A 51,020-nucleotide genomic window follows, 5' to 3' on the forward strand; every position below is an offset into this window, starting at 1 on the left:
TGTTTTCCCCTCTTCAGTATGGTTCCACGCAGGCATAAGTATTAGCTAGCACCGAGCAGCTTGCAAAATCAGGTCCACAATTTGTGATTCTGGATCCCTTTGGATGAAAAGTGCTCTACATAGTAAGGACCTGATTTCTGGAGGTATTGCGCATCCATAACTCCCATTAAAGTCAAACATTTCTGTGAGTGCTAAGCATGTCTGAAAGTCATGCCATAAATGTATATTATTTTTTGTACAAGGTGTGCTCTGTAATAATAGCCTCAACCTTGATTACCTGAATGTCTAAGATATTTTGATCTAACTTTATGGTTAGCACCATCAATATTCTCCCTTCTGAGTGTCTGTTAGCATGCTCTTGCACCCCCAGCCTTTCCCCTCAGCATTTCTGAAGGTCCTGAGAGCAAGGCTATATAATGAGTGCAGCGCCTGTTATCACCTCAATTCCTTCCACTGCAATGGCAGAGAACAATAAGTGACTAGGACTCTGACAAAGAGGGGAAGGTGGGTGGGAAGTGTGAATATGCAGAGCCGTCTCAAAGAACTCCAGTTACAAGTGAGTAACCTTCATTTCTTCTTTGAATGGCTCTGCATATTCCCACTTATGGGATAGACTGATAAGCAGTGCTGAAAATAACATGGAGCTAGGCACAGAGTTGTAAATGAATAGAGACTGCAGCATCGCTCTAACAAATTCAACGTCTGCATTAGCAGCTAAGTCCAAAGCATAATGCGTAGTGAAAGTTGTGAACAAAACTCCAGGCAGCAGCTCTGCAAATCTCCAGAGCAGAGACTTGTTTAATGCAAACAAAAGTGGTTGCCACAGCTTTTGTCCCAGGTCTAGGAGTATCTACTAATGAATAACATTCAACAATAAATAGCTAATTATAAATAGCTAATGATAGGATGCATCGGATGAAGTGAGCTCTAGCTCATGAAAGTTTATGCTCAAATAAATTTGTTAGTCTCTAAAGTGCCACAAGTCCTCCTTTCCTTTTTGTGGATGCAGACTAACATGGCTGCTACTCTGAAACCTGTCAAGGAAGGACAGTATGTGTCAAAGGAGGATGCACAGTAGATAAGTCCTTCATACACTTCTTAATGGCATTATATACAATGATCTACTATCAAATAAAGTATCTACTATCAAACAAGGGCTCACTTGACAGCCATTTCTGCCTTTAACAATGAATTAACCCTTCATTTTTAAAAACATAAAATATTCTAGTGCACAGTGTATGGATACTGAAGCAGAAGAACCACCCTTTCCAGTCATCCAAGTCACAAATCTGGTCTATTCTGACTTGTAACCATGTCTGGTTGACTGCCTCCTAACATTAAGCAGCACATTGCAAACAGCCAACATGTAACTCACAAGCCAAATGCAGCTACAGACACCTTCATCTTTAACATGGAGGATGGCCTGTGGAGATGACAGTTCCCAGCATATAGTATTCCACCTTGATCCAAGTGGTATCACATGATACGACTCGTTACTACCAAAGGCCACGCTTCATCGGTAAAGAGGAGGGCACCTGCAATCTCCACTTCATTTCATACATTTTGGGTGCTGTTATTCCTGTGCTATTGGCAACTTGCATCTCTCCAGCAGAAGCCAGGCCAAATTTTGACACCCCTGCCTGCCTCATAACTATAGATTATACACACATACATTCTCCTTCCTCCTCACTAGTACACTGATAAAGCAGCTCCTTCAGCGGATCCTTCAGTTTGCAGTGAAGTCTGGACAGTTTTATAAACAGTTTGTAGATATCCTCCTCCTTGTTATAGGAGTTAACTTTCTGACACTTTCCTAGAGGGGGCAGTTTCAGGAACGCTTGCTCCCCAGACATCCTTCTTGAAGAGAGATGGCCCTTTATTTCATGGGCCAAGGTAAGTAAACACTCTTGCAAGACAGGCTGAACTCTCCTCTCTCCTTTATAGACAGGCTGAACAAAGTGCCCAGCTGGTGGGAATCGGGCTCTCACATCTTTGGCCTTGCTGCTTTGGATCACAGAAGTCACAATAGTTCCATGACATCACAAAAAGACAACTGAAGGAGGAGAATGTATGCTCCATCATACTAGATAGTGGGCTCAGGAGCTGAGTGGTTACATTCTTCTGCTCTATTGCTTCATATTCTAAGACTAATACTCCAAGATCTTTTAATTTCCTGTGTTATAAGATGAATAGTTATAGGTAGTAGTAATTTGGATTATTAGTAGGATTTGATTATTAGAAATATAGATAGTTTGGTTTTGTGATGACCGGGAAACCCGCATGCAAGTTAATTGCCTACTGGGCACAAAGGTTGCGGATCTCACAAGACTGCTAGATAAATGTATGTGCATTGCTGGGGAGGAGCCAGTGGTCATGATGCATGTAGGTACCAGTGACATAGGGAAAGGTAGGTGAGAGGCCCTGGAGGCCAAATTTAGGCTGCTTGGTAAGAGATTAAAGTCCAGGATCTCCATGGTAGCATTCTCTGGACTGCTTCCAGTTCCACACACTGGGCCAGAACGACAGGCAAAACTGCAGGGCCTCAATGCATGGATGATACAGTGGTGAAGGGAGGAGGGTTTTATTAAGGTTTATTAAGAACTGAGAAACCTTTTGGGTAACAAGAAGCATATGCAGGAATGATGGGCACCACTTAAATCAAAATGGAACCAGATTGCTGGCATGTAAAATTAAAACGGTCATAGAGGATTTTATAAACTATGGGCTGAGGGTAAGCTGACAAGTGTGCATCAGTACACAATTCAGGTGCAGAAATCCCTTAGCAGATGTGTTGACTTTCTAATGTGCCAGGGGGTGCTCCCTGCTCCCCCACTCCACCCCTTCTCCCAAGGCCCCACCCTGCCCCGCCTCTTCCTGCCCCCGCTCCTCTCCTGTCCTCACCAGCACTTCCTGAATGCCATAGAACAGCTGATTGTAGTGGGTGGGAGGTGCTGGAAGGGAGGGGGAGGCACTGATCAGCGGGCCCGCCAGTGGGCGGGAGGTCCTGGGGGGAGGTGGGGGAGGAGCTGATGAGTATTTAAAAAAAAGGAGTATAGTAGTAGGAATATACCACCTGACCAGGATGGTGATGGTGATTGTGAAATGCTCGGGGGATAAAGGAGGCTACAAAGGCAAAAAATGAAGTAATAATGGGGGATTTTGACATCCTCATATTGTCAGGGGATTTTGACTATCCTTATATAGAGTAGGTATATGTCACCTCAAAAATTTCTGGACAGAAATGAATACCTGTAGGAAGAGCTCATCCTGGAACCCACAATGAGAGAGGCAATTCTTGATTTAGTCCAAAATGAAGCACAGGTTCTGGTCCAAGAGGTGAATATAGCTGTAACAGTAACTATAATGTAATTACATTTAATATTCTTGTAGGGGGAAAAGGCCAAAGGCACCCACCCATAATAGCATTTAACTTCAAAAAGGGAAGCTATGCAAAAATGAGGAAGCTTGTTAAGTGGAAAATTAAAAGGAAAAGTCACAGGGATGAAATGCCTGCACTCTGTATGGAAACTTAAAAAACACCATAATAGAGGCTCAAACTAGACATATTCCCCAAATAAATTTAAAAAAAAAACAGTAAGAGGACCAAAAAAAGTCACCATGGCTAAACAGCAGAGTAAAAGAGGCAATTTGAGGCAAAAAGGCATATTTTAAAAAAATGGAAGTCAAATCCTAATGAAGAAAATAGAAAAAGGTATAAACTCTGGGAAGTCAAGTGTAAAAATAGAAGAAGGTGACCCAAAAAAAGAATCTGAAGAGTAACTCCCTAAAGACACAAAAACTATCAACAAAAAAATTATTTAATTCAGAAGCAGGAAGCTTGCCAAACAGTCATTGGGGCCACTGGATGTCTGAGGAGGTAAGAGAGCACACTAGGAAGGGAAGGCCATTGCAGAGAAGCAAAATGAATTCTTTATAATGGTTTTCACTGCAGAGGATGTGGGGGAGATCTCTATATCTGAGCCATTCTTTTTAGTTGACAAATCTCAGGAACTGTCCCAAACTAAGGTTTCAATAGAGGAGGTTTGGAACAAACTGACACATTAAACAGTAATAAGTCACTGGGATCAGATGGTATTCACCCAAGAATTCGGAAGGAACTCAAATATGAAATTGCAGAACTACTATCTGTGCTATGTAACCTATCACCTAAACCAGCCTCTGTACCAGATGACTGAAGGGTAGCTAATGCAATGCTGATTTTTTTAAAAAGGCTCTAGAGGTGATCCTGGAAATTACAGGCCAGTAAACCTAACTTCAGTACAAAGCCAATTGACTGAAACTATAGTAAAGGACAGAAATATCAGACACAGATAAAACATGATTTGTTGGGGAAGAGCCGACACAGCTTTTGTAAAAGGAAATCAGGCTTCACCAACCTATCAGACTTCTTAAAGGGGGTTAATAAGCATGTGGACAAGGGTGATCCATTCCATATAGTATACTTGGACTTTCAGAAAGCCTTTGACAATGGCTCACCAATGGCTCTTAAGCAAAGTAAGCAGTCATGGGATAAGAGGAAACATCCCCTCATGAATCAGTAACTGCTTAAAAGATCGGAAACAAAGGGTAGGAATAAATGGTCACTTTTCACACTGGGGAAAGGTAAATAGTGGGGTCCCACAACGATCTGTACTGGGACCTGTGCTGTTCAACATCTTCATAAATGATCTGGAAAAGGGGAGTGAACAGTGATGTGGCAAAATCTGAAGATGATACAAAATTACTCAACATAGTTATGTTATTTTATCTCCATGTGGAAAAGCATAAGAGCAACTTAATAGCAGAAACAAATTATTTTTTCATTCTCTTAACTCAGAAATGACTGGCACAATTTTTCCTCAGCTTTTCAGAAGAAACAAAATAATTTTTAAGCAGAGGAGAAACTTGGCAAATTCATCCGCATAGAGAGAAACTGTGGATAGTTAAAAGTACATGAAAACAAGGTTATACTGGAAATATATAACCTTAACATAATTAAGATTATGAAACCTTAATTAGGCTGGTCAATGTTAGTGACTGCTTCAGTAATAACTGGAGGAAAAAATTTGAGCAAACATACAAGGATTTATGCCCAGATCTTCAAAAGTTAATTCCTGGCTATTACAACCTAATAAATCTTGTGAGAAAGAAACTGGGTTTTTTTCCTTGCATATGTTTGGGACCAATTCCACCATGCCAGCTTTTATGACAGCCTCTGGGCAGGTCTACATTTAAAACACTGCAGCGGCACAGCTTCAGTGAAGATGTTGATGGGAGAGCTTCCCCCATTGGCATAATTAATCCACTTCCATGAGAGGTGGTAGCTATGTTGATAGGTGAAGCCCTCCCGCTGACATAGTGCTGTCTACACTGCGGGGGGTTAGGGGGGGTTAGGTCGGTATAACTGTGTCATGCAGGGGTGTGGATTTTTCATACCCCCTGAACAATGTAGTGTTACCAATATAAGTTTGTAGTGTAGGCCTGGCTACTCTGATGTAGTCATTGTCAGTTCTTCCGATTCTGAAAAGCCTGATCAAGTGTGAAACATAAATATTGATTTGTTTTATACTTAGGGTTGTTTAGTTCACAAAGTAACTGTGGGGTGGGGCTAAGAGCTGGGAAAGTTTATTCGTTTAAGGACTAGACATAGGATAATGGAGCCTTTTCATTGAACATTTTGGTTCCATTCACTGACCATAAAAAAAATGTGTTTAGTAAGCATGAGAACATGCCTAGCTCTTTAAAACTCAAAATATGGCTATTACTACCTATGAAAACAACAATTTTCAGATGTGTGCATATTAAACATATAGCCCAGCCAAAATGGCTTGCCCACAATCTAAAAATAATGTAGACCATAATATATTCTTCAGGTGTTCATTTACCTATTTAGTGTAAATTCAGTCTGAACAGTGTGTACTATCAGTCTCATGTAATATTGCTGCAATCCACATATTAAACCCTAAGCTGTAAGTCCTCCTTAAACCTTTTGATTGGGTCATAATGGCTTTGTGATTGATGACAGAGTAAAATTCTGAAGAACAGAGTTCTAATAAACTTGTACTTATAAAAAGTATACAGCAGCACATTGTGAGATTATTCAATTGAAATCATGATTTATGATTTGCTATGATGTCAGGAAACAAATGTTCAGACTCAACTTTTATGTTATCATTCACCAATTTTATTATACTTTCCGGGTCTTAACTTGGTTTATTATTGATACTTTTAGGATGTTAAAGTGGTGTTTTAAGCAAACATTTATTCCCCCCTCACCAACAGATAGCAATAAACTGCTACATATTTTGTTTCTGTGATTTGATGGCAATATTCCATGTAGTTAAACTTAAGATATATCATTAACTTAATTGATCCCACAGCATAGTTCTTGTCAAATTTTCTCTGCCATTCTAGTCAGGCTCCTCTAATCATGCCATTATGGCACATAAAGGCCACTGTTGTATTCTCTCTCAACACTGAATCTTCCATTTATGCTGCTTCTTATTATAAAGCACTTGGGTCTCAGCCACAAAGAGATTCAGCAATGTGCAAATAGAGAAGATGATCTTAAGAATACTTGATGACACTGCTTGGAGGACAATATTTTATTCCAGGACAATAGAGTTGATAGATTTCACTATGAGGAAGAGGATTCTAGACAGTGTTTTAGTGCCAAAGAGCAGTAGTTTCAATTTAACTGAAACTGTGGGCTTTAAAATAAAGCATAAAATATTGACTTAAAAAAAGCAGAGATTGATATTAGTAAGTATCTGAAGGACAGGGAATACATTTACATGGAGTTTAGTATGGATTTTAATAGCATTTCAGATACGACATTAATATGAAAAGTCAAGGAAATTTGTAGGAAGCAACTCTACAGATATAAAACTAGATGATTAGAAGAATGCAGACAAATAATAAATGGAAACAAGTAGACATGGAGAAAGGTAACAAGTATTGTCTGCCAGTACTTGTCGTTGGAACTAATTCTCTTGGAGCAAGAACAAATTGCGTAGTATTGAAATTCACTAAGAGAAGGAACAGTGGACTCAGATGAGAGAAGTACACAACTGCAAGAGGTTCTGAAGATTTAGTTGTGGTGAGGCAATGGATTTATTTTGTGCAGAAACATGTTTAGTCTCAGCTAAGCACACACACACACACACACACTTCATTTATCACTCATCAAAAAAAGGGGGGGGAATTGAGAGTAAGCATGTTGCATCACAAAACAACAAAATTTTTGAAAAGATTATAAAGGAGTAAAAGAACTGGCAGTTAGTAAAAGAGAAATATATTCCCAACCTTCTCAATCATTGTTTCCAGTAATAAATACTATTACAGGATAGGAGAATCCCAATTTCCTTACTATGTAAAAGAATAAGCACAACTGCTACAAATGGTTTAACTTCTTCTGAAATGATTTGTAACTCCAAACACTTGATTTTTTTACAAGTGCCACTCACGCAAATTGTATCCCAAAACACTTTGTGCAGACTGTAGAATACAGTAATAGAATTAAAATAAAAAGTAGCATCTGTGGCAGAGAGAATAGACATAGGCAAAGGAAGAAAATATGTTTGAAATGAAATGTGAAGTTAGATTTGGTGTAAATGCCTAGATAGACCTACGGTTTAGTCAGTGAAGAGAACTGTTACTTACCTTACAGTAACTGTTGTTCTTCTAGATGATTTCTCCATGTGGATCCCATTCTAGGTGCGAATATGCTCCTGGCACCCAAGATTGGATTTTTTTGGCCAGTAGTGTCTGTTGGGGCCATGCATGCACTCTCCTTGCACCCTGCACTCAAGGACAGAAAGGGCACAGCATCCCCAAACACCAATACAAAAGAGAATTCCAAAGCTAAAGGATTTTGCATTACTGTGGAAGAAGGGGCATAAGTATATGTATAAGTAGGGGCATAACGAGCAGATCGAGGGACGTGATCGTTCCCCTCTATTCGACATTGGTGAGGCCTCATCTGGAGTACTGTGTCCAGTTTTGGGCCCCACACTTCAAGAAGGATGTGGATAAATTGGAGAGAGTCCAGCGAAGGGCAACAAAAATGATTAGGGGACTGGAACACATGAGTTATGAGGAGAGGCTGAGGGAGCTGGGATTGTTTAGCCTGCAGAAGAGAAGAATGAGGGGGGATTTGATAGCTGCTTTCAACTACCTGAAAGGGGGTTCCAAAGAGGATGGCTCTAGACTGTTCTCAATGGTAGCAGATGACAGAACGAGGAGTAATGGTCTAAAGTTGCAGTGGGGGAGGTTTAGATTGGATATTAGGAAAAACTTTTTCACTAAGAGGGTGGTGAAACACTGGAATGCGTTACCTAGGGAGGTGGTAGAATCTCCTTCCTTAGAGGTTTTTAAGGTCAGGCTTGACAAAGCCCTGGCTGGGATGATTTAACTGGGAATTGGTCCTGCTTTGAGCAGGGGGTTGGACTAGATGACCTTCTGGGGTCCCTTCCAACCCTGATATTCTATGATTCTATGATTCTAAGGATGGCTCATGGGATCTGTGTGGACAAAATATCTTGAAGAACCACTGTTACTTACATTACAGTAACTGTTCTTTCTTTGAGTATTTGTTCATATGGAGCCAACTCTAGGTGATTGTCTAGCAGTTGTCTCCCTAACGAGGTGAATACCAGGAGTCCTATTTAAATAAGGACTGTAAGACTACCCTGCCAAATTGAGTGTCAAGTGTAGAGTCTACCACTAGAGAATAATGATTGGTAAAGGCATGCATCAAGCTCCAAATAGCTGCCCTATAGATTTCAGATCTAGAGATGCTCCTCAAACAAGCTAAGGAGGCTGCCTGAGCTCTAGGACTGTGCTTTGATCTGAGAAGGAGAAGCTAATTTATTCATTTCATATGAGATCCTGATAAAGTCTGACAGTCACTTTGAGAGTACGGTATGCCTACACTACCCGCCAGATCAGTGGGTAGTGATCGATCTATCAGGGATCAATTTATCACGTCTAGTGTAGGCGCGATAAATCGAACCCCGATCGCTCTGCCGTTGACTCCTGTACTCCGCCATGGGACGGGGGAGGGATAGCTCAGTGGTTTGAGCATTGGCCTGCTAACCCCAGAGTTGTGAGTTCAATCCTTGAGGGGGCCATTTAGGGATCTGTGGCAAAAATTGGGGATTGGTCCTGCTTTGAGCAGGGGGTTGGACTAGATGACCTCCTGAGGTCCCTTCCAACCCTGATATTCTATGAGAGGCAGAAGCGGAGTTGATGGGAGAGCGGTGGCAGTCGACCCTGGACCGTGAGGACACGAGGTAAGTCAACCTAAGATACGTCGACTTCAGCTACGCTATTCTCGTAGCTGAAGTTGTGCATCTTAGGTCAACCCCACCCCCACCCCAGTGTAGACCAGAGGCAAAATAGCTTGCCCACTAGACAGATCTCCAAAAGTTGCAGACTGTGTGAGCTAATAGGAAAGGGCTCTCAATGTACCTTGTATGGAGTTTTGCTTCTGCAGGAGATGAGTGAGGACCTAGGTAAAAATACTGGTAAGTGTATGTATGTACCAGTTCAAGTGAAAGTCTGAAACTACTTTGAGTAAAAGTTTTTGGTGAGGTCAAAGAGTAGCTCTGTCTTGTGAAAAGAAGTCCTGCCATTAATGCCTGAATCTTGTTCACCCACCAAGCAGATGTAAAAGCCACCAAGAATGCCATTTTAATAGAAAAGGTGGTATAAAATACATGATGACAAGCTCAAATAGGTGTTCCATCAAAGGTAGAATACTACATTTAAGTTCAGGGAGGGAGAATTTCCTTAACTGGTGGAAAAACATGAACCAGCTCCTTCAGAAATTTAGTCCCAGTCAGGTGTGAAAATACTGTTAGACCTGAATGGGAGGGTGACATTGCTGCAAAATGAACCTTAATGGAGCTGACTGAAAGGCCTGAGAGTTTCTGGGATAATAAATGATCCACAGTGATAGGAGTGGAAGTCTCCAAGGGTTGAAGATGATGTTAAACAGCCCATAATGAAAAATGTTTCCTGTTGGCTTTATATGTAAAACTCAACAAAACTTTCCTGCTATAAATTGGAATGTCCTGCATTGTAGCAGAACAACATATGTCTACCAAACTTAGCCAACTATCTCATACTAGCAGATGTAGAAATGATGTAGATGGGTCCAGATGTAGAATAGGCTCTGCAAAATGTTTTCTGGAAGAACTGGGAGTATGAAGATGGACAAACTTCTAGATGCATTGGCTCCAAGTACCAAAACTGGTACACCCATGATTGTGCTGTCAGAATTAATTTGGCATTGCTCTGGCTTATTTTATGAGGACTCTGGGAACGAATGGAATCAGAGGGAAAATTTATCTTAGATTTGTGTTCCACCAAATGGGAGCATCCAAAGGGAGCCTGGGCGCATTCCTCCTTGGGAGCAAAATAATGTAACATTTCTTGTTTGAGTTGGCTGCAAAAAAGTCTGTGGTGGAAACGTCCCATAAATTTTTCATAACTGTGGGGACTGAACCTTTCAGGGTTCATTTGCAAATGGGAAAGCACTTCTGGCTGAGTTGGCCTGCTAAACTGTTCTGAACCTCAGTCAAGTGCAGGGCTATCAAACTGACAATGTTGAACTCCCCACACCCATCGATGAATAATCTCCTGACACAGAGGGGATGATCTTCTTCCTCCTTGTCTGTTTACATAGTGCATCACTGCAATATTGTTTATCAGAATTTGGATGGTGGTGATGAGAAGTCCTTGATGAGAAGTAAAAATGCTTTGCGAGCCAAATTAATGACCCTGAGTTCTAGCACATTTATATGTAGCTGAGATTATGTTGGGAACCACCATCCCTGTGTCTGTCTGAAGAGGTTTCAGGTGTGCTCCCCAGTCTTGTCTAGAGGCATCTGTTACAGGAGTCTTTATAGGGGATGGTGATGTGAACATCACACCTTGGCAGACATTTTGCAGATCCTTCCACCACAGCAGAAATGATAGAACCCCAGGGGGAAGGACTTGTACATGCATTGTGTGTCTGCTTAGCTGATGGATCCATTTTAACTATCCCTGAAGAGGCCAAAGATGAAGTCTGGCATGTGGCATTGCATAAATGCAAAAGAATATATGACCCAATAAACTGAGACTGATGGGTTTTTTGAGTGTGAAGAGCTATTATGAGACGCCCTGTGATGCAAAATCTGTTGTGAGGGAGGTAAGCTTGCTGATATTGAGTTGAGAAGTGCTCCTATGAACTCTATTGATAGACTAGGAGTGAGACCAGACTTGACTAATCCAGAGACCTACCAAGGAGAACAGATGGAGAACCACCTACACAGTCTTGGTGACCTGCTGTGACCATTTCCCCTGAATCAATAAGTCACTGACATAAGGATAGATGTCTTCACAGATGCACTACTACCACCAGTAGTTGATGAACATCCTTCATGCCACAGAAAAACCAAATGGTAGCACTCGAAACTGGTAATGAATGTCCTTCACCATTACATGTACTTCCTGTGGAGTGGACAGGAGATTGGGAAGTATGCATCCTGCAAGTTGAGAGTCGTGAACCAATCCAGTAGATCTAGGGAGGAGACTGTAGAGGCTAGATTGACCATCCTGACCTGAAGACTATGGATGAACTTTTTGACTCACCTGAGGTCCAGTATGGGATGCTACTCTCCTTTCTTCTTCAGAATAAGGAAGTAATGGGAATAAAATCCTCTGCCCTAAAACTCAGTTGTTCTCCTTTGTATGAGTAAAAAAATCCTCTACCCCAACACCCTCTCTATTGCACTCAGATGTAGAGGAGAGTCTTGCTCTTGTAGCACTACTAGTAGAGCCAACTTGTCAATCAGCTGATCTAAGGACCTGGAATTTAGCTCTATCGTTGAGTCCTCTAAAAGTTTTTCCATAAACTGGGAGATCTTGTCTCATTGGAGGTAGTCATATTTGGCTAGCAAAGCATGGCAACTGGCAATCTGAAAGCTAGCAGAAGAATTAGACCTTCTCCTGAGTAGGTCTATTTTTTTTCAAATATTTACCCTTGGTGTTGACTTTGGCTAATTGTGTTGCTTAGTTTTCTCATGAACAGCAGCTACTGTTAAAGAACTGGAACACGAGGAGTATAACAATACTCAAAACCTTTTGGAAGGACTCAGTATTGATGCTCTTTTTGTTTGGGAGATAGCTAAGAGGAGGCTGGGTCTGTCATTGATCCCTGACTGGTTCAAGGATACCTCTGTGTATGGGCATTGCCAATTGACCTTGAATTGTATGGTGTAATGCATCAAACTAGTTATGTTACTATTCTTGTACAACTTCCAAAGGATTTCTAAGGTGACAGCATCCTCTTTAGGAGATCTTGAAAAGCCTTAAAATGGTACATTATAGATAGATTGACCACTTCATCCAGCAAAGATGAAGAAATTGTCAAAGGAATAGAAGGATACATACGATCATCATCCTCACTTTGGATTTCCTCTCCCAAATCACGAGGGTCACTCTGCCAAGATGGTTGCACTAATCTTGAAGGCTTCACAGTAGGACATGACCTATTCCTAGACAAAGGGACTCTCAAAGAATATGCAGCAGATTAATCAAGTTGAGGGTTCCAGTAAGGCCAGGACTGGTTACCATAAGGATAGGCCATATGAAGCTAAAGTGGAACTTGTAATCTGCCAGAACAGCGTCTCCTGCAATGAGAGGAAGAATGCCCTGACATCCCTTTCGCTGGTTCTTCCTCATGAACTGACCCAAGAAAAGAGGAGGCAATCCTTGGAGAAGGACTTCTGCTATAGCTAAAGAGGAAGACTCAGAATAACAGAACATAATACATCTTCTCTGTAGGATGTAATGATCTCCGCAGAATCTGAGGAAGTTGAAGAGAGCGGTTGAGAGTGATCTTCTGTGCCGAAGATGATGAGTGTAGAGAAATCTTCAGGGAGGCTATTAAGTCCCCAGATGTAGTAAAGGTAGCTGGACAGAAGCTAACTGCACCACACTGGCATTACTGATGGAAGGAGTACCAACTAAGTTGGTACTGGAGTGGGATGCAATGGAGAAATAAGTGAAGAACAGAGATATACCAAAAGGCTGTTCCAGCTGGTCAAAGCAGTAGAGATGACTCTCCATCTGGAAGAGGTGAGATTCTGTGAAGAAATGGACTGGAGAGCTTGGTGCTTAATGAGCAGGACAGGGAACAGAAGAAAACCTAGAGCAAGTTCTGGGAGGGCATATACGAACTGGATCCTAAACAAATAAGGACCCAATTGAGTTATCTGAGAAGGAGTTGTTGTGTAGTTGCTCTCTTTTGTATGAGTAAAAAAAATCAGGCTTTGCATTCTATATATGCTGCAGTAAGGAGAACTGGAATGTGGAGAGGCCACAGACAAGGGAAATGCAATATCTAAGGGGAGAGGAGATGAAGGCCTAGACTGAGGATTTCATCACAGGTGGTGGAACTGAGGTAGTGTTGTAGAGGTGGGGCCAAGCAAACATGCAGATGTGAGACAAGGCACACTGAGAATGAAGATGATGTGAGAGTGGAGAGTGAAGAAGGGAAATCCAGGTGGGCAGGAGACACGAAAGGAGATAGTAAGAGAAGGCAGGAGTGGAGGCGAAAAAGAGTGAGATTGAAGAGGATTTGACTGAGTGAAAACAGAGGAGGAAGAGAAGGAAGCAGACAGGAGAAAAACTGCTGCTCTCTTGCCCCCGGTTCCTAAGATTTCAAATTTAGTTGTTCAAGAAAACAGTTGTCCCCATATTTGGGCTTGGTGGCCTGGGCATGTTTGGCAGCCCTCAACACAAGCAGGCTCCAGCTTGCTGGGGGTCCACACACCCTGCCCTGACCGTAAATCTACAAAACGAAGTAAGTGGCACAGCTTGGGCCTGAACTGCTCTAAAACCTCCCCAAAGGGGGGGGGGGGGAGAATTGCAGCAGGGGGTCAGAGCAGCGGGGGCGCCAGACTTCCCCCCCCCCCAACGTGGGCCTGAGTGCGGGACGGGGGGTGCAGGGAGCTGGGGGTAGAGACGCTCAGGGGCCGGAGGGAGAGGCTCGAGGCGGTGGCTCTCCGCCCCCCCCCCCCGCTGGGTGACAGGCCTCCGTGGGGCCGGGGCAGCGGCTGGGCCCCGGGCCGGTTCCCATAGCGATTCCTTGTGACGCGGGGCGGGGCCGGGGACGCCGCAGCGCGGGGCCGGCCGAAGCGGAGGCGGCGGTGGCGGCAGGAGGGTCCGATGGACCGGCTCGCCAGCGGGGCCGGAGTCGCTGCGACACAGTCACCCGGGAGCTTCCGAGGGTAGGTGGGGGGGGGGGCGGCCCGGTCACCCCAGGCCCGGCCCGTGGCCTGCCCCTCACGCCCCTGCGCTTCTCTTCCCCCCCCCCCCCAGCAGGTTTGGCAGGAGGAGCTGGCGCTGCAGCGCTGTGGACGCGGGAGACTTCACAGGCGGCATCTATGGCACCAGCCTCTCCTCCGACTCCCGCCAGGTACGGGCTCCCCGCCCCCTCGCTGCTCTGCAGGAGCAGAGCGGAGCCAGCGCCCCCGGGTGGGCTTGGCCTGGCCGCGTCCGGCGGGGTTTCTTTGTGAATACACCTTAAACCGCTGCCCTCGGGGGCACCAGACACGGGTCACGGGCGCAGGGACGTCGCCACCTGCCGTAGCGCTGGGAGTCCGGGGCTGTGGTGCCGGTTTCCGACTTGCACGCTCCCTTTCAGTGGTCGGTAGTTCCTGGCCGTGACCCCCTTCTTCACCTCGCAGCCTTGCTGCTTCTGCTCGGGCTCCCGAGTCTGCAAGCGGGACACAGCCACCAGCTTTGACCCCCCTCCCAGTCAAGGTGAAAACAGGCCCCTACTAACCGGAAAGCAGGAGTGGCTACAGGTTGTCACAACGAGACTCTGCCGCTGGGGTTGTAACACACTCAGCACGTCTGTGGATCAGGTGCGGAGGAGGTCAGGTACATTACCAAACAGTGGACTCCACAAACACAAGGACATCACTTCATGCACACAACTAGTGTTACTGAAAAAGCCAGTGGTAATTCTCATGCAGGCAGTTACTGATGCACAACCCTAAAGCCCCAATCTCGTAGTGAACCCTATACAGACAGACCCAGCTTTCCGTCTGGAGCACCAGTCAAATTCATAGGACTTTGCAAAGGAAAAAAGGTCTGCCCACATGAAGCCCCCTGCAGGATCAGGACCGTGATCGGTAAATTTCTTTGAGATACTTTGAGATTAAAGGCACTATACCAGGGGTGGCGAACCTGCGGCCCCGGCGCCACATGCGGCTCTTCAGAAGTTAATATGCGGCTCCTTGTATAGGCACCGACTCTGGGGCTGGAGCTACAGGCGCCAACTTTCCAATGTGCTGGGGGTGCTCACTGCTCAACCCCAGGCTCTGCCACGGGCCCTGCCCCCACTCCACCCCTTCCCACCCCCTCCCCTGAGCCTGCTGCATGCCACAAAACAGCTGATCAGGGAGGGAGGGGGAGGGGCTGATCGGTCTGCTGGTGGGTGGGAGGCGCTGGGAGCAGGGTGGGAGCTGATGGGGGGCTGCTGACATATTACTATGGCTCTTTGGCAATATACATTGGTAAATTCTGTCTCCTTCTCAGGCTGAGGTTGGCCACCCCTGCACTATATGAATGCACAATATTATCTTTTCAATGTATTTCTTAGTCTAGTACAAGTAATAATAATACCTAGCTCTTATATATTGCTTTTCATCAGTAGATCTCACAACACTTTATTACAGAGGTCAATATTATCCCATTTTATAGATGGGAAAACTGAGGCCTGGATAGGGGAAGTGACTTGCCCAAGGTCACCCAGCAGGCCAAGTGGAAGTATTTACTTCATATCATTTCTCTGTCCCACAGCTATTCCTGTTAACAGCTCTCTCCATTCTCCACTTCCTCGGTCTGGCTCATAAAGTTATTAAACCTACATTGTCATAGTTACCATATATCTTTAGTTTCTCTGTTTTTGCACTTACTGAAACTCAAATACTGTTATAGAATATACATACCAGTGATTTGGAACATGATGTCCACCTTCCTGAAAATAAATACTATCTGTCGGGAGACAAGACTGGAACAGGTGGTAAGGAATCCCTGTTATTCAAAATTCTGTATGGAGAAAATTTTTCTAGAGGACTTCTGTAAGCATAAACCAACTGTTGGTCTTTTACAGGTGTTCTTTCAAGCAAGTTGCACAAGGTAAGAGCAGAATAAATATCAGTCTTTTGATAGTAATTGAAGTCAAACCTATCTGGAATTAACTTCATAGGTTTCAGACCTAAATGTTGGTTTTGAAAATCTATCAAACAAATTAGACACTTAAGTTGAAAAGGACTAAACCACTACTGTACCTCTTAAAAAGCCATAAATGAAATTATCAGAGGGGTAGCCGTGTTAGTCTGTATCCACAAAAAGTGAGGAAACAGATTGGGAAGTGAGGAAACAGTTTGACAGAGTGAGACAGATACCCAGAAGTCACCTACTACAGGACAGGCCTAACAAGGAAAATAACAGAACTCCACTGGCCATCATGTACAGCCCCCAGCTAAAACCTCTCCAGCCCATCAACAACGATCTGTAACCTATACTGGAAAACGATCCCTCATTCTCACTGACCTCGGGAGGCAGGCCAGACCTCGCTTACAGACAGCCCCCCAACCTGAAGCAAATACCAACAACTACACACCACACCACAGAAACACTAACCCAGGTAACAAACCCCATTGCCTACTCTGTCCCCATATCTACTCTAGCAACACCATCAGAGGACCCAACCAGATGAGCCACACCATCAGAGACTCATTCATCTGCACATCTACTAACATGATATATGCCATCATGTGCCAGCAATGCCCCTCTGCCATGTACACTGGCCAAACTGGACAGTCTCTATGTAAAAGAATAAATGGACACAAATCAGACATCAGGAATGGTACCATAGAAAAGCCAGTAGGAGAACACTTCTGTCTCCCTGGACATTCAATAAAAGATTTAAAAGTAGCCATTCTTCAACAAAAAAAATTCAAAAACAGACTTCAAAGAGAAACTGCAGAGCTACAATTCATTTGCAAATATAACAATAAATATAACATTAATTTGGGCTTGAATAGGGACGGCGTGGCTGGCTCACTACAAAAGCAATTTTCCCTTTCTTGGTATTGACACCTCCTCATCAATTGTTGGGAGTGGACTACATCCACCCTGATTGAATTGGCCTTGTCAGCACTGGTTCTCCACTTGTAAAGTAACTCCCTTCTCTTCATGTGTCAGTATATTTATGCCTGCATCTGTAATTTTCACTCCATGCATCTGAAGAAGTAGGGTTATAAATGAAATTATGGCTCCACTAGGAAAAAAAATGTTTCTTTTTTAAAATTTTTCAAATAAAGATAGGCAACTGCATTTTTGAACAGCGTTCTCATTGTAATTGGCCAATCACTTATTCATATTCCAAGTTTTCTTTAAAAGTTATAGTTGCCCTCTTTGATTTGCATGAGGTCAAACTGTAAGATGTACTTAGTTTTAAAAAGTGAAAACTCATTTCAGTGCACTTTACACCTCACCAATAGGAAGACCGTTTTGATTGCAGAATCTAAACCTTCAAAATATAGATTTTTTGAGCAAATATAGCAATCTTCTATTCCTTTCCAGGGGAGTTACATGTATGCATGTGAGAATAGACCCTTCATATTGTTGAACATGATTTTCCTTTCCCTTAGATAGAATGATGAAATATCCATTTGGTGGCTGCTCAGCAGCCTATGTGAAATTAATTTGGCAAGTTCCCATGTCGTGTGCATGCTCTCAATTAAACACACATGCACACAGACGCACACAAAAGCACAAAAAAACTCATTACATAATTAGCAACTATAATGGCAGCAAGATAGTTGAAGCAAACCTGGAAGGCCCTGCGAAGCATTCCAGTTGTGTCCCTTAATAGAGCAAAAGCTATTGTCACATTCTGTTACTTTGTTCTGAATTAGAGCAATAAGTCAGTATTCACCTCAGAGTTCTGTAGAATTCATCAGTAAGGCCTCAGGGAGTGAATTCTTCAGTCTGAATAAGGGCTTCCCTATCTTCTTCTCTGTCCCAGTCTGACAAAGCAACAGGAACCACTCTTGGGGCCAGGTTCACAGGTGATGGGACACTGGGTTAGGACATCATCTCTGTACCGTCAGACCAACCTGGTAGCAGAATGAGGTTCTCAATAGAAAGTTGACTAACTCATTCATTCACATGGATTGAATTCAGTAGCGCTGCTGATTTATTGCCTGAGGCGGGTAGCCTGACGCATCTAAAACAGGCTTGAGGAGTTAAAGCTCAGTGGGCCATGTTTACCACAGCAGGAATCTTTCCACTGCTCCAGGTGCACATGTTGCTGCTCTCCATGTGCTCTAACAGTACATTACAATAAGAATTGAGCATCTGTGACAAATCAGTTTAGCCTGAGGAAAGAGCCAATCCATGGCTTTCTCTGTCTGCAGATTTCACAACTTGTCTAACTGGCAGTCTCAACAGAGAGGTCAAAAACTGAATGAGTGTGGGTCAAAAACTACTATGGAGTAATATTAGCCCTGCCACCTATAGAAAAGTGATTTCTCTTGGACAACGTTGCTGTATAAAGAAGCCCTGCCCATGTGCTGTACTTTTTCTGTGTGATTCCAGGCCTCTCAAGCCATCACTGTTCATGAGCACTAAATTCACACAGCAATTTAAATGTTTTATTGAAAGCTAAATTCAGCCCTCAGTTACACACTTGGAACCTCACTGAAGCGAATGGGGTTGCATGGTTTTAACTGAGGATAATTTTTGGACCAAAAGATCCAAGATAAATAAATGATCATGCCTGAAAAGTGTCTTCACACCTACGAAATATTGTAGTTGCTCTTCTGTTTTACAGGATGCTTACAAGACAGCAGTGGAACAACTGGCAGATCTTAGTTTGTCAAAAAATACGACTAGAAGAACACAGGTGGGATTTGTTTGTCAAATAACTTTAATTATGCCATTTATTTCATTTTGCATTCTTGGTGCTTATTCTAAAATATATCAATAGTATTTTTATAGATATTCTTTCTGCTTATTGCAGCTCAGTCAAAATAATAGCAAGGAAGGGATGTTTCATTCCTGGAGATATGCACATGATCAAAGCAATACTACTGTGAACAGGTAAAAAAAAAAGTTTTATTCTTAACACCTAAATCCAGTTAAACTGAACAGTTTTGTTAAAAGGTGTCAAATCATTGTGAACAAGCAAGAGAATTGCATCTAAAACATGCATTTAACACTCTGTGAAGTTATATACTTATGGTTTATTGTCAGCTTATACATTTTCTAACAGAGTAGAGTTCAAAGGAGTTTTATGAATTTATGCATTGGTATTTTAATTAAAAGTGAGATAACAGAGTTATGAATTCTGATGTTCTGGTAAATGCCTTTAATCTCTTCTGGACCACAACTATTTTGTACTATGGTTAAACCTAAAGGATATTGGCTTGCCATCTTGGTATGCAATTCATTAACTCTTTTTTCCAATAAATCCTTCATATACTCTGTCAAGTCTTCAGTTTTCACTGTTAATGAAATAGCACCAAACATATATATAGCAGTATTTTATCCTTTTTCACACTGGAACCCTCCCCGCCCCAGCTGTGGCACCCTCATTCTCCTCTTTTAGCAATCCGGGAAGAGCAGGGTGTTTGTGGCACCTTGAAGGGGTTTGTGACTCTAAGCCTTGAAAACCTTCCAGAAAGGTAAGCAGCAGGATACGGACCCTGGACTTCAGGAAAGCAGACTTCGACTCCCTCAGGGAACGGATGGGTAGGATCCCCTGGGGGACTAACATGAAAGGGAAAGGAGTCCAGGAGAGCTGGCTGTATTTCAAGGAATCCCTGTTGAGGTTACAGGGACAAACCATCCCGATGTGTCGAAAGAATAGTAAATATGGCAGGCGACCAGCTTGGCTTAACGGTGAAATCCTAGCGGATCTTAAGCATAAAAAAGAAGCTTACAAGAAGTGGAAGGTTGGACATATGACCAGGGAAGAGTATAAAAATATTGCTCGGGCATGTAGGAATGAAATTAGGAGGGCCAAATCGCACCTGGAGCTGCAGCTAGCGAGAGATGTTAAGAGTAACAAGAAGGGTTTCTTCAGGTATGTTGGCAACAAGAAGAAAGCCAAGGAAAGTGTGGGCCCCTTAATGAATGAGGGAGGCAACCTAGTGACGGAGGATGTGGAAAAAGCTAATGTACTCAATGATTTTTTTGCCTCTGTCTTCACGAACAAGGTCAGCTCCCAGACTGCTGTGCTGGGCATCACAACATGGGGAATAGATGGCCAGCCCTCTGTGGAGAAAGAGGTGGTTAGGGACTATTTAGAAAAACTGGACGTGCACAAGTCCATGGGGCCGGATGAGTTGCATCCGAGAGTGCTAAAGGAACTGGCGGCTGTGATTGCAGAGCCATTGGCCATTATCTTTGAAAACTTGTGGCGAACGGGGGAAGTCCCGGATGACTGGAAAAAGGCTAATGTAGTGCCAATCTTTAAAAAAGGGAAGAAGGAGGATCCTGGGAACTACAGGCCAGTCAGCCTCACTTCAGTCCCTGGAAAAATCATGGAGCAGGTCCTCAAAGAATCAATCCTGAAGCACTTATATGAGAGGAAAGTGATCAGGAACAGTCAGCATGGATTCACCAAGGGCAAGTCATGCCTGACTAATCTAATCGCCTTCTATGATGAGATTACTGGTTCTGTGGATGAAGGAAAAACAGTGGATGTATTGTATCTTGACTTTAGCAAAGCTTTTGACACGGTCTCCCACAGTATTCTTGTCAGCAAGTTAAGGAAGTATGGGCTGGATGAATGCACCATAAGGTGGGTAGAAAGTTGGCTAGATTGTCGGGCTCAACGGGTAGTGATCAATGGCTCCATGTCTAGTTGGCAGCCGGTGTCAAGTGGAGTGCCCCAGGGGTCGGTCCTGGGGCCGGTTTTGTTCAATATCTTCATAAATGATCTGGAGGATGGTGTGGATTGCACTCTCAGCAAATTTGCGGATGATACTAAACTGGGAGGAGTGGTAGATACACTGGAGGGCAGGGATAGGATACAGAAGGACCTAGACAAATTGGAGGATTGGGCCAAAAGAAATCTGATGAGGTTCAATAAGGATAAGTGCAGGGTCCTGCACTTAGGACGGAAGAACCCAATGCACAGCTACAGACTAGGGACCGAATGGCTAGGCAGCAGTTCTGCGGAAAAGGACCTAGGGGTGACAGTGGACGAGAAGCTGGATATGAGCCAGCAGTGTGCCCTTGTTGCCAAGAAGGCCAATGGCATTTTGGGATGTATAAGTAGGGGCATAGCGAGCAGATCGAGGGACGTGATCGTCCCCCTCTATTCGACATTGGTGAGGCCTCATCTGGAGTACTGTGTCCAGTTTTGGGCCCCACACTACAAGAAGGATGTGGATAAATTGGAGAGAGTCCAGCGAAGGGCAACAAAAATGATTAGGGGTCTGGAACACATGAGTTATGAGGAGAGGCTGAGGGAACTGGGATTGTTTAGTCTGCAGAAGAGAAGAATGAGGGGGGATTTGGTAGCTGCTTTCAACTACCTGAGAGGTAGTTCCAGAGAGGATGGTTCTAGACTATTCTCAGTGGTGGAAGAGGACAGGACAAGGAGTAATGGTCTCAAGTTGCAGTGGGGGAGGTTCAGGTTGGATATTAGGAAAAACTTTTTCACTAGGAGGGTGGTGAAACACTGGAATGCGTTGCCTAGGGAGGTGGTGGAATCTCCTTCCTTAGACATTTTTAAGGTCAGGCTTGACAAAGCCCTGGCTGGGATGATTTAATTGGGTATGGGTCCTGCTTTTGAGCAGGGGGTTGGACTAGATGACCTCCTGAGGTCCCTTCCAACCCTGATATTCTATGATTCTATGATTCTATGACCTTACATGTGGTACACAAATGTTCTAAGGAATGGGAGGGCTCAGGAAGTTATGCTTTTTGAAAACTTCCATTTGAGCATTGAGTGGTTCAAGTATGATGTTCAAAAATTTAGTCTTTGATGTTATTCCTAGAGATACCATTAATAAATTGATGGTGCTCAGAAGTTCAGTTACAGATTGCAATGCATCCACAGGATTACAAACACTGTTCTGAACTCACTCTATACCAACCATGTTTAATCCATTACTGCATATAAGATCTAATAATTTTTTTCATCCATTAGATTTTTGTTCAAATGCCTTTATCTAAAATATTAGATATAAAACTAATGTAATCAATAATTCAGATATTATGAAATACAGGGAGTCCTCGGACTTATGACACAATTCGTTCCTCAGAATTGCGTTGCAAGTCGAAACCGCTTTTCCCATAGGACTCAATGGTATGAAGGGGGCATTGGTTCCTGAACCAAGGCTTGATACACTATTTTCACCACAATAACCCAGATTTTTGTACTAAATGAATTATAGATGACTCATGTTGCAACATCAATGTGTTTACTGTACACTGTATTTTGTAAACAGCAGTCAAATAAACATATAAACTCACATATGCTGCTCAGAAAGCCAGGGAGAATGGCACACATGCTGAGCCTCAGCCAATCACTGTTCAAGCTTTCTGATTGGCTGAGCCCAGGGCCGGGAGCCAATCAAAAACAAGCAGCAACCCTACTTGGCAACAAGCTACCCTGCTGCCTTGAAGCCAATCAGAAGTGACTCCTTCCAGCTCCATACCGGTATAAAGCAACCAGGAAGCGATTTCAAGCGAACTTTTTGCAAATTGAGCGTCATAAGTGCGAAACAGGCAGTCAGTTGAAAAGCGTTGTAAGTGGCATCCGACGTAAGTTGGGCGTCGTAAGTCCGAGGACTCCCTATATATTTACCTGTATGTGTGGGGTTCCACTGAACTTTTAATTGTTAAACCATGCAAACTCTTGTGGCCTTTTTAATTAATTATAAAAAGTAAGTTAGTTCTGCAACACTCAATAAACCAGACACCGTAACACCAATAAAACAGACAGCTCTTCTTCAAGTAGTGTCCCTATGGGTGCTCCACTTCAGGTGCGCATGCGCCCCACGCATCTTTGATCAGAGATTTTAGGGAGCAGTGCCAGTTCGGCCCATGCATGCTCTCTATTCTGCCTTGTGCTTTGCGCTGTGGCTATATAGAGCTGTGCTGGCGAACCATCCTCAGTTCCTTCTCAAGCACCTTGGCCTGAGATGGAGTCCAAGTTGAGCTTAGTTCAATTGCAGTTTTTCTCATAGTTTTACTTATCTAAGTTATTGTTACTATTTGTTAAAACAATGGTTGTAAGGACCATTGTACTTTCAATTTTTCCCTGAGGGGAACTTTAGATTGCTGGGTGGATATGCCTGGCTCTCGAACTTTTAAACATTGTCTTCTCTGCCAGGAGGCTATCCTAGTGAGCAACAGGCAGTCCTGGTATGGTCCGTTACACTTTGGGGGGGTGGGGGATAGCAGCGTGCATGTGATTCCCCAAGGAAATTTTTGCCTGGTCTTAAAATCGAGACCCAGAAAGAACCAGGAAATTAAAATGTGTTTCCTTATAATGGAGAGCTCCCTCCATCCAGCTTCTCACTCAGGCCAGGGACTGCCTTCTCTCTCCATACATCGGTCTCCTGAGTAAGTTGACTGCCTCTATCACTTCAGTGCAATACTCCCCTAGAGCTTCTAAGTGGAAGATTCAAGAATCCTCTCAATAGGACTCTAGGAAAGGGAGCTTGAGTTTTTTCACCTACATCATGTGGACCCCCTTCATTGGCCATACTAGGATCTATGGGCAGCATACCGCCAACAATTCTCTAGGGCCCTTAGCATCACTAGTTGCCATGATAAGGGTAGACAGTCCCTCTCCTCCTCTCTCTCCAAAAGGTCTGATCCAGAAGAGGATATCTTTGAGAAATAGGAGATGAGAATCATCCTGCCAACCAACCTCTCTTCTTCATCCCCAATGAAGCAGTTATGCCTGCCTCACCATCCCAGGCTGACGACTTCAAACAGTTCCAGGAATTCACTGAAAGGACAGCGAACTCCTTACAAAATTCCACTTGAGGAGACTAAGGAGTCACAACATAAACTGCTTGATATATTGCACGCAGCGTCATCTGCCTGACTTGCATAACCTATTAATGAGGCTCTTCTGTATCCTGCAAAAGTAATCTGGCATACCCTAGCAACAATATTGCCCACCTGTAAATGGGCTGATAGGAAATATTATGTTTCATCTAAAGATTCAGAGGTTCTGTTTTCTCATCCATCTCCCAACTCCCTAGTTGTCAAGGCTGTACATGAATGTGTAAGGCAGCACCATGGTAAATCAATACCACATGACAAAATTCAGAAGTATCTCAAATTTATTTGGTTGCAAATCATATTTGTTTACATCTCTGCAGTTTAGAATTGCTAACTATCAGTTGTGGATGGTGAAATATAATCACACCAGCTACTCAAAGTTCACTTCGTTTATTGAGCATCTACCACCACAGCAGAGGGACTAGTTCCAGGCAATCATTACAGAGGATCAGCTTCTTGCCAGACCATCTGTGCAGGCCTCTCTGGATGCCGCTGACGCAGCTACTCGCTCTGTTTCTATGGTAGTGGTCATCAGAAGGGCCTTCTGGCTTCAGCTCTTAGGATTTCTGAGGAAGGTCCAGAATACAGTTGAAGACCTTCCCTTCAATTGCTTAAAATTGTTTGTGGAGAATACAGACAAGTCTCTGCATACATTAAAAGATTCCCGGGCCACTTTATGGTCTCTGGGAATTTACACAGCTGAGCATAAATTTAATAAGTCCCAGACAGCACAGAGATCTCGTCCTGCTCAATTCCCTAGCTCCCAGAGATCTTATGAATCCATACAAAAGATGCAGAGGTTCCAGAAAAAGAGACTGTGTGCTACACGAGCATTGACCTCACGAGCCTCATCTTCAAAACGCCAGTTTTGGTGGGTGGTCTAGGTTCTGAGTTGCCTTCCCCCTTCTTCTTACCATCTGCAACTGTTCGCATGCCTTCCTCCCTTTCTCACTTCTGACAAGCTTGGGAGCATATCACTACAGACAAGTGATTTGTGGAGATCATATGAGCAGGATGTTTCATCCACTTTACTTCCCTCGCTCCCTCCCACCCCTTTTCCCTATCCTTCTTCATGGACCCATCTCATAAGTACCTTCTAAAGCAGGAAATAGACTCCCGCCTGAACTTAGGTGCTACAGAAGCAGTTACTGTAAAACACAGAGAAAAGGGGTTTTACTCCAGGTACTTCCTGGTTCTGAAAAAGAACAGCAGGTGGGGACCCACTCTAAGTCAGGTTTGTGAAGATACAGAAGTTCATATTTGTAACACTTGCAGCAATACCACCATCATTGGCTTTAAAGGACTGGTTTTTGGCCCTCAGCCTACAAGATGCATATTTCCATATAGTGATTCGCCCTTCCCACAGAAGTTTCTGATGTTGCACTCGAGGCGAAAACCACTTTCAATACAGAGTGCTTCCATTTGGTCTCTCTCTTCTGCTCCCAGAGTGTTTTTGAAGGTTCTGTCAGTGGTAGTGGCTTACCTTCACAGAGAAGGAATCCTAATATTCTGATAGCTTGACGATTGGCTGCAAAGGGACGCTCCTACAGCGAGACCTCGGTCTCCACTCAGATGACCATAGATCTATTTCTCAGGCCACTACCACTTTTGTTGGCAAAATTTACGTCGCTCAGCGGTGTGAAAAAACCACCCCCCATAGTGATATAAATTATATCACTGGCATAAGTGGTAGTGTACACAGCACTATATTGGCGGGAGAGCTTCTCCCACCAACATAGCTAGCACGGCTCATTGGGGTTGGTTTAATTATGCTGACAGGAGAGCTCTCTCCTGTCAGCATAAAGCAGCTACATGGGCGATCTTACAATGACACAGCTGCATCGGTACAGCTGTGCCACTGTAACTCTCTAGTGAAGACACAGCTTCAGTCTGGGGCTGCAATTAAAAATTCAGACGTCCACATTGGCCTCAATGCAATGATGGAAGTTCATAGGAACTTGCTTCGATGCAATAGTTGCCAAACGTAACTCCCAATGCACAGGTTTGCAACCCTATCAAATTTAGTCACTACTGTTCAAATCAGCCCCCAGACATAAGTCAAAAACTGTCTCCAGTTGTTGGGGCATTTGGCAGCTGGGACTTTGTGGTAAACCAGGTCAGGTTGCTCGTGCGCTGCCTCCACAGGTGGCTCAGAAATGGTTATTTGCCAAGCAAACACAGCTTGAACAAACTACTCTGGGTGCCTACTGTTGTGAAGAAGTCCCTCAACTCAGAGGCAACGCATGTGGTGGGGCACGTGGGGTCACACCCTCCCCAGATTTCTGCGAGTGCTGAACTGCCCTTGCAGGGCTTGCTCTGGTTTGCCTGTTGGGGAGACGGCGGGACTCAGTTTTTCTCATGCTGCACCTCCTGCACAGCACGTTTCTGGCTTACTTGGCCCCTCTCCACAGCAGCTGAGCCTGGACAGGGAGCGGAGGGGGCAGGATGGAGCCGCTTCTCCTTCTGGGTGAGGGTAATAGCTCTGAATCAATGCCCCTGTGCAGCGTGGTGACTGCCTATGAGAGCCCAGCTGGGGAAGTGGCAGAGGCCTGCCCTCTCTGCTCCCTGCCAGGCTGCCTGGTAAAAGGGGGGCTCTGGCTGTGCCCCCACCCCTGCCCCGGCACGTTTCTGGCTCACTCAGTCCCATTCTCCAGCTGCCAGGCCTGGGCAGGGAGCAGAGGAGGCAGGCCACCACCACTTCCTCAGGCCGGCTCTCACAGGCAGCCGCAGGAGCTGATGAGATTGGCTGCCCTGGACCGGAAGGTTCCTCCCAGAGGCGACATGTCAGGGCAGTCACATGACCCGCCCCCAACCTTTAAATTGTGCCCCCCCAGCATCATCAGGTACAGATAGTCTCTGCCTCAACTGGTGGAAAGAACATTTGCACAGGAGTCCTCTTCACTCAACCATATCTAAAAACAGTTACCTCCCTGTTGGGATGAGGAGCACATCTTAACACTCATGTAGCTTAAGGCAGGTGATTGTCTCACAAGAGCACTCTACACATGAACTTGCTGGAACTCATGGTGGTCAGGAATGCACATCTCCATTTTATGCCATTGATTGGGGCAAAGATCATGACAGATGATAGTCATGAATGTTTTATATCAATTGTCAAGGGGGAGTGAGATCACCCTCCCTCTGCACCAAAGCAATGAAACTCTGGAGTTGGTGATACGAAATCATATCAGCATGTCAGCAAGCTTATCTTCTGGGCATTCAGAACATCATCGCAGATACCCTCAACAGATGTTTCTCTGAGGATCACAAGTGGGACATAGATTCCATTATATTCCACTGCATATTTCAGTGTTGGGGAGTCCTGCAGGTAGACCTCTGTCACGGCCAGATACAAGAGTGCCTCCAGTTCTTCTCGAGATGCGGAGTGGGCGACCACTCCTTGGGAAATGCCTTTCTCCTTCATTGGATGTCAGGTCTGTTATATGCGTTTCCTCCAACTCTTCTGGTATCCAAGGTGCTGATCAAGAGAAGGAAAGACAAGGCCAGGGTTATTCTGGTTGTTCTGATGTGCCAAGAAAGATGTGGTTTCCTTACCTCATCCAGTTGGTGCTTCTTTTGTAAACCCCACCTGAATTAGGCGGATGTGGTATTACATACACTTGATATTAGAATGGCATTAACCTTTACTTGGACAGGAATAAACCATTTAGAAAATCTCCCAGATAGTTTGTCTCTATTGTGGACAGCTCTAATGGATCTCCAGTTCCCACGCAAAGACTTTCTCCATGAATATCTAGCTGTATTACCCTTTTTTATCAATCTCAATCTCCAACATTCTTCTGTACTAGTCCATTCAGCAAGAGTTCTTTCTACTTTAGTGGCCTTTCTAAAGAATGTTCCCATTGCTGAAATATGTAGAGCCATACACACCTTTTCTGAATATCATGACACAGCTTCTGGTGCTGTGTCTGGCAGTACTGTACCGTCTTCAGTTTTGGACTAGATTCCGAAAGTCCCTCCCCTTCCTGAGAGGATACTGTTCAGTACTCACCTTAAGTGGAGCACCACTAGGGACACTACTTGAAGAAGAAGGCGAGGTTACTCACCTGTGCAGTAATTGTAATTCTTTGCATTGTGTTCCCCTATGGGTGCTCCATTACACACCCTGCTTCCCCTCTTCTTCAGAGTTCTCTGCTACAGAGCTTTGCCATAGAGAAGGAACTGAGGGTGGTTTGCCTGCACAGCTCTATGTAGCCACAGTGCACAGCATGAGGTGGAGTAGAGCACTTGCACAGGCTGAACAGGTACTGCTACCTAAAATATCCGATTGCAGGCAAACGTGCACCTGAGGTGGAGCATTGATAGGGTGACCCATCTCAAAGAACTACAGTTACTGCACAGGGTGAATAACCTCTCTTTATACCTTTTAATTTACTTGGGCCAAATTCAGCAATGCCTTAAATTTGTACAACTTGCATTGACTTCAAAGGTAATCTTGGCTTCTTACACCCAGAATTAATATGGCTCATTTTCCTTTTGGCCTTTAAGAACTCTGCTTTCCTATTTTCCCTGTTTCTTAGCATAGGTTTGTTGTGGTTCTCCTGAGACCTCTTCCACCTTGTTCCCCAAGAACTCAGTCTCTAGTCTTGTTATTCAGGTTCCTTTATCTTGCATACAGCAAAACTACGCTGAGTTGATCAGACTCAGGACAGGGGGCAGGTATAGGGTGTACCACACATCCAAAGTTACACAGAAAAATGTTACCTTATATGCATTTTTACTAACACTGATAACACATGAATTCTTAACTATACATTGCATCATACACTTCATGATTGGCTTGGTTACTTTTCAGGAACCAATCCCTATCCAGCATGCTCTGTACTTGTGCTGGTCATATATAACCTGATCTTTACATTCCAAGTTTTACATCTTTACATCTTGTCTGTTGTCCCTAGTACCAGGGTGTTCCTGCTTGTGTTAGCTAGCACAGATATCCTGACTCCAGTATACTGCTTGCTCAGCCCCTATTTATGGTTTAACCTTCCATTCACCTGCCCACTAAGAACATAAGAATGACCATACTGGGTCAGACCAATGGTCCATCTAGCCCAGTATCCTGTCTTCTGACAGTGGCCAATGCCAGGTGCTTCAGAGGGAATGAACAGAACAAGCAATCATTGAGTGAGCCGTCTCCTGTTGTCGACTCTCAGCTTCTGGCAGTCAGAGGCTATGGACATCCAGAGCATGGAGTTGCATCCCTGACCATATTTACTAATAGCCATTGATGGACCTATCCTCCATGAATTTATCTAATTATTTTTTGAACCCCATTATAGTTTTGACCTTCACAAAGTCCCCTAACAACAAGTTCTACAGATTGACCGTATTGTGTGAAGTACTTTCTTACGTTTGTTTTAAACCTGCTGCCTACTAATTTCATTGGGTGATCCTGGGTTATTGTATTATGTGAAGGGGTCAATAATACTTCCTTATTCACTTTCTCCACACCATTCATGATTTTATAGACCTCTATCATATCCCCTATTAGTCATCTGTTTTCCAAGCTGAAACCTCCCACTCTCTCCGAATATGGAAGCTGTTCCATACCCTTAATCATTTTTGTTGCCCTTCTCTGTATCTTTTCCAATCCTAATTTTTTTTTTTGAGGTGGGGTGACCAGATCTGCACACAATATTCAACCTGTATACCGTGGATTTATATATTGGCATTATGATCTTTAGTTTTTATTATCTCTTTCTTCATGATTCCCACCATTCTGTTAGCTTTTTTGACTGCTGCTGCACATTGAGCGGATGTTTTCAGAGAACTATCAACAATGACTTCAAGATCTCTTTCTTGAACAGCAACAGCTAATTTAGATCCCATCATTATGAAATGACGTCTGTCTTATGTCAAATAACTTATGCCCAGATAGGCCTACAAAATCAAGTTTGAGTGACATTGATTTTTTTTGTTTGTATTTAATATTTGAGCACCAAAAGGAAACACACTATTTAAACTGTTCATACTGTATGATAGGCTGTGATCCTCCAAGACTTAAGCATATGTGTAATCTTACTCTCTGAGACTACTCAGGTAAATAAAAGTGACACATTCTTAAGTCTTTGCAGGATCAGGGCCTAATATTGTTCAAGGAAAAGCAGCAGAAGCAATTGTGCTACGGCACCAAGTGACTCAGAGAAAACAGTTTCTTATAGAATCTTCTTACATTAAAATATGTCTAAAATTATATTAAAATACTAGAAATAACTAAGATCCTATCCACAGTATGGTCCAAACCATGGCAGTAATAACCAGAGGTGGGATTTTTTTGGTAACATAGGTTCAGTAATAGTGAGACAGGACATAACATCTCTGAATCCACCTTTTTCAGAAGGATTTTTTCCCCCTGGTGCACAGTTGACCAGATGTATTCTGGAACTTTCCCTCCCTCCCCCTTCTTCTGAAGTATCGATGATTGCCACATCTGGAGCCACAACAGTGGACAGGGTGGACAAGTGCTCTAAAGTGGTACAGATAATCCTCTCTCAGATGCTTTGCTGATGTGTCTAGCTCAGATGCACAGGATCAAACAGATCACTAGATCAGAGGTCAAGAAGAAATTTTCCTTAAGGCCTCATTAGCAAGGTCCTTGGGGGGTTTTCACCTTCCTCTGCAGAATGAGGCATGGTTCACCTGCTGGGGTCATCTGGGCATCTCATATAATCAATACTCTGCCATTGCAGGAGCATTGAGCATCGGTGGCACCTCGGTTCCGCCTGGACTCTGCCTATGTAACACACTGTTTAGTCTCAAGGATTGAAATGTTTTAGTCTAACAAATTACTGGGACCAATATATGGGTATCTGGGTGAAATTTAAAGGTCTGATCTAATGGTCCCTTCTTATCCTAAGCTCATGGTAAATTCCTAATAGAGTATATGGTGAAAGCTTATCAGCTCTTCTCAGTGTACTGTTATTCGTCTAATCTATTCCCTAATTTCTGGGGCAGGGAATGAGGCTGCAGTAATCTAACATTGTGAACAGCTGGAATAGTAAAGAGAATAAGGCAAAGCTCCTGATATGTTTCTCAGTAGGTTCAATAATTAACCAGCATTGCTCTGTCATCACAGTCTAGTGTGTAGCAAATAAACTGTCTGCTGAATTACTGGCAGATCTTTATTCTCCTCTTCTGCAGTACTAATGAGGGCTAAAAGAATATTTTCTTTTAATTATTTTCCAGTAATGCTTTTGCTGAACTCATGTCCCCCAACAAGTACTGTAATTGCTATTAAAATATTTGCTGTATTTGCACAATTACCTAGAAAATATTTTAATAATTATTATCTTCATTTGGTAAAACCTAATAGAGCATGCATGGCCTTTAGCAAGTTAATGTGAAATTTAATTCACACTAATACACTCACAAGCAGGAAAGAAGGAATGCTGCTGTGTATAGGAAGAACCTGAAAGCTCTGTTGCTACTGTATGTGCCTTCTCACTTTTTCATTTGCATCTTTTAGCTGCAGAAAGTGCCTTTGCCACTTATTTCCCTCTCCTTGTTCCTCCACTTCGTTCCCATTTAATAAATCCTGAGAATCCCTCCCCACTTCTGGGCTCCATGGATAGCATTAGATCAAGAACACTGAGAGATGTTGTCCCCTAGGCAGTGCTGCTCTGTACTCTGCCAACGAATAGATGGTACCTAGTAATGAGTATTGTCAAGTCTTCTCAAAGATCACATCTTAATAGAGAGAGAATTTCACTAACACTTCTCTTCCCTTTGCAGAACATTCCAGGAACAGCCTCTGCAATTGCTTCCATAAAAAGTAATATGAGGGAGGTATTTAATTTGAATGTAACTGTCTAATGAAATGTAGTAGCTGCAAACAAGGAGAGTCATCACCAGCTGCTTCACAGACAAACTGCAGTTCACAGAACACTGGCTTACACAGTGCATTTCAAAAAGGAAGTCATATTCTATTTCCATTGCAGCTAGTGAGCCAAATTCTGAGACAACTTACACTCTTGTCCAACTCCCTTGAATTGCATTAGGTGTAAGTCAGTTTAAAATTTGCCTTAAAATCTCTTGCTGCTTTTAGAATTCTTTCCAATTGAATACCAGTATATTTACCCTAGTTGGTAATGTACCTTCATTCTTAACTTGCCAAGCTTTCCTCATAGGTATTTTATAGCTCCTCTCCAAATATATAGGCTCTTCCTGAGCATTTGAATTAAGAAGCTTGCGGCTAAAACTAGTCATGAATCCTGTCCAGACTTCTATTTCCTTCGTGCCTGAGACACCTTGTACAGTAAATTGCTCACTGTTACTGACTTTTCAAGTGTCTCAAGCTTCTTTTCTTGGAACACTTTGTTTTGAGGAGTTTGTGTTTCTAATAAGGATAAACTTATTTTTCATATTTTCCCCGATTCACTTATAGCTCTGCTGTGCAGCAGATTCAATTTCTCAGGCATAGTTCCTACTCATTCATCTGAGTTTGCAAGATGCATAGTAATTATGTACCAAAGTGTTTCTTCCAGAATATATATTAGCTGTTTTGGGCAAAAGACTTCAATACACCCTTTAATACTCCCAAGAATTATGGTCTGCACTGTTAACTTTTAGTCTTTTTACCTCCGAGTTAGTCAGGGTGATGGGTCCTATACAATGGTAGTACAGTCTAGATATACATTATTTTGCCTTGTTTGTCATCTTCTCCTTTATACTTCCCCCCTCCCACTGCAGTGGGACTAGAGAAATCTGAGTGGCTTTCCATGCTAGTATCAAACTATGTGCCCCTTCCACTTAAAGTGACATTGTACTTTTCCCTGTACATTTCAATGAAAACTGAGCAGTTTTAATGCTCAGATAATCCTTCTGTCTATAAACAGGGTCCTCTGATTCAGCCTACTCTTAACAACTTTATTGTGAGTCTTACACTCACGTGACTGCATGTGATATAATTAGACAGGCTTCTGACTTGTGAGATGTGGAAATAGGGACTGTGTAACACTTTGAAAACAGTGACAGATAATTTCTCTCTCATGAGTTCTCCGCTGAGTCTTGGCTGATCCAATTAACAAAACATAACACATTGCTTCCAGTTCTTTGCATTATAAAGCACTTAAATATCTCACCCTTCAGAATATTGAAATATCATTTGCTAAACATATAAAAAATTGGATTACCGTCTAGCAGTGATATGCTAGAAAAGACTTGTAGAAACCCTTCTTTAAATTTTGTTGCAAAATTATGAGGAAGATTAGGGATGGTTTCTGTGCTAGTGTTGGCTTCCATTCCCTCTTTGAATAATGGTAAACATTTCTCTCCCAGAGAAGACTTGGGTTGAAACTCAGAAACATTTGTTTGCCTTTAGAATAGACCTGACTTGCACTAGGTCTCATGTACTTAAATTTTTTAAAAAAAAGATCTAGGAGAGGAGACACCAGTTGCTACAAAGTCACTCACACCATTGCAATTTACACAAGTGGAAGACTGTGCTGTATTATCAGTGTAGTCAGTGTGTATATATACAAACATTTAGAACCAGTGCACTTAATTGACATTTGATTTGTTCAGTGGTAGTGCCTTTCTCCTTGCTTATAGTTACAAGATCACATTTTTGTTTAAATGAGAAAACATCCGCATCTGAATCTGAACTTGCCAGAATGTTAGAACATTCCCAAAGGGATTCAGTTGCATTAGCGATACGTCTAAGCTGCAGATCAGCATCATGTTTTTTCTAAAGTTTCATATGAAGGTGTTTCAGGTCAGGTTCACGTTTAGGTACCTTGTGTTCAAAACTTGGAATTTTTCACAGCTCAAAAGAGCACTGTTTAATTTTTGAGATACCCTTAAGAAAGCTGTGTTAAGTATATATTCTGTTATCTTGCAATAACCACACAACAAATGTTGCAGTTAAACTAATGTAGAAAAAAATGTGCCACCTCAAGGCAAGGGATAGATGAGTGTTTTACACTATTATATGTCTATTCTATTTTCCTACATAGTTATTACACTATAATTTTCACTCCCTAGTTATAATCTAAATATCTTAGATCATATTTAACTCATTACCTTGTAAACTGTTTTGAGTTAGATACATTAAATAAAAAAAGGTGCTCTATGACATTAGATTTTCTGTATAGCGGTGACGGGGCAAGGCCAGATGGCTATAGGAAAGTAGTGGGAGACAGATATATTAGCTGCAGGCTAAACAAATCCCTGTTACCAGGGTAAGCAAATGGCAGTTGCTCCAGGTCAATTAAGACACCTGGGGCCAATTAAGATCCTTCCAGAAAGCAGGGAAGACAGCTAGGTTGATTGGAACACCTGAAACCAATCAAGGGCTGGCTGAAACTAGTTAAAAACCTCCCAGTCAGTCAGGTGGGGGCACGTGTGGCAGGAGCTGTAGGAGGAAGCCACGCTACTGGAGAAATAGAGCAGTACAAACCCTATCAGGCACAAGGAAGGAGGCCCTGAGGTAAGGGTGACGTAGATATTGAGGAAGTGGGGGGCTGCTGTGGGGAGGTGGCCCAGGGAATCATACTCGTCCTGTTTCCAAAAAGTCAGCTACCAAGAGCTGCTATTATCAGGGTCCCCGGACTGGAGCCCGGAGTAGAAGGCAGGCCCGGGGTCCCCCCTCCCCTCTCTAACTAATCACTGAGCCTGGGAGACAACAGAGACTGTGCGAGGGAAGAAAGCTTCTCCTCACCTCCCTTGCTGGTTTTTGATGAAAATGACTCAGTAGGCTGTGACCCTTGCCTCTAGAGAGAGAAGGGCTACATGGAGGGTCACAGGGAGCCTCTGAGGCTAGCATAATCTGCTAGGAAGCGTGGGACCCACTGAGACAAGGTTGGAGCTTTGTCACAACCTGACATTTGTTGAAACAGAACTAAAGACCACTAATGGTGGCTGATAAACATAATTTGTTGCATGTGTTCTGATGAGAACCTTACTGTATTTTTGTTAGCGTATAGTTTTTTCAGTCTTACAGCTGATCTGAAAAACAACCTCTACACTAAATTGTAATTCTACACTAACAATAGTAGTGCAAAGTTTCTCCCCCCTCACAATCCGAGGAACGCAAGCTGGTAATCCTTCCCTTTTATGTATGTTTGCTTGGGTCCTGAAAAATTTAGAAGAGAGCTGTTCTTCTGAGGTCAGTTTCAATATTTGGATCTGAATGTATGATGTCTGTAGGGCTTTTGGGTCAAACATTCCCCTTAGAGGTACACACTAAAGAAACCAAAGTAAGAGTCTTGTAAAATTAATATTAAATTTCCATAACAATACAGCAGAGCGACAGGTGACTGGTTGAATATTTGGCCTTAAAGTCCATCTGGAAGAAGAAAAGTAGAAGGGCTGCAACTCAGGCAGGGAGAACATCATGGAGATGCACTTTTGATATTTTAATGAATGGAGAACAGTTTTATGCCAAGAACAGTAGGACTGTTTACATAAGCAAGGCAAGTAGGAGTTGGCCCTTGGTATGCAGAAGCATTAAGTCGTATCTGAATGAGTATTTCCCTAAAAAGTGGTTGCTGTATGATTGAGCCAAAGCTATAATTTACCTTTTCAATACAAATTGAACAGAGTCATTATTCTCCTTGTAATATGCAACATTAACAGCTAGCCCCCTTAAAAGATAGGGTAAATCCTGGCTCCATTGCAGTCAGTCAGTATGCCCATTGACTTCAGTAGGGTCAGAAGGGCTCGCATAAATGCATTTTATCCTACCAATTCCCTGAGTAAAACTACACTATACTTTCTTTTTTTTTTCCCCTCCAGAGTCTTCAATAAGCCTCTAGTGGAAACTCTTTCCAGCTCACATGGTAATTCTTTAAACTTCTTTACTGTTAATCCCACATTGGTGGGGGCCCATATGAACAGCTGTCACACAGTGTCTTACCGGGGACCTCAGCAGATGCCATTAGGAATCTACTGGACAAATGGAGATGGGGATTTTTTCAAGGTCAAAAATGAAACCACAGCTGACTCCTATCCTGCTACAGAAAGTAGTAGTGATGACGCTCTCTCTGTGTCCAAATGGAATTTGAAGTTGCAAAACAGTAGTGTTGAGAACAGTCTTTTAACAGAGGAAGGTGATGTATCTGAGAGTGAAAAAGTGAATGATGTTTTGCTTAGTTATTTCAAATATATGGATCTGAACTTAAGACCAGAAACCATAGAAAACATTGAAAAAGCTTCCTCTAAGCACCAAAATGAAGTGTTTCCATACCCTGATTTTCTCCCACCACCTTTCAATAACCTGGACTTACAAAAGTTGGCCTTATCAAAATGGGATGACTGGAAGGTAGTCTTTAATCCACCACCAGAAAGCTCTGTTGTGAAATTAATATCTCGTCTGTTGGAAATTGAAAGGATGCAGCACTTGACTATATTAAAAGAGAAGACAAGAGACCTGACAGTATCTTCCAGTATGATGCTTGGCAATCGACCCAGTTCCACAAAATCCATGCATCAGTTGAAGCAGTCAAGACTGTCTGATCCTCTATGTTTTCAGACACCTTTTAATCGAGACTATCAAGAGAAAAATAAATCCAACCATTCTGGCTGCTGCATGCATGACTGGAACAGCTCAAAATGCACTTGGGAGTACTGTCATAATTGCAAATGGAGTGCTGGAACATCCTCTGTTAGAAGTTCATCCACAAAGCAGCTTAGAGCATCTTGTGATGCCTTTAAAAGCTCTAAAATCCCCATCATTTTAAACTCTAACATGCTCTTGCGGAGGTCTTCCTCATGCTGTGTGGCGGCACCAAGAACTCAATCAACTGTAAAATTGACTTCCCCAAAGCTACTGCCATCAAGTACAGCTCTAACCAGTCCTTTCCCTGATAAGGACAGTTTAAAATATAAACAGCCAAGGACCAAAAAGAAACTCTATAGAAAAAATGTAGTAACGAGTAAGACTTCTCATTGCCAGAAGTTAAAATCTGTATCTGCAATGCCAAAGCAGAAGTACACACACACTGACAAACAGTAATTTCTTGAATTCATACTTCTCATTATGAGTGAATCCTGCTCAGCAATCTTATTTTAGGTTGATTGTTGTCAAGTTAAAGTATTTTTAATGGTATGAGACCGAAGTGATATGAAATAGCACTTGTGACAATTGAATCCACTTGTATTGTAGAAAAATCAAGTTTTATCCCTCTGCCTGCTGACATCTTTTAGACCATTTGTGTAACTTTTAAAAGAATTGGAGCAATATAAGCATACCAGCAGATCATCCCGTTCCAGAGTGCAACTATTTTTTTAAATGTTTATAAAAGTAATATCTATAAAGTATAGTTATATTATACTAGCACCCAGAAAATCCCACTCAGCATCAGTGCTCCCCTATGCGCTACGTGCTGTACTAATACATGGGAAGATAACGGTGTCAGCCACAGAGAATTCACAATTTAAGTGCAATATGAAGGGTGGGAGGAGAGAGAGAAAAATACAATTTCTATATATTTGTCATTTTTTTTCCTGATACATAGATTAAGGACCAATGGTCTGATTATACACATGGGAAAATACTAAAGCAAACTGAATGTAGTACATTTCTATCACTTTTTTCCTCAAACAAGAAAATTAAATAGAACAGCTAAATTGATGAAGTTTTCTGTACATGCCTAGAAATCAAGAAAATCAGATTTATGATTCCTATTGCAACCATAGTTGTCCTTGTGTATGAGACCCTCCCGTCCCCCACAAAACCTATGTTATCTGATACTCTGGTGGAATAGACTAGAAATTCTGTAGCAGTTCCATTTAAAATTCTATTTTAATTGAAGTCCATACACTATTCCCAATGTTACTTATTCAAATATTAAATTTGATTTTATACTACCCTTACATGTTCAGTATGTGTCACAGATTTTGGTATGGACAAGTAATTGAACTATAAAAGTTGTCAGAGGGGTAAACTGGAGGTTTTTGGCACATGAAAAGGTGGAGGGTTGTTACCATATTAGCTAAATATTTTTGCTAAAATGATCAGCAGTGAAATGGTTATCATTGTTGACATTTCAAATACCTTCAGGTTTCAGGGTTACCAGTCCTCAGCACCTCTCAGCATTAACTGAGGAAGATGGCAGGACATCAGTTTACAGTCTTCTTCACATATTCAAGAATAATTTTCTTGATGCAAGCCAGAAACAATTGTTTTAAAACCCTGAAATTTTAGCTACTGGAGCTCATTTGTACAAGGGCTGGATATTATATTCATAGAATACAGTGTAACATGGCCCGTAATGCAATACGTTCCTATAAGTGCTTCTCGTCAGAGCAACTTACACACAATTACATCTCAACATCCTGGAGTTTAAGGTAAACAGTAGTACAGGAGGGGAAGGAAGGCAATGGTTGCCATTTGAACACCCTGATTTTAGCTGCTTATCACTTTTCAACTCTTTCATCTTTGGGGCTGAAAGAGGCAGGGACATAGTACTGAGTTGGAGTCATGTATCAGCAGTCTCTGCGGGCAGGGCTCTTGTGGAACCCTGGGGAGAAACTAAAGCTTCTCCCCACCCTGTAGAAATATGAAGGGAGTGCATTGTCAAGGGAGAATAGCTTGAGTGAATCTGGCTTATGATCTAACCAATTCTTATTCTGATGAGAGTTCTTGGGAGCAATTGGCTGTTCCCCCTCCCCCGACACACACCGATTGCTAGATCTTATGGTTGTGAGAGGGCCTGTGTAAATCACCCACTCTCACTGGTGGGTTGGATAGGATAATTAAGACCCCTGTATTCAAGAACTTGAGGACTTTTCAGTCACCAACAACTTTAACATTCATTCTTGCACCACAAACTGATTGAGACCTACTCAGCCAGGCCTGTGCAGAAGACCATTTTGAAGTGATTAGCATTCACTGAAGTTACAATTATACACTTTAATGAGAAGATTTTTCTCAAACTTCACCATGGAATCAAATGGGTCTGTTCTCTAGGACCTACAGAGTATTCGTTTTTCATACTAGATACACAATTAAAAATCCCAAGTACAGATGAATCCAGTTGTAAGAACACTCTCTGCATGTTCTCCTGGCTCATTGCCGTACAACTTGTCCCAAAACAGATTTCTTGTTTAATGCACACTTTAAATAGGAAGTTTTCTAAAAGTATTTAGGGGCCTGATCTTGACAACTACCGAGCACCTGTAACTCCCAGTGACTGCACTTGCAAAAAATAGGATGCATAATATGCCAGCAGTGCAGCTCCACCAGTGGAAACTATATTGTAGAGAGGGCTTTCAGATCTCTATCACCATGCTACTTAACTAACCCACTGGTGAGCTTTGAAGTTCAAAAACAGGACCAATGATCGATAGAGAGCCAGAGTAGTGACCAGAGCGCTGTGCTTGTCAGCTCAGCTGCTTTCTGTATCACTTGGAGTTTCCTTAGGTCCCAATTCAAGGAAACATCCTTAGTAAAGGACACCATTTAAGGTGTGTTTAAGATGCAATGAAGACACTATGTGCTTAAATGTTATCCTGAACAACAGTGGTAATAATCACATGCTTAAGAGCGCCAATGAATTGGGATCCTAGAATCTAGACCCTCCAAATGGTCCTAAACCTTCTTTTCCATACTTTCCACGCTGGATTTCTCAAAGCAGCTCTGGACCTACACAAATGACTAATCATATTCTGAATCAGAGTTTTGGATTGCATGGGGATAAAGGGAACACAAAACACCTCCTGAAGTCAAAACGGACACCAGAACCCTTCCACTCTCTAAAGAAGAAATTGCACTTAGAGTGCTCATGGTGAGCAGCTCACTGCTGCTGGAACTGGTGTATTATTACCGCTGGAGAAAATATAGCTCATATTTAGGCACAACCTGCATTTGTTAGATTTTAAAAATGTATTAGTTCAGCTCTTGTAAGCAAGTGATAAGTAACGTATCTTACTGATCAATGCAAACTGAGAGGCAGAACTCATTTACATTTTCTCCTGCTAAATCGAACAATTTTGTAACAAAGATTTATCCCAGAGGGTTTCAAATTAAATCTATTTAACAATTTTTCAGGATAAATGTTTTGCGAGTTGAAGTATCTGCATAATTGCATTTTATTTATAAGCTCTCTGAAAATGCAGCCATAAATTTTAAATAAACTTGACATGTTTCTCTGAACAAATGCTGCCAGCTGTGACAGCTGGCTGGTGGTGAATAACAGTCATCTCAGAACTCACTTAACCATTGTACCATGATTGGGTTATCAGTGACTAAGACGGAGTGATTAGAATCAGCATCTTTGAAAGGTGAGAAGCTACCAACCAGCACACCACTCTACACAGTTACATTTAATATAAAAATATTTCGATTCAGGTCGGCTGATATTCATCCTATGCACTGAGTCAGCACAAGATGTACTCATCTGCTTATGGTCCATTTAAAACAATTGGCTAGGGCCAGTCTGGTTTATATTGGTAACATTTTCATTAATACCTGTACTTATATTTGAAATGGCATATCACTCACAACTGCACATCATTTGAAAACATTCCTCATCTAGCAGCTTGCTTTTGAACTAGAATGTCCCATGAAATCTTGATGCTTAGTTTAGTGTAAATCCTCTTCAGATTCACTTCTAACACTGGCAAAATAATTGGTAGCTGGCTGTGGACATGCCTTTATGAGACAACTGTAAATACCACCTTTCCTCCTCCAGAAGTGTGAACAAGATTTACCCTTACTGGGTCATCCCAGCAGTTTAAGAAACTGATTCAGGCTATGCTGCTACATAGAACTGCTTTGGCCATGACCCTGGCTACGTTAATTAGGATCTAGCCATTTGATTTTTGTTTTTTAAACGTAGGAAACAAAGATTGTGTGGTTAAGACTTCCATATTAACTTATTGGAGAGAAAAGCAGGGCAAGGATGGTCAGGTCACAGTATCATAAGGAGAGAAGGAAGTAAGATGTGTATCTTACATTGCCTTCAATATTAATTTGTATGTTGTCTCACTATTAAGGACCTGATCCAGCAAATACACATGCAGCTTTACACACATGTAGTCCCATTGAATTAAAATAGGACAACTTGTGCAAAGTATGTAAGTTTCCAGAACTGGAATCTTATATTGTAAGCTCTTCTGAGCAGAAACTGTGTTTCTGTGTGTGTACACATACTTAAATGCATTTTGGGCACTACTCCTGCAATAGAAATAAGTTCTAGTTCACCCCTACTCCCTAGGAACATCTGAGCTTTCATTAGTGTATCAGTATCCATGTCTAAACTACATGAAACACTCAAGAATTTAGTGGAGAGGAAGATTCTGTACTGTTGTGAGTAGAAACAAGTGACACTGTGTTCATTTTTAGTCATATCTTTGTGTGTGATGTGCAATAGTTTCCATTTAAAGAAAATCCAAGACAATGCTTGAGATAAATGTCAAAGCATGTGTGTTTTGGGTGCAGTATGTTGGACTTCTCAGCCACTTTATTTTTTCTTCCATCTTTTAAAGTTTTTAGTTTAAGACAATGCTGGCTGGTCAATTTCTTATTATTTGGGTGCCCAGAACTACAGAGAAGCAGGAAACCCCAAAATTCTAGGAGGAGCATCTAACATTGCTATGAACCTCACATGGAACATTTTTTATTGAAAAGCTTGTCTGATGGCAGGGAAAGATTGTAGAATTTAGCAGTGGAGAGGGAAAAGTGTACATTTGGGAGTTGAAGAGTTCAGCTAAGAAGCAGATTTGCATGACACAATGGTTGCTAAGTGCCTCTGGGTTTTGACCACCTTTTTTGTTAATTATGTTTTCTGAGGAGAGTGGTCTTAATTCTTGCCTGTGTGATAGGGTCCTAGCAAGTTTTGTTATTTACACATACACATAGTTTTATTTACTTTGTTTCTTCTGTAGTGGTATAGTCTTGTTTTTCCTTTTTGTAATCTGTAAATATTGTTATAAATAAACCCTTTATTCTATTTATAACTACAATGTCTTCATTGCTGCTTTTAGGAAAAGTGGTTACCTGTGGCTGGTAAGATCTGTCTTGCAGGCATGCTAACTCTACATTTAATATAACAAAAGAAAGCTAAATACAAGTGGAAGAGTAGCTTCCAGGGAACAGTTGCTGGTAGCAGTGGGTAGTTCAATATCTATTCTTGTCCCCATCAAACCAGAACTTGCAAATTTTATAAAGTGCCTATTTAGAAAAGCACAAAAATTGCCGGAAGTATCACTCTGCTAAAATTTCAAAACATCTAATGTTCCGCAGAATGCATCTAAAAATCTCAGATAATTACTCTTTAAAGGGGAATGGGCCCATTGGTGGGACCCAGGACATACAGTTTGCACAGCAGAAAGTCTTCCTGGGTACAGGTGAAGTGGGCAAACCAGACACACCTATAAATTAGCTGTCGATTACACCTGCTCCTGCTGGGGGCCGTAGAGCTATTGCCCAGTGTAGGTGTGGCCAGGGCACTTGCATCTCCCTTGTCACCTGTCAGTGAGGAAGTCCCAAGAAAACTCCCAAACATTTCATGAAATGGTGTTGGTGATTCAGGCGGTAGCATTCTTTCTTGTAAGTATGTACTGAACTACTGCCCAGCACAGCTGTGATACTGGAAATGTTTGGATGAGACAGAGCAGATCCTGACTACTTGCAATCATGAGTAAGCACTTTTCACAAGTAGTAGTATTGTTAAACCTGTGGTGTCCTGAAAACAGTCTAATTCTGCTAATTTTTTCTGCTTTTCTAAACTCACCTTATAGCAGGGTGGATAAAAATCAGTGATTTAAAAACAATTATTAAAAAATTGGATTTTTTTGATAAAATGCTTTTTGAGGAGAAAGCCTACCTAAAGATAGTTTAAATTAAAATACATTATAGCTCAAAGATATCTTATCGTGGAATAGGGATTATAAATTCTAATTCTATAGTATGAGACAATATATTCATGTAATGTTTAAGAAAAGTTTTGTAAATAAATTCCAATAGTTCATGGATTAGGAACCCAATCTTATGGGGTTCCAGGGGCTTCTGTATAGATTATTTAGGTTAATCTTTCTATCTACCCAGTGGGACTCGGTGCTCAGTCTAGAAAATACCATCAGAGATGCTTGGTTTTGCAGATCTCAAACTGTGGATTTTGTCTCCACAGAGATAACATGCTTGTTAACAGCAAAAATGTTTTAAAATAAATAATATATAGAGGTGAGAAATAACAGACCTCAACCCTATTGTCCCTCTGCAAATTTGTGTACACAGAGTCAATCCCTTACCTCTCTCTAAAAGTGCAAAGTTTCAAAAAGTTCAATGAATGGAAGACTGTTGTGGGCGGAATAGATCTGGACAAGGAGAAGAAGTCTGGAGATAAATGTGAGGAGAGAGAGACAGGCAGTAGAAACAAAAGTGAAACTGTTTGAGCAGCATATTCCAGAAGTCTTGAGGTCTTTCTGGGTGTAGCCTTCATTGATTTGAGATCTACCATACCATTCTCTCACTAGAAGGGAAAACATATAATGGCATCAAGCTGTAAGAGAGACCCAGTTTGGGAATATTTTAATGAAGTTCCTCTACCGGCGGGTAAGACAGGCATGTGTGTAAAATGCAAACAGTGCAACAAAGAAATGCAAGACCTGGTTGCCCAAAAGAAACAACATCATGAGAAGTGTTCCTTCTTAGGAGGAAGCTGCGTTGAAGATGATGAAAGGAACGTGTCTGAACAAGTAGGATCTTCAGGTTGGTAAACTTTTTTTTATTTCATACTTCTTTCTTAAGGACTGCCTGTCTTCCTTCTGGACTATTCTTGAATTCTCATGTTTGAGCAAAAATATAGTTGTGACTCTGGTACTATCGTTTTAGATGCAGTTGTGATAAAAAAATAGCTGAAATAGGCAGATCTTCCTTTTACAATTTCACCTTTAAAGTAGTACTGAGTGTCAGCGAATGCAATGAGTAATACTAAATGAGCAGTATGGTAATAATAATTAAATAACTGCATTGACTTATTTTGTTTATTTTGTTTATTTTGTTTATTTTGTTTTGATTATTTCAGAATCCTCAACATACAGGATTCTGAAGACTATCCACCTTCAAGATCACCATCATTTTCTATAGTTTGAGTTATCTGCCAATGATAGTGTTTCAGTTTCATAGTGTATGTCACATAGCCACAGTATATCACCTGTAGCAAAAAAGAAAAAAAAATCTCCATCATCCAGAAACAACAATAGATACATTTGTGATAAGAACCAGTAGATTCCAAAAAGAGGTAATTGATGAAAAAATTGCCCGGTTTGTTTATGCAACAAACTCTCCTTTCTGTATGATTGAGAACCCACATTTCATTAACATGATTCAGTCATTAAGACAAGCATACAGTCCACGCAACAGAGCAGATGTCGCAGGCAAATTGCTGGATAAAGTGTATGAAAGAGAAACTGGGCAGTGTGCAAAAGGTCTGGAGGGTGAAATTGTTAACCTGAGTCTTGATGGGTGGAGCACATACAACAATGTTCCTGTTGTATGTGCTTGTGTGACAACAGAAGAAGGGAATGTCTTCCTTACAGAAACAATTGCTACATCAGGAAATGCACACACAACAGAATACTTACAAGAAGTAGCAGTAAAAGCAGGGCCCGCCCACAGCATTTTGGCACCTGAGGCGGGGAGCTGAAATGACGCCCCCATGTCCCCTCGCTTGGGCCAAAACTTTGAAAGGTCTCAATTCTGCCTTCTTCCTGTTCTACTCCTCTCATGGTACTGCTCTGCTACCTACCCCAGTAAAGAAGAACCAACAACTTTAAATGCCTTGTTCAAAAATGTTAAGTAACACTTAACTTTCAAACACCTGAACAGCAAATGTAACTTTTCTTGTCTGCATAGTAAACACTGGCATTTTTATCTGTTTGAATAATCAAAGTGGTGCTTTCTTGGTTGCAAAGATTTGAACTGCTTCCTGAAGGTCCACAGTACGGGCCAGCTCATGCTCTATTGAGATGGTTGCAAGGCCGACCAGCCTCTCCTGTGTCATTGTGGAGCGTAGATGTGTTTTTATTGACTTCAGCTTGGAGAAGCTGCGTTCTCCACTGGCAACTGTTACAGGAAGTGTTAGAAGTATGCGCAGAGCAACAAAAGCATTTGGAAAGAGGACAGTCATCTTATTTGTGCACATATATTCCAGAACAGCCTTTGGAGTTGATCCTGCTGAAATGTATCTTGAAAGGACTTTCAGTTCATCACCTAAATCACTCGAATCAATATCGCACATGTCATCATGTGTCAACACTGTCTCTAGTGCCCTGCATTGCTGGTGTAAGTCTTCTTCAGATATAATGAGGAGTTTTGGAATATCATACAACATCCCAGATATACTGCTGTGTTCCTTGAGCTGCATGAAATGTTCTTCAACTGACTGTATTGCACAGTCTAGCACCTGGTTAAATAATTAAATTTTGAATTGTTGTTTGGGCTGTCTTATGAGATTATCCCGTGCCTTGTAATCAAAATGTCGTCTTCTTCGGTGACTCTTGTATTCTTGAATGGGTGGGAAAATAGCTTCAGCGTGAAGTTCCTCTGCCAACTTCTGTGCACTCTTCAGAACGTTTTGAAATCCCTCTAGGTATGACTTTGCTTTGTCCAGTTGTTCCATTGTTCCAGATATATCAAGGTCAACACCTTGGAGTCTCTTGCTTACAACATTTATTTCAGACAGTATGTCATGCCAGAACACTAAGCCACACAGAAATGTGAAGTTATGTATGTTTCTGGTGATTCCATTTCCCTCTACCACTGTTCTCCCACGAACAGTTCCTGTCATAACAATATCCTCCATAATGGCAACTATGGCATCATCTATCTTCCCAATTTGGTATTTGATAGGCTTTATTGCCTCCACTTGACTTTCCCATCATGTGGCACTCAGTGGTTTTAGTGTCAGAGGGGATGTTCTCAGATGTTGCTTTAAAATTTGCCATCAATGAGTTGATGCAGAGAAAAATACATAGATGCTTTGAATTACATTAAAAAATTCAGCAGCCTCACTAGAAGCTGATGCTGCATCACTGACCACCAAGTTCAATGAATGAGAACGGCATGGGACAAAAAAAACTCGAGGGCTTAACTCTCGGATCTGTCTCTGTACTCCTCTGTTCTTTCCTCTCATGTTGGCACCATTATCGTAGCCCTGACCTCTCATGTCAGCTATCGCAATTCCCGTATCTTCCAGCTTTTTAAGAAGCACATTTGTCATACGAGCTCCTGTAGTATCATCAATGTCAATAAATTCTAGAAAATGCTCTGACAGTCACCATTGCAGGGACATTTTCACTAGGTTCTGTTGTTACAAAACGCAACATTAAAGTAATTTGTTCCGTATGGCTGATGTCAGGTGTGCAGTCCAGAATGACCAAGTAATATCTTGCAGACTTCAGATCTGCCACAATCTTCTGTTTGACTTTTGTTGCCAGGAACTGTATGATTTCATTTTGAATGTTTTTCCATGGTAGTGGTGTGTGTACATTTCTTGGGTGGTGACTCTTCTTAGATGCTCCTGAACTACAGCATCAAACTCAGCCATCAGCTCCACAGTTTTAAGGACGTTTCCATTGTCTGGCACATACAGCTGATCTGAAGTGCCAAGCAGTGCTAGATTTTGGGTAGCAAGCATTCTCACAATGGGAATGAGCCTTTTCAGAACATTTTGTCAGTAAAGAGACTGATTCAATCTTCTCTTGATGCTGATCCTCTATGGTGGCCTTTAACCTTAGTCTCATCTCAAGCTCTTTCCACCTATGGAATGCTCTCTGGTGATTTGCTGCCTTCTCATAGCATGCCAGATGTAGCCAGATTTTTCCAGTCCTTTGTTCCTGTAGAACCCAGTGTGGCTGGAACATTAGACTGGAAGAGTTTGCAACGAAAACAGTATGCAGCATTCTGGGTTTTTGAGCACATAAGCCATGACCTCTCCGTTTTGTCACCGTTGGGGATTTCACACCAGTAATGTGGTGGATGGAAACTTCTATTTTCATTGTCTTTGGGGAACATGAAGTTTTTCACTTGCTGTGGCCCAGGCAGTACAAGGAAGTCCCTCAAGCTACTGCTCAAGTGGGTCCACAGTCCTGGATCATCTAGACTTAAGGAACTAAACCCAGCAGCAGCTGTTTCTTGCGCCTCCACCACACTCTTCTCTGATCTACACTTTTCTTCAGGAATGTGCATGGTTACATCCATTTGAGATGGAGATATGGGTGCTGCAGTAGCTGCCAGGTCACCTGCACTCTGACTAACTGGAAGAGCAGGCATCTCCTCACCACTCACATCCTCACTGGGGCCGGAACGCTCACTGTGAATAGTTGTGTCTGTGTACCTCAGGAGAGCTCCTTCCTGCTTAGATAGAAAAGCTTCCTTTGCTTTCTTTTTCTGAATGCTGTCTCAGAGGGGCATTTTTTTCTTTCACTCATGACTGCTGTTCTGTGCCAGCTATAGTGGCTCTCAACACTCAATTGAAAGGGACAAATAAGCAGGCTGGTAGAAGGGACTGAGTGAGGGAAGATATCAGCATCTTAAGGGCCTAACTGGCTCCTACTACTTCAGTTGACTGCCTGTTCTCCTCAAGTGGGTTCAGGGAAGCAGCAGGAAACAGGAAGCTCCCTGAGAAGCTGGTGTTTATCAGTCCAGGCTCCTGGGGGTGCTAGAGAGGTACATAAATGGCTGCTCCTCCTCTCTTTCCCTGCAGCTCCTGCTGCTTTCTGTTATTTCCTCTTACTTTTTCTCCTGCCTGCCTGTTATGTCTCTTGTGCCCTCCTTCCTCCAGCACAGCACTCCACCATCTCTGTGCATCTAGAGCAGAGAGAATACATATGCACTAGCAGCAGACACAATTTTCCACACTCTGGGTCCTAGTGGCGGCCATCTCAGTTCGCCTCATGGTAAGGCCAGCTCTGAGTAAAAGCTATAACAAACTGTGAAAAAAAAATCCAAATGTCTAGTACGCAGCTTGGTCACAGACAATGCTGCAAATGTATCCAAGATGAGAAGCAATTTAGAAGAGGGTGAGGAGAGTCCCAAGATAATAACATACAGGTGCAGTGCTCATTTGATTCACCTCCTAGCCAAAGACTTCAATATTAGCCTTTACTTCTGAAACAGTGAAGTTACAAAATACTTCCATAACAACCACTTTGCAGCAGCTGCTCTCAAAAAAGTGGGAGGAACCAAGCCAACTCTCCCACAAGACGTGCGATGGAACTCAGGAGTGGACTGTTTTGAGCACTGATCAAGAACTGGCCCAATCTGATGACAGTTTGTGAACAGAATCGTAAAAAAATAGATGGCACTGTCACAGCCAAAGTTCTCAACATTGGGCTTAAGAGAAATGCTGAACACATGCTGAGTACCCTGAAGCCTATTTCTGTAGCCTTGAACAAAACGCAGGGAAATAGCTGTTTTATTGCTGACACTGTTGAAATTTGGAAGACACTGAGTGAGATCTTAAAAAGAGAATTATGTATGACAGAGTTAAATTACAAGCATTAAAAAATGAATGGGACAAGCACTATCTCCAGCTCATTTTCTTGCAAATTTTCTCAATACTTGGTACCAGGGTCAAACCTTAACTGCTGAAGAAGAGGAGTTGGCTATGACATGGACATCCAGGAATCATCCCTCCATAATGCCAACTATAATAAACTTCAGAGCTAACAGTGAACCATTCCAGAAATATATGTTTGCTGATGATGTTTTAAAGAAAGTCACACCAGTGAACTGGTGGAGGTCACTTAAGCACTTGGATTCAGAGAGTGTTGAAGTGATAATCTCACTTTTAACAGCAGGAAAGCTTGTTTTTCTTTTCAAGATTATGAACAAACAGGAAAATAAAGGTGAAGACGACCGAATTAGCTACAGAAGCCAATATTTTAAGTTTCTCATGTTGACTGATATAGTTTATCTAATTTTGGGATTTTTTTTTTGTTTTTTAAAAGTATTCCATTTAACTATTTTAGTTAAAAACAATTTTAACACAAACAAACCTGATTTTTAAAAACTTGAATGTTTAACTACATTCAAAAATTTAGTTTTGTTGCTTGTTTTGTTACATTATTATATGTTTGCTGTTGAAGAAAAAAATCCAGAATAAATAACATTGTTGTTTTTGTTAAATAAAACAATTTAAATGTCTGTCTGGTGGTGATCTCCTCCTAATAGAGCATGGCAAGAAAATCCTCCAAATATTAATGATTAACCTGTTGAATTGGAGATAGTTCACCTCTCAATATTTCATAAATATCTGCTTCAATTACCTTTGGTAAATGAAATAACCAATCATTAATTTTCTGATATAGCTGTAAAACTAATCTGAAAAGTTTTCAAAATAAATCACTTTAAAAATGTATAGTGTATACCTTCTAAAAATGAAACCTACATCTATCTCTGAGTTGTGAAGAATATGTATTAAGGTTATTACAACCAACAAGAATGCACTTCTATGTAGAAATCCATGATTAAATAATCAAATCCACCCTGCCTTATAGTTTCAAAAGGATTAATTATTTTTCACTTCCTGTTCAAACTTGCATAGCATTGCTGTTTAATGTTAAGCTGTTGCAGCACATTTCAGTGTGGGTGAAGTGATTTGTATGTAAAGATAGGTAACACTCCATTTTTCGGGTACTTTGGGTTATTTGGTGAAAGGAGCTCTATAAATGCTATCAAGCATTTCCTTTAAAAATCTAATTCATGTCTATGACCTTTTTTGGTTTCTCTTTTCAGATCCAAGAATCACTGTCTTCAGCTTCCTGCTTTACTGTACACCAAATGTGCAGATACCTCTCAACATGCATGCAATATTTATTTCTTAAACATATGTGACTGGATGAATCAGAATATTAGTAATGAAGCAGTTTCTCAAATTTTAAGGCCTAGCAAACCACATCTAAAACTTAAAATACTTGGCATATCATCTGTGTAATTTTAATCAGTGTAGTTCTAATGGATTCTTTATTCGAATACACGTTCAACCAACCTGCATAACATCTGATTCTGGCTCACCTACCATCAGGGGTAAATGTAATAGTTTGAGAACTACTGAAGTGGTAGGATATGGAACCTTTCATCTTTAGTTTATCAATTAAAATCTACCCTGGGTCAGTAGTAACCAGTTCGTTAATGGTGTTGGTTCAGTTCCTAGTGGACAGATATTCACATCACAACATGTATTAACTCTCATGAAAATGTGAGACAAAGTGAAAAACAGATTGCTATTTAGAGGTCTATAGTACATCATAAAGCACCTATTATTTGCATTACGGTAATGTCTCAGAGCCCCAGTCAAGTACCCAGGACCCCACTGTGTTAAGTGCTGTACAACACAGAATAAAAAGATGGACCCTGCTCTAATGAGCTTACAATCTAAGCAGAAGATAAGAGACAACAGACCGTTACAGATAGAAGAGGTAATGCAAGGAAACAATGAGAATATTGGTCAGTATTACAGGCAGTGGTCTCAGCATACCAGCAGCCTAACCGTTGAAGATTTTTGTAGGAATCACAGCCAACGAGTTTTAAGGAGGGTGAGTTAGTTTTCAGGTGTTTATGGGGAGCTTCTCCCAAGCATGAGGGGCAGCATGGGACAAAGCAAACTGCTTGTTTGGAAACAGAGGCTGGCATCACAGGCTGATCAGACGGGGGAGTCAGCACTTCCATGGTGAATGAGATGGGATAAGTAAGACGGGAATAGGCAGTGAAGGTAAATTTTATGTTTGATATTATAGAGGAAGGAGAGCCAGTGGAGGGATGCAAACAAATGGGTTATACAGTCAAAGTGATGGGCTATGAAAGCGATCTTTGCAGCAGCATTTGGAATGGTTCTGAGCAGAACACCACTGCATTTGTCAAGACCAAAGAGAGGGATGTTGCAATAACAGATTTGAGAAAGCCTGAATGAGAGTTTTAGCTGTGTGACTGGATAGGAATGGCCATATCT

The 51,020-nt window shown here is 42.0% G+C and overlaps 1 protein-coding gene across 2 annotated transcripts; it reads left to right on the plus strand.

Moving 5' to 3' along the window:
* Positions 1-14,162: 14,162 nt before the first annotated feature.
* FAM217A (family with sequence similarity 217 member A) lies at positions 14,163-42,000 on the plus strand. Of its 2 annotated transcripts, none has more exons than XM_084618816.1 (7): positions 14,163-14,282; positions 14,374-14,470; positions 16,000-16,084; positions 16,175-16,200; positions 18,905-18,976; positions 19,094-19,173; positions 35,860-42,000. In XM_084618816.1, the coding sequence occupies exons 1-7, from the start codon at positions 14,221-14,223 to the stop codon at positions 37,076-37,078; spliced, it is 1,641 nt and encodes a 546-aa protein (XP_084474942.1). In that variant the 5' UTR covers positions 14,163-14,220; the 3' UTR covers positions 37,079-42,000. The 2 variants fall into 2 exon arrangements, with proteins under 2 accessions (XP_084474942.1, XP_084474943.1); XM_084618817.1 differs by having other exon boundaries at positions 14,377-14,470.
* Positions 42,001-51,020: the final 9,020 nt, after the last annotated feature.

This window comes from Lepidochelys olivacea (assembly GCF_965140295.1).
Source record: "Lepidochelys olivacea isolate rLepOli2 genome assembly, chromosome: 2".
Taxonomy (NCBI): Eukaryota; Metazoa; Chordata; order Testudines; family Cheloniidae; genus Lepidochelys; species Lepidochelys olivacea.

Coding starts and splice junctions, on each gene's coding strand:
- FAM217A (XM_084618816.1), top strand. CDS start 14,221: ATGGACCGGCTCGCCAGCGGGGCCGGAGTCGCTGCGACACAGTCACCC. Junction 14,283..14,373: donor TCACCCGGGAGCTTCCGAGG/GTAGGTGGGGGG, acceptor CCCCCCCCCCAG/CAGGTTTGGCAGGAGGAGCT. Junction 16,085..16,174: donor AGACAAGACTGGAACAGGTG/GTAAGGAATCCC, acceptor GGTCTTTTACAG/GTGTTCTTTCAAGCAAGTTG.